At 35.8% G+C, this 72,089-nt stretch overlaps 1 pseudogene; it reads left to right on the top strand.

The window, feature by feature from the left end:
* The first annotated feature begins 47,471 nt into the window (after positions 1-47,471).
* Positions 47,472-47,766, top strand: LOC138446807 (ATP synthase membrane subunit K, mitochondrial pseudogene; annotated as a pseudogene).
* Positions 47,767-72,089: the final 24,323 nt, after the last annotated feature.

Here is a 72,089-nt window from a genome sequence, read left to right as displayed (position 1 = left end):
ATAGAGATGTCTGCCTCCTTCTGACCGCCATCTTTTCTGATTCACTCATTAATTGGATTGTTGTTTCACTGTTTATGTATCTGTTCGTATATATTGTTTTTCTTTTGCTGCTATCACAAGTTGTCATTTCTGACTTTGAACACCCTGACTACAGTGTCCTTTTTAGGGTTTGTTTGTATTTTTAAAACGTCTAGCTAAATTTTTTTTCCCATAAGAATTTGGGAAATAATCAGCCGTGACACCTTCAAGGTGTTTTTCTTTGTTTTTTTGCTTTCCTGTCCCATCTATTCGTTCTATGATTCTGTTTCCACACGACTATATGATGCGGTCTAACTTGTCCTTGAGGCACCAGTTACTTTTATTTGCAACATTGTTTCTTTCTGTTATTTATCTTGAATAATTTCTATAGTTCTATCACAAATTATCTATCCTTTCTTCTGTCATGTCCATCTGGCTAATTCTACCCAATAAATTTCTAATTTCAGAAATTCTGTTTCTCACTTCTAGGGTTTCCATTTAGTCTCTTTCCCATATTTATATTCGAGAGAAAATATGAAGTACTTTATCTGATTCAGTGTGTGAAAAAATATCTAATTTTTAATTTTTGTATTTAAAATAAAGGAAATATTTAAAACACTCATTAAAATATGGACTCCAGAAGACATCATGAATAGGTGCTTCTATACATTGATTTGTTTAAATATTGACAAAACAATAAGTGCTTAGTACATAGGCTAGCCTACTAACAAGGTAAGTATTAGTTTTTGAATCTGAATGAGTTTATTTTAGTTTTGTTTTATATTGTAGTATGGTTGATTAACAATGTTGTGCTAGTTTCAGGTGTACAGGAAAGGGATTCAGTTACACATATGCATGTATCTATTCTTTTTCAAATTATTTTCCATTTAGTTTATTACAGAGTATTGAGTAACATTCCCTGTGCTATACAATAAGTTCTTGTTAGTTATCTGTTTTAAATACAGCAGTGTGTACATTACTGTCCAAACTCCCAATCTATTCCTCCCCATCACCCTTCTCCATGGCAGTGGTAAGTTTGTTCTGTGTAAGTCTGTTTCTGGTTTGTAAATGAGTTCATTTGTGTATTTTGTTAAGAGTCCTCATATAAGCAGTGTCATATGATATTGATCTTTCTCTGACTTACTTTACTCAGTATTTTAATCTCCAGGTACATCCATGTTGCCTGCAAATGAAATCATTTCCTTCTCTTAAATAACCAAGTAATATTCCATTGTATATGTGTACCACATTTTCTTTATTCATTCATCTTTGAATAGATATTTAGTTTTAGGCCATTTGTTAATCTTCAATCTAGTTATGACTATCACCAATATGTAATGTGGGGTGCAAGGTAATGCAATATTTAGTGACTCATCATCATTATAAGAAAATTTCATATTTACTTCAAAGTTTTATATGGCTCAGAGGATAAAGCATCTGCCTGCAATGCAGGAGACCCGGGTTTGATCCCTGGGTTGGGAAGATCCCCTGGAGAAGGAAATGGCAACCCACTCCAGTATTCTTGCCTGGAGAATCCCATGGACAGAGGAACCCGGCGGGCTACAGTCCACAGGGTCGTGAAGAGTCGGACGTGACTGAGCGACTTCACTTTCACTTTTCAAAGTTTTATAGAAGGTTTTATTCATAGAGCAAAGATTATTATTTCATAATTTGAAGGAATATTTTATTAGCAGTTAGCACATACACAAATACACTATTCCTGTGGATTGCTATTTACATTAACATTTGCATTAACACTAACATATTTGTATTAACATTAATTAACATATCAACATAGGGCTGCCAGGAGTTCTAAATAGTAAATGTGAATTGCATTTCTCAATGTCCATTGGGAATGAAGTATTTTTCCAGGTGCATTTAGTGGGTTTTGTATAATATTTATTTTTTGAAGAAAATTCAGTTCAGTTCAGTACAGTTCAGTTCAGTTGCTCAATCGTGTCCGACTCTTTGTGACCCCATGAATCGCAGCACGCCAGGCCTCCCTGTCCATCACCACCTCCCGGAGTTCACTCTGACTCACGTTCATCAAGTCCATGATGCCATCCAGCCATCTCATCCTCGGTCGTCCCCTTCTCCTCCTGCTCCCAATCCCTCCTAGCATCAGAGTCTTTTCAAATGAGTCAACTCTTCGCATGAGGTGGCCAAAGTACTGGAGCATCAGCTTTAGCATCATTCCTTCCAAAGAAATCCCAGCGTTGATCTCCTTCATAATGGACTGGTTGGATCTCCTTGCAGTCCAAGGCACTCTCAGGAGTCTTCTCCAACACCACAGTTCAAAAGCATCAATTCTTCTGCGCTCAGCTTTCTTCACAGTCCAACTCTCACATCCATACATGACCACTGGAAAAACCATAGCCTTGACTAGACGGACCTTTGTTGGCAAAGTAATGTCTCTGCTTTTGAATATACTATCTAGATTGGTCATAACTTTTCTTCCAAGGAGTAAGCGTCTTTTAATTTCATGGCTGCAGTTACCATCTGCAGTGATTTTGGAGCCCCCAAAAATAAAGTCTGACACTGTTTCCACTGTTTCTCCATCTATTTCCCATGAAGTGATGGGACTGGATGCCATAATCTTCGTTTTCTGAATGTTGAGCTTTAAGCCAACTTTTTCACTCTCCTCTTTTACTTTCATCAAGAGGTTTTTAGTTCCTCTTCACTTTCTGCCATAAGGGTGGTGTCATCTGCATATCTGAGGTTATTGATATTTCTCCCGGCAATCTTGATTCCAGCTTGTGTTTCTTCCCGTCCAGCATGTCTCATGATGTACTCTGCATAGAAGTTAAATAAGCAGGGTGACAATATACAGCCTTGACACACTCATTTTCCTATTTGGAACCAGTCTGTTGTTCCATGTCCGGTTCTAACTGTTGCTTTCTGACCTGCATACAGATTTCTTAAGAGGCAGGTTAGGTGGTCTCATATCCCCATCTCTTTCAGAATTTTTCACAGTTTGTTGTGATCCACAGTCAAAGGCTTTGGCATAGTCAATAAAGCAGAAATAGATGTTTTTCTGGAACTCTCTTGCATTTTCGATGATCCAGCGGATGTTGGCAATTTGATCTCTGGTTCCTCTGCCTTTTCTAAAACCAGCTTGAACATCAGGGAGTTGTTTACAAATATTTCTTCTCTTGTACAGCAAATGATTTAAAACATATTCTATGAATATTTGACTTTCTGAAACCCTACCAATGATTTAAGTACAAATTTTTCTTGATGACTACTACTTTGTTGTTCTAGTTTTGTGGATGTCTCAGTTCTTTGAAATGTGTGAATACTTAGCTGTTACTCTAAAGACAAAGCACTTGACATTCAAAACTTTTTAAAATCTAGAATACAATAACCTTCCTACGTACTCCAGGAATAACATTTGATATATAAAAGAGCATTTAAAAATGCCCCTTTTCAATATTTTTTTGTCAGGGCATGATGCCTGTCACTTTTGCAGTCACTGTGTGATAATAAGGGTTTGTAAGGCGGGTGAGACATAGAGAAAAAGAAAGAGAGAGAAAGAGGAAGGAAAATATAAAACAGATAAAACAGTTCTATTTTCTCATTCATCAGTAAGATCAACAGACCTGGGTATTACCAGCTTTTCTCACATAAGTGAAGTCGCTCGGTTGTATCCTACCCTTTGCGACCCCGTGGACTGTAGCTTACCAAGATCCTCCATCCGTGGGATTCTCCAGGCAAGAATACTGGAGTGGGTTGCCATTTCCTTCTCTAGGGGATCTTCCCAACCCAGGGATTGAATCCAGGTCTCCCACATTGTGGGCAGACGCTTGAATCCAGGTCTCCCACATTGTGGGCAGACGCTTTAACCTCTGAGCCACCAGGGAAGCAAATGTCCACTAATTGTTAACATAGGATACCCCTGGTGATTTTTCTTTCTTCTTTTCCTTCTTCTTCTTCCTCCTCCTTCTCTTCTTCCCCTTTAGTCCCTTCTTTACTTAAAGCTGTGCTGCTTCATTGTGTATTTAAACATTGCCTTTCTACAGTCATCAGCACAATAGTTGGATTCTGAGACCCAGTTCTATCCTTATTATTATGGGAGTAAAGCAGAGTATTCCATGCTGCTTACACTATTAAAATTTTACTATACTTAATGTATAGTCAATAATGCTCCTATTTCTCTCTGTCTACACTCTTTAACCAGCTAAATCCTTTGCACAAGTATATTATCAGTGTTATTCTTCATTCACTTAGCATATGGGTTGTTTGATTTTTAATGATGATGTTTTTTATATCTTCATATCCTTATAATGCACATTTAAAGGACACCGTATATGACTTTTCATTTCCCTATTGTTTACATCTTTGAGGGCTTTTTATTATGTCAGTGTTATATTAACAGTACATTCCATCTTATCCTTTTTAAATTGACAAATGGCTTTTCTTTATTTTTTTTAACTCTAAATCCTTATATACAGTATTGGCAAAGAAGAATGCATAAGAATTTTAATGCTTTATTCATTCAGATCATATCTGTTCTTAGATTTTTCCAGCTCACCATGATACCTGCTTGATATCTCAGTGGAACAAAGGACTGCATTCACCAGTTAGTTAAATATCATAAATAGGATGAATTCATCCTATGTTCAGCAGCAGAGCACACAAAATGAAAATTGTAATCCATAAATTACGTTTTACTACAGTCACTCATTTTGCAGTGTTAGAGGGTTTGTTTGGATGATCATTCGTGTACATAGCATTGAGGTAAAGCAGCAAATAACAACATTAATTGTTATGTGAGGAAGGCAGAGGGAATTTACCACTTGCATTGAGAATAGAAATACAAATGCATAATGAGTTTCAGCTCAAGGTTCATAGTCAGTTTTCTTCTTATTGAATCCAAACTGTTCTTCCACATAGGAAATTCTAATTTCAATATATTTAAAATTTTTCTTAGAATGTTCAAAAATAAATTTGCAATGATAAAATATGGAAGCATACCAAAGCACCAAAGAATACCAAAGTCTGTAGTATCTGTTTACTACAGACTTTGCTTTGGCATCCTATCAGCATAAATTAGTTAACTTACTTTTAGAAAAATGACAAAAAGATTTGATTGTATCATTAATACATTCATGATACACACACATACATTATAAAGTGGCTATAATGTTACTTAGTTATCATTTAAATTGTATCAGCTTTTCTGGTTCTTTAATATGGTCTCTAGAAAGGCCCTTGTTTCATCAGTTAGACTAATTGTTCACCATTATTTCTTTAAGCAAGAACCATGTTTCTTCTATGAATGAAATAAAAAAGCCCTCCACTATGTCCTGAAAAACTGTTTTGGAGAAGTTTTAGAATGTCAGACTAGTATACACTAGGTCTGGAGAAATGGAGAAACGGAGAAACTGTTGTCCCAGTTGTATTAAGCAGCCTGAGCTATGATGCTAATTAAGAGTGCCAAGAGTTGTGTTTTCTTAAGTCATATTATGTATAAAAATAAAAGATTGTTCAAGCAGACTCTTTAAGATACATGCTTAAAATATATTTATTTTAGAGAAAAAATATACAAAATGCATCAATTTGTATCATTCAAAACATTTTGAAGCTATGTATAATCATACAACCATTACAATAATTTCACATCACTATAACTGGACAGTTTCCATCAAGTTAAAATGTCTACTCCTGCTTCTTTGCAGTCAGGTCTTCCCTTCCAAATCTGTCCTTTCATATCTGATCTTACTTCATAGTGTTTTATGTTTCTCAGAAGGTAATAAAAATACAGTCAGTCAATTTGCAGTCTTTTGTATATAAATTTTTTCACTTACCTTAATGTTTTTGAGAATTCATCCATGTTGTTACATGTATCAGCAGTTCATCTTTTTGTGTTAGACACTGATTTAATCCAGATTTTGTCTATTATAGACATGGATTAGTGTTTGGATAAAATGATATTTTAATTCATATTATGATCACCAGGAATATTGTGCTGTAGTTTTTGTTTTTCCTGATGAGGTCTTTCTTTTCATGATATGTTTTTCTATCAGTGTATTATTGGAATATTATTACTTTTGTAAAAAGATTTGGAAAATAGCTCTACCCCATCTACTTCCTGGTAGATTTTTTGCAGAACTAGTATTATTTCTTCTTTAGTTGGCAGGATTAATTGTTGAAGCCATCCAGGTCTGCAATTTTATTTATAGGAAAGATTTTAACTGTAGATTCATTTTCTTAATTGATACAGATACATGTATGATATGTATTTTTAATTGAATTTAGCCAAATTCCTTATAGATTATAATATTCTTATTGTTCTTTCATAAGTCTCTAGCATGGGCCATATGGGCCTTTGAAGTGTTATATTTGTGTAGTCTTTTTCCTGAGATACATAGTCTCTCTAATCAGTAATCAGATTTCCTAAACATTAAGGGCAAATATTGTTCTGAAACAGTCATTTATTTTGTAGTTGGCACAAATGTCTCTGGATTTTAAAGTTCAAAGTTTCTTTTCCTTAAAACAGATTGTAGGGAAAAATTTCACCAGTGAAAGGCATCTGGTTCTGAAATTTGTGGGAAATTTTTAAATTAAGGATGAAATATGTTTTATATATATATATTTAGGAGAATACAGATTTTCAGTTTCTACTTGTGTCAGTTTTAGAAAGATAAGTACATGTATTATTTTAAGGACTGTCCATATATCATCTACATTTTCAAACTTTCAGCATGAAGTTATTCAAAATATCCCCTTTTTACCACTGGTTTCCTATGTCACAGACAACTCTTGGCAGGCATTGATATTCAAAATCCCCCACTCACCAGAGCTGTCACCTTTGTTCCACCTGTCTGACTTGGACCAGCTGCTGCTTCTCAGGTGCACTGAGAATGAAAGAGCTGCTTAAACTTAAGAGGTTCCCTGAGGGCAGAATCAGAGTTTTCTCTCCCCTCTCTGCTTTCCTTCTCTCTGGGATCTTGACCTTATAAGTTCTCTTTGCTTTGAAGATTCTTAGGCTTCCTAATGTATATGTTTATTTTTTCAGCTGTTGCTGTTTCTGGTTGCCATCAACAGTTCTGAGGGCTTCAGATGAGCTAGTTGGCTGCAGTCTCGTGTATCCTACTGTGAGGACAAATATGGATCAATGGGCCCTGCTGCTGTTATCTGAGTTCTTCCCTGTAGTGGAGCTTAGAACATGCTTCCCATGATTGATCCAATCAGTGACCTTGCACAACAGGATGGTATAATAGGCCTGTGTCAGTGAGCTGTAGGATTCCTCTGATTTTTGCTCAAGAACTCCTTATAAGCCTTGCCAAATTTTCTTCATATTGTATTATGTAAAGAAGGAATTTCTCTTCTATCCTTTCAGATTCTTTTGGCTGGTCTAACAATCAAAGTAACAAGTAATTAGGAGAAAGATAAATACATTTAATTTTGTACCTTCAGAGACCCCATAGGTATAGGACCAAAGATGTGACTAAAGCAGGCTGTTTATATATCTTTTTAGGCAAAGAATCAATTGTTTGTGAACATTTGAGAAAAAGGTGGCGGGGGGGGGGGTGTCCTTAATTAAATTAATGAAGAACTAACAGTATGCATTTATACAGCTTTCTTGCCTTGAATCCCCTCTCTCTGATGATAAGGAAACCCTCCGCCTCCCATAGGGAGGGCACCTTCCCACTGGTGTTTGTTTCCTGCTTTCAAGGAGAACAGAGTGGGGGGGAGGGTGGTCAGAGTTGGGTTTTTTTGTTTTTGTTTTGTTTTTTTGGTACAAGCTGTTTCTTAAGTAACTTTAATCCAAAATAATCAATATACCACCTCAACATATTTTGGGGTGGCCTGCCCCCAAGACTGACCAGTTTTGCAGTATAGAAGCTTCTTTTCTTTTTTCCCTCTCCTTCGCAAAGATCAGATCTTCATTATACTCTCATAAGTCTCCCAACCTCCTTAAGCCCTCTCTCCTTTCCCCTCATAAGCATTTACCCTAATAAATCTCTTACACATTTTGAGTGTCTAATTCCACCTTGAGACCTGTTTCTTGTACCACCTAACTAAAATAAGTGGTACGAAGGATGTTCTGAGAAAATTAGTGGTGAAAAGGGATTTGAGACTGGCCTATTCCCTTCCTAGTGTATGACGAGTATACCATTTCTATTTGCAGGTGAGACCCAAATTGTTCTTGGTGCAAGGTTGCAGCTCAGTTGCTCTGTCAGTAGATTTTAGCCCAGCTTTGATATCAGTTAAGCCAAAACTGGTCAGTTCTCACATGAATGGCAAAGTTCAAGCCTACATTTGGATCCAGCAGCTCTGACTCTTACTTATAATATCTGACCCAGCTAAAGACATCATTTTGCTGACAAACACCCTTATAGTCAATACTGTAGTTTTTCCAGTAGTCATGTATAAATGTGAGAGTTGGACCATTAACTGAGCACCGAAGAACTGATGCTTTCAAACTGTGGTGCTGGAGAAGACTCTTGAGAGTGCCTTGGATTGTAAGCAGATCAAGTCAGTCAATCCTAAAAGAAATTAACCCTGAACATTCAATAAGGGCTGATGTTGAAGCTGAATCTCTAATACTTTGGCCACCTGATGCAAAGAACTGACTCATCGGAAAAGACCCTGATGCTGGGAGAGATTTGAGGGCAAGAGGAGAAGGTGGTGACAGAGTATGAGATGCCTGGATGGTATCACTAATTCAATGGATATGAGTTTGAGTAAATTTCAGGAGATAGTGAAAGACAGAGAAGCGTGGCATTCTGCGATCCATGGGGTAACAGAGTCAAACACTGACCTTAGCGAACTGAAAAATGTTACCTCTGAATGATTAACTAGTCATATATGGCACTATCCCAAAAAAGGGACCAAAAGGCCACTTGGTGGAAAATTTGACTCTAGCGAGCCATTCTCATCTTTGAATGAATGGATGCCTATTCTGGAAACAGGTTTGCTTTCCCCACCTACAGAGTCTGAGCCAACACATTCTCTGGGGCTTAAGGCATGAATCATTGATTGTTAATTTCAAAATGATAGATGCCGTCCACCTTCCTTCTACTCCACCCTCCTCAAAGACAGACTCTTTTCTAGGTATGACTTATATTGCATATACTCATATTGCCACCTAATTGTAAACCACTAATAGTTCTTAAATGTATAGTGCAAATATTAGAAAATAATAAAATTCTTGTTAGTGCTACTTATAGAAAATTTGCATAAATAATAGATAATGTCCTACTTATGTTTAATTATGATTGCAAAACTGTTAGTGTTATATCTTAAAGTCCAACGAATTTTGGAATCTTTACCAAACACTATCAGCTTTCTATATTTACTGTATTTTTGTGTTTCTTCTTTGGATTAGCCTTTTAAAGCATGTTTCCCACAAATAGAACATTAACAAAAGGAGTTAAGGATACAAAGATAAAACTAGTATCAAGAGTAGGAAGTTTTGAGTAGTATGAACTCTGAAGTTTGGGAGAATTTAAAAACAATATTTTAATATGTTAAGTAAAGGTAATATAAAACAAACTTAGTTGTTTTTTTTTTTTTTAAAGGGAAACCAACCGTTCATTAGTTTGATTCATAGTTACTGATTGTCTTCAAAGTGTCTGGTGTTTGAAATGTTGGGAATATTTTAATGAATGAAATTTGAGATGATTCATTTAAAGAACTAACAACTCATTCCAATTGATCTCTTTTGCCATTATTTAAATACACACTGACATATAAAGGCAATAGAAGAAAAGCCAGGTAACACCTGATACAGAAACTTCATACTCTAAATTTTCCTCTCATTCAACGGCCCTTGTTTTATTTTGAGGGCATATTTCCACATTTTTGGCTTTTGGTAGTTTCAAATTGAGGATATCTTTCTAGATTGGCTTTTGATACTTTCATAAGAGATAAATCCAATATCATATTTTTGTTATTTCAAAAGATATAGAAATGTTTACTAGGCCAGCTATATTTTTTCTCTCATTTTAATTAGATTTATTTTCTCTTTGTAGTTTTTCCACCAAGGAAAATAAAGATCTGAAATTGTGCCACATTATTTCCAGTTTAAGTTTCATATAGGCTCACTTTGTTTCTAGGCAGTTTGTATTTCTAGAATTTTATTTCCATGAAATAACAAATAGCTGTGCTATTATAAATAAACACATTTCATTTGTTATCTCAGTATAAGAGACATTGTCCAGTTCTGAGAAGGTCCGTTTTTAAAAATCAGTTCTGATAAGGTATCAGTAAATACACTCAACACTTTCTTCTTGTAAATCTCTGTTACATTATGTCAAGTCATGCTTTCTAACTTTTCACATTATACAGTGCACTGATCTGTACTCTGTGTGTTTGTTGAACACAAACTGATCCATCAGTGTTTGTAAGCAAAGGTGATAATCTGTTTTCTGAGAACAGTGGAAACAATTGGATACTTAGAATTCATGTTGCAATTTATTTGAAATATTAATTTAGCATCCTAGTATATCTTAATGGTTACCCACATATTCACTTTTCTACTTCTTGAATTATATAAGTAAATATATCTGTTTTCCTGTATGATAAAAGCATTTCCCCACCTTTTCTTTAGCTAGGTACACAGCTTTTCATCACTTCAAATACAGTATTATGTAGTTTTTGTTTTGGCTTCTGTAATTTTTGATTCTAAGTGATATATCTCTACCTGCACTGTGAATCAGTGTTAAGATTTTTTTGTTCCCCTGAATACCTTTTACTGTCTATCTTAATAGCTGAAAGTGTGGCTCCTATGGAATTACCACCAAATAGCATCATCCTCAAATAAATATTATCTTCTGTTGTTCAGTAGCTCAGTCATGTACTACTCTTTACAAACCCTTGAACTATAGAACACCAGGCTTCTCTATCTTTCACTATCTCCTGGAGTTTGCTCAACTCATGTCCACTGAGTCTGTGATGCCGTCTAACTATCTCATCATTTGTCTCCACCTTCTCTTTTTGCCCTCAATCTTTCCTGTCTTCAAAGCCTTTTCCAAAGAGTTGGGTCTTTGCAACAGGTGGCCAAAGTATTGGAGCTTCAGTTTCAGCATCAGTTCTTCCAATGAATATTCAGTACTGATTTCTTTTAGGCTTCATTGGTTTGATCTCCTTGCAGTCCAAGGAACTCTTGAGTCTTCTCTAGCCCCACAGTAGATACGTAAATGCCACCTACTTATCTCAATTAAACATTTTCCTTTTAAGGAAGAAAAGCTTATTTTAAGGAGATAGTTTCATGTCTAGCAGAGTCGAAACTCAATATATTTAGCCATGATTGTAAGTACTTTTTTTCATTTCTTAAAACCAATTATTTATCAGAAACTCCTACTTAAGTTTCAGTATAAAATTTCATTATTGTTGATGTCATCATTTTTATCACTGTGTTCATATAGTGTTCTATTTACTCATTGAAATGTATATATTTTTGACAAATGTAAAAATATATATTGTTTTTATATTGAGATAATTTTGAACTTATATAGGGTTATAAAAATAGTACAAGGAGTTTTCAGGTACCTTTAAACCAACTCCCTTTGTATTAACATCTTGCCTATCTACAAGTCAATTATCAAAATTAAGAAATTACTTTGGTATAATGCTACAAAGGAAACTAGAGGATTTATTCACAGTTTGCCAGTTGTTGTGTCCCCCTGCCCCCATCAATAACCTTTTCTGGCTAAAATCTAATCCAGGATCCCCCATTGTGTTTAGTGTCACACTCCTTTAGTCTTGTCCAGCCTTGCCAGCTTTTGGTCTTCTCTTGTCTTATATAGTCTTGAAACTTTCAAACAATGGGCTAGTTATTATGAGAGCTTGTACTCCATCCAGCCCTACATTTCACATGATGTACTCTTCATATAAGTTAAATAAGCAGGGTGATAATATATAGCCCGACATACTCCTTTCCCAATTTTGAACCAGTCTATTGTTCCATATCCAGTTCTCTTGCTTCCTGACCTGCATACATTTGCAGGAGGCTGGTAAGGTGGTCTGGTATTCCCATCTCTTTAAGAATTTTCCAGAATTGTGATCCACACAGTCAAAGGCTTTAGTGTAGTCGATGAAACAGAAGTAGATATTTTTCTGGAATTCTCTAGCTTTTTCTGTGAGTCAGTGGATGTTGACAATTTGATATCTGGCTCCTCCGCGTTTTCTAAATCTGACTTGAACAATTGAAGTTCTCGGTTCACATATTGTTGAAGCTTAGCTTGAAGGATTTTAAGCATTACTTTGCTGGTATGTGAAATGAGTGCAGTGTTGCAGTTGTTTGAACATTCTTTGGCACTGCCCTTCTGTGGGATTGAGATGAAAACTGACTTTTCCAGTCCTGTGGCCACTGCTGTGTTTTCCAAATTTGCTGGCATATTGAGTGCAGCGCTTTTACAACATTGTCTTTTAGAATTTGAAATAGCTCAACTGGAATTCCATCACCTCCACTAGCTTTGTTCATTGTAATGCTTCCTGAGGGCCATTTGAATTCTCACTGTAGGATGTCAGGGTCTAGGTCAGTGATCACACCACTGTGGTTATCCGGGTGATTAAGATCTATTTTGTATAGTTCTTCTATTCTTGCCACCTCTTCTTAATGTATAATTTTTAAGTTTAATTTTATTTGTTTTCAGGAAAGTGTTTTTTTTTAAATTTTACTTTATTTTTGATTAAGAGTATTTCTGGATTAAAACATTTGGATGATAATATTAACTTTCATTAATATAAATATATAGTCACACAGTATTTGGAACATAATTTTGTGTTTGTGTGGTAAAATGTAACATAGAATTGACACATTTGCCCATTTTTAAGTATACATTACTGTGATAGCAAACACATTCACTTTGTTGCACAATCTATCAAAAGTCATCACCAGAACTTTTTATCTTCCAAGTTGAAACCATAAGCTATGTCAAACCTAGACAGCATACTAAAAAGCAAAGAGCTCTCTTTGCCGACAAAGGTCTTTATAGGCAAAGCTATGGTTTTTTCAGTAGTCATGTTTGGATGTGAAAATTTTACCATAATGAAGTCTGAATGCCAAAGATATCAAAAACAAATAAACTCATGAGATGGTTAGAGAGCATCACCAACTCAATGGACATGAATTTGAGCAAACTCCGAGATATGGTGAAGGACAAGGAAGTGTGGCATGCTGCAGTCCATGGGGTCACAAAGGGCTGGACGGAACTTACTGACTGAACAACAGCAGCTCCCTATCTCCCTCCACTCCAGCCCTGGGCAGTCATCACTCTATTCTGTCTGTGAGATGACAATTCCAGTGACCTCATGTAAGTTTAGTTATATTTGTTTGTCCTTTTGTGACATGCTTAATTCACTTATGTGTAAGAGTATGCTCATATTGTAGTCTGGGTCAGAGTTCTTTTTTAAGCCTATATAATATTCCATTCTCTAATGGAATATTTGTTTGTTTTTGTTTGTTTCTATCTTTATTGAGATATAGTTGACATACAACATGTATAAGTTTAAGGTGTACCACATAACAATTTGACTTATATACATCTTGAAGTGATTGCCACAATAAATTTGTTGAACATCCATTATCTCATATAGGTACAAAATTAAAGAAATAGAAAAAATTTTCCTTCTGATAATTCCTGCAATTTACTCTCTTAATAGCTTTCAAATATAATATAAAGCTGTGTTAATTGTTTATCATTAAATATAATTTAATTATATTTTATATTAATCTTACAAGTGGCTGCTTATCTTTTAACTGCCTTCATCCACTTCTCCCTCACTCTAACCCCCTCCCTCTGATAATCAGAAATCTTATCTCTTATTCTATGAGTTTGTTTTTGATATCTCACTCAGCTACAACAGTTTATTAGTTTCTATTATACAAGATATTGATTTGGTATTTATATTTATTCCAAAATGATCACCGCAATAATCTATCACCATACAAAGACATTACATCATTGTCTACTGTATGCCCCATTATGTATTTTCATATTCAATAGAGATTGAGGTACAAACTTCCAGTTGAAAAATAAAAGAAGTGATATTCTTATCATTTTCTCCTTAATTCTGGATCAAGACACAATCAATACCCCAGAATAGAATTCTAGTTAATTAAAAATGTGAGGAATAGATGGACAAATTTAGTCTAGCCTTTGTTTTTCCAGTATATTTTTACTTTATTAGACTTAGATAGCTTGTTCTTAAAATTTGGAACATTCTTAAAACTGTTTAAATCCTTTTTAAAGAGACTTTACATTTTAAATTTTATTTAGTGGTTTATATAATTTTTATATAAAGTTAAATTTTATATTTTAAATAAAAATTCATTTTTATTTAAAAAAAGGAATTGCTAGTATTTTTTAGAAGATTACAACCCACCAATTATCTTTTATAGTCTTATCTATAAACCTGAAGGTTCTGAATTACTGAAAAGTTATTAGTAAATCCTAAATTATTTCCCATCCTTATCAGGCTGAATAGTAAAAGTAAACATCTTATAGATAAAGTAAATGATGTTAAAATGACTTCTCTCTTAAAAATACTAATTTAAAGATTATGAATATGAATCATAAAAGTTAGTTAAACCAAAATTTTATCTCATCAATCATTATTCTCAAATTAGTTTTGTGTATTTCTAAATTGTTATGGGTTAAATTAACAAAAGCATTTTTCTGTAAGTCACCTCTTCTTCCCTCTGCAATTCTGAAAATATGCTATAGACACAAGTAAGGGCCAGGTCTGATTACAGAAGTTTGAACAGATAGTGATTTTCCATTTTATTTTTCCATAAATGAAAGATCTTTCTTTGTTGCTAACATCTGAAGTTGACTTAAGAAGATGCTTACCATGACAGATGAGAAAAAGAAAAGAAAGAGGAGAAAGGAAAAAAGAAAAATAAGATATCAATTACTCAAGAATCTTTATTTTGTGATAATCTTTCTTCATTTCCTTGAATCAAGAGAAATATTAAATTAAGTCCATCTAAATGCTTAGAAACTTCTTTGAATTGGAAAAACCTTTTATTTTCCTCATTAATCGCATAAAAAAACCAAAATTAAAAAAAAGGACATTGAATAAAAAAGAAGACAAAAACGATATTGGCTGAAATTAAGAAATATTTTTAGGTTTCCTTTTTGCACATGTTATGTCTTATGAAAAATAGATCAATCTTAAAGAACATATAATTTATATTTGTTACAATTATTTTTTTGTAATGTTGGGAATGTTGGAAAGGTAGCCTCATGCCTACAGTCTTTCAGTTCAGTTCAGTTGCTCAGTCGTGTCCGACTCATTGCGACCCCATGGAATGCAGCATGCCAGGCCTCCGTGTCCATCACCAATTTCCAGAGTTTATTCAAGCTCATGTCCATGGAGTCAGTGATGCCATCCAACAGTCTTATCATCTGTCAATTCCTTTTCCTCCCGCCTTCAATCTTTCCCAGCATCAGGGTCTTTTCCAAGGAGGCAGTTCTTCACATCAGGTGGCCAAAGTATTGGACTTTCAGCTTCAGCATCAGTCTTTCCAAGGAATATTCAGGACTGATCTCCTTTAGGATGGACTGGTTGGATCTCCTTGCAGCCAGGGGACTCTCAGAGTCTTCTTCAGCACCACAATTCAAAAGCATCAGTTCTTTGGTGCTCAGCTTTCTTTATAGTCCAACTCTCACATCCATACATGACTACTGGAAAACCCATAGCTTTGAATAAACGGACCTTTGTTGGCAAAGCAATGTCTCTGCTTTTTAATATGCCGTCGGTTGGTCATAACTTTTCTTCCAAGAAGCAACCGTCTTTTAATTTCATGGCTACAGTCACCATCTGCAGTGATTTTAGAAAGTGAAGTCGCTCAGTCATGTCCAACTCTTTGTGACCCCATGGACTGTAGCCTACCAGGCTCCTCCATCCATGGGATTTTCCAGGAAAGAGTACTGGAGTGGGTTGCCATTTCCTTCTCCAGGAGATCTTCCCAATCCAGGGATTGAACCTGGGTCTTCCACATTGTAGGCAGACGCTTTACCATCTGAGCCACCAAGGAAGTCTTAATTCCCTGGTGGCAGTGATTTTGGAGACCCCCAATATAAAATCTCTCATTCTTTCCACTGTTTCCCCATCTATTTGCCATGAAGTCGTGGGACTGGATACAATGATCTTAGTTTTCTGAATGTTGAGTTTTAAGCCAACGTTCTCACTCTCTTCTTTTACCTTCATCAAGAGGCTCTTTAGTTCTTTTTTGCTTTCTGCCATAATGGTGGTGTCATTTGCATATCTGAGGTTATTGATATTTATCTCAGCAATCTTGATTCCAGCTTTTCCTTCATCCAGCCCTGCATTTCTCATGATGTACTCTGCATATAGGTTAAAAGAGCAGTCTGACAATATACATCCTTGACATACTCCTTTCCCTGTTTGGAACCAGTCTGTTGTTCCATGTCCATTCTAACTCTTGCTTCCTGACCTGAATACAGATTTCTTAGGAGGCAGGTCAGGTAGTCTGGTATTCCCATCTCTTAAAGAATTTTCCACAATTTGTTGTAAAGATGGCGTGTATGTGTGTTTGCATGTGTGTTTGCAGACAGAGATCAGATCTTGTGTCAGTTATTAGGAAAACAGTGAATAAAGAGATAGCATTCTAAATATTCTGTCCTTAAGTCACAAAACTTAATTATGTAAAACTGAGGTTCTTTGTAGCAATTTTCTTTCTATGCATACACATACAAAAGTATACAATCCATGTTTTTGTATGCATATGGAAACGTCTATCATAACTTCAGTAGACTGGTCTGGATCTAAAGTCAGTGCTTCATTCCATTTAGCTATCTTTATTTCCTAACGTCTGGTTTATCTCAATACTTTTTATGAATATGGTTAGATAATCTGAGCAAGTATGATAAAATATGGTTTACTGGCTGATAATACGTTCAGGTGTTGCCCTCACACAGATAACATTGAATACATAATTTGGCTTTCAGTCAGTAGGGCAGCATCAGCATGCAATTGTTCCCTGAAGGAAATTTATATTTTTTCCTGTCTGTGAAAGCATATCATATACATAGGCTGAATAATGTTTATCCCCAAGGAAGCTTACAATTAAGATGATTAGGTGACACGCTGAATGTCTTACTAAGTTGGAGTCAAGAAATGAATGCAGATATTCTGAAATCTAATTCTGTATTAAAGGTCACTTTGTTATAGTGACTGTTTATATGCAAATGAGAAACAGATCCCATTCTCTTTTCTTCAGGAGTTCTGAGTAAAAGTGTTTGAAATAGAAGAAATAGATATAATTTATACCTGTGAACTTTTTATTGTTGTTCTTTTGTTTTTGGCAAGAGTTTCCCTTTATCTAGACCTTTAATAAACAACATTCTCAATATATAAATCATTTTCTGTCAAGTTCACATAGCCAACCTGTGAAACTAGGATAGAGAAGAAAAAAATTACCTATTATTGAAAGAAAACTCATTCTGCGGTTTTGTTATGCTTTCAAATTCAATATTATGATAGACCTCACTGCTAAGAGATAACAGACTTCACACTTTAAAAAAGTTTTTATTCATGATCAGTTTCTACTTGTTTAAAAGTGAATAAAGATGGGTGTTTGTTCAGAGATTCACGTAATAAACTGTACAAGAGACATTAGCCACACTCAGAACTTTCAAATATTCTGACAGCAAGTGAAGACAGAATAAAAACCTACTTTTGGAGAATAATTATTTTTGTTCCCTGATCTTACTCATTGAATGTAAGACAATGGGAAAGATGATGCATTCTAGAACACTCTAAATTATTAGAAAGAATGATGCTAAAGCTGAAACTCCAGTACTTTGGCCACCTCATGTGGAGAGTTGACTCATTGGAAAAGACTCTGATGCTGGGAGGGATTGGGGGCAGGAGGAGAAGGGGACGACAGAGGATGAGATGGCTGGATGGCATCACTGACTTGATGGATGTGAGTCTGAGTGAACTCCGGGAGATGGTGATGGACAGGGAGGCCTGGCGTGCTGCGATTCTTGGGGTTGCAAAGAGTTGGACATGACTGAGTGACTGAACTGAACTGAACTGAACCGATGTTACTTTTTCCCATTTTGGAGAATGATCACACATTGTTTTCAGTGAATTCTTATTTCCTTATTCTTATGCTGTAACATTGTTCTTCATGAAACTACAAAGTTTAGAGAATGTTTCAATTTCAATAAGAAATTATTAAATTCAGATTGTTAGTTGATGTAATATTATATTTCTTTCTTTACTGAATTATTTGGATTTAAAAAATACAAGCCAATGTGCCACTGTTAATCTTGTTTTATTACTTTATTTATTTCAAGATATGTGACATGGCCTCTGGTCTTCTATGTCATACAGTATTTTGAAATAAGAATTTATTGCGATTTTATACAACCCAACAATTATAATTATTTTTCACATATGAAATGTCTTTAACACCAACTGAACTAGTATTTAGTTGAATTTTTAAAATTTATCTTCTCTTTTAAAAGCTTATTTTTATTTACCCCTAATTTAATTCTTCATCATCTCCTGCTAAACTACTTAAATATTTGGCCCACTGGCCAACTTTATTTCTCAACGTGTATATGTAGATTTGGTTGAAGGAGTGACCTGGTTAAACAGATAAAGTAAGGTCTTGCTCATGCTTTAAAATATTTCAGTAGTGTTCATTGGCTTCTTTATAAAATCCCAAATTCTACCAAATATATAAAGTCTGTCAAACTCTGAGGCCATGTCTCTTCATATACCTGACTTTCCTCCAGAAATAAAATGCTTGCAGCTTCCAACCATCTTTGAAACAACACACAGCATCCTTGAAAGCCTTGCTCTCCCTTCTGTCCTTAGTACTTTTGAGTCTACTTTGTCACAGCATTTCCAAGTTTAGCAGACTTTAATTACTTCTTCAGGAAATCCTCTGTATTTACCTACTGTGGTATAACAAACTTTCTTCAAACTTACTGGGTTAAAACAACCACTGTTTATAATTGCCTCTAATTCAGTGCATTGGCTATTTGAATTTGAGATAGCCAGGCACTACTTTGGCTAGTCTACTCTGAAATCCCTTGTGTGGTTGCATTCGTGTGGTGCCTTGAGCTTGATGATCTAGGGTTGTCTCACTCTCATGCCTAAAAGTGGCACTATCTCAGCTTGGGAACCTTACTTCTCATGAGCCTCCTGTCCTCCAGAAAGCTCGATCACAGTTTCTCATATGGACTTCAAGACTGAGTTCCCAAGGGAAAAGTAGAGGCCATGGAGCTTCTTGAGGCCTAAGCTTTGGCCTTGCAAGATCTCACTTCTTCCATATTCTGTTAATCAAGACAAGACACAAGGCCAGTTCAGAAGCCAGGTTGAAGAAACTCTCTCTACCATTAATGAGAGGAGCAGACAAATTACACTGTGGATGAGCATGCATAGAATCATTTTGCAAATAAATCATATTATCCCTTGCCCACTCAGTCTAGCTGAAACATCTTTTATTTTTAAAATGCTCCATAATTTACAATCTATGGAAAATTGTTAAAGAGATTGGAATACCAGACGACCTGACCTGCCTCTTGAGAAATCTGTATGCAGGTCAGGAAGCAACAGTTAGAACTGGACAAGGAACAACAGACTGGTTCCAATTATGGAAAGGAGTACATTAAGGCTGTATATTGTCACCCTGCTTATTTAACTTATATGCAGAATATATCATGTGAAATGCCGGGCTGGATGAAGTACAAGTTGGAATCGAGATTGCTGGGAGAAATATCAATAACCTCAGATATGCAGATGACACCACCATTATGGCAGAAACTAAAGTGCTTCTTGGTGAAAGTAAAAGAGGTGAGTTTTACCTCTTTTTTAAGCCAAAAAGTTGGCTTAAAAATCAACATTCAGAAAACTAAAATTGTGGCATCTGGTCCCATCACTTCATGGGAAATAGATAGGGAAATAATGAAAACAGTGAGAGACTTTAATTTTAGGGGTCTCCAAAAATCACTGCAGATGTTGACTGAAGCCATGAAATTAAAAGACACTGCTTGGAAGAAAAGCTATGACCACCTAGACAGCATATTAAAAGACAGAGATACTACTTTGCTGACAAAAGTCCACCGAGTCACAGCTATGGTTTTTCCAGTAGTCATGTATGGGTGTGAGAGCTGGACTATAAGGAAAGCTGAGCACCGAATTGATGCTTTTGAACTATGGTGTTGGAGAAGACTTTTGAGAGTCACTTGGAAAGCAAGGAGATCCAACCTGTACATCCTTAAAGGAGATGGGTCCTGAATATTCATTGGAAAGACTGATGCTCAAGCTGAAATTCCAATATTTGGCTACCTGATGCAAAGAACTGACTCATCTGAAAAGACCCTGATGCTGGGAAAGATTGAAAGTGGGAGGAGAAGGGGACGACAGAGGATGAGATGGTTGGATGGCATCACCAACTGGATAGACATGAGTTTGAGTGAGGTCCAGGAGTTAGTGATGAACAGAGAAGCCTAGAATGCTGCAGTCCATGTGGTCACCAAGAGTCAGACACGACTGAGCAACTGAACTGAACTGATAATTTTTCCTTTAATAATAAGAATTTATAGTGCTCCATACATTTATAATTCCATTTTCCCTTATATATATCGGGAATTCTGATGTCAAGTTTGCATCAGAATTACTTTTCATATGCAAATAATTTTTATACTATATATATCATATATCTTATTTACCTGATAATCTCCAGAGAGATCAGGTTTATTTCAAGGATAATGTTGGATACCAGCTTTTAGTACACTATTTTTCTGTAATCAGTACATGGATTTAAAAGTAGATGCCTCAGTAAAAAAAAGTATTTTTATTAATAAATAATGCAGTTTGCCCCATTTTAAAATGTGCCATTAACTTTCTCTTTTGTCAGTTCAGTTCAGTTCAGTTCAGTTGCTCAGTCTTGTCTGACTCTTTGCAACCCCATGAATCGCAGCACACCAGGCCTCCCTGTCCATCACCAACTCCCGAAATTCACTCAGATTCACGTCCATCAAGTCAGTGATGCCATCCAGCCATCTCATCCTCGGTCGTCCCCTTCTCCTCCTGCCCCCAATCCCTCCCAGCATCAAAGTCTTTTCCAATGAGTCAACTCTTTCCATGAGGTGGCCAAAGTACTGGAGTTTCAGCTTTAGCATCATTCCTTCTGAAGAAATCCCAGGGTTGATCTCCTTCAGAATGGACTGGTTGGATCTCCTTGCAGTCCAAGGCTCAAGAGTCTTCTCCAACACCACAGTTCAAAAGCATCAATTCTTCGGTGCTCAGTCTTCTTCACAGTCCAACTCTCACATCCATACATGACTACTGGAAAAACCATAGCTTTGACTAGATGGACCTTAGTCGGCAAAGTAATGTCTCTGCTTTTGAATATGCTATCTAGGTTGGTCATAACTTTTCTTCCAAGGAGTAAGCGTCTTTTAATTTCATGGCTGCAATCACCATCTGCAGAGATTTTGGAGCCCCCCAAAATAAAGTCTGATGCTGTTTCTGCTGTTTCCCCATCTATTTCCCATGAAGTGAAGTTAGCCAATATATTAAAATACTAATAAAATTTAGCTGCAATATATTAGAAAAAAGCAAGAATCATTCAATCTCAATTTAAAAGACAATTTCATTTATTATTACTTTTTTGCTTTATGGCAGTCTTTGATAAATCAGCCCAGTTTTTGAAACTCATTTTGTTTATTGATTAAATGCAAGCACTAAGATCCAGCATTCAAGTTATGAGGCTGAATTATTTTAATGTACATGAAGATGCTTTATAACACCCTCAATACAATTATAGATGTTAGACATTTTATGGATAGAGTTATAGTAATAAACTGGTGATAAAGTATTACATTTAAATATTTATCTGGAATAAAAATTATGCACTATCATTTTTTTTAACAACCATTTAGCTAGGATGTGAAACACAATATACTAAGCATAGGAGATACAAGGCCACGATGTCCCTGTTCCCAAAATATCTTCAATTTCCTGAATGACTACTATTTTCCTGTTTTGTTCTGCCTTTTTAAAAGTACTCTATTATAATTTCAAGAATGAATACCTTTGGACACTCAGTGAAGCAGAGTACATTATGGCTTTTAGTACATCTGGCCAACAAACTATTAATATTAAAATCATATGTAGCCACTGAAGCTGTGATAATCATTTTGCATGCAACTGCTTATTGTATGTTATTTATGGACTCTTCTGTTAAAAGGATACACATTTCTGAGTTGTTTTACTAAAAGTCCTATCTTGTATACAGCATAATTATGTATGTGGACATAGCTTGTATTATAACCTATGAATAACAGTACTCCTAATTATCAGCCTATTTAGAAAAAAATGTTGTGCTGAGGAAGTGAAAGAAATGAAACTAGTTTTAAGTATTATATGCTTGCATGCAAGCTAAGTCGCTTCAGTCATGTCCGATTCTGTGCAACCCCATAGACGGCAGCCCACCAGGGTCCTCCATCCACAGGATTCTCCAGGCAAGAATACTGGATTGGGTTACCATTTCCTTCTCCAGTAAATAAATATCATATACTACACAACACAAATGAATGATTCACTGCTATTACTTGATACCTTGTGGAATGTGAAAATTTTGATACATTTTAGATGCGTGCATGTGTGTGTTCTCAGTCATATCCGACTCTTTGTGACCACATGGAATGTAACTCACCAGGCTTCACTGTCTATTGAATTTCCAGGCAAGAATACTGGAGTGGGTTGTCACTTCCTACTCCAAGCAATCTTCCCAACCCAGGGTCTGAACCCGCATCTCCTGAATTGGCAGGTGAATTCTATACCACTGTGCACCTGGGAGGGAGTTACTTTTATCTTCACATTTTTGTGTTTAAAAAAAAGCTAAAATTACATCTAATCAAACTCAGTGACACCAGAAAGTCATTAATATTAGCTTATTTGTTGGATAAAATAACAGATTGATGTTAATATACAAAATCTTTGATGTTTAGCAGTACTTTGGATGCTAGATGTATTAATTTTTTATGATTATAAATACAATATGACTTTCAGAATACACCTTATATCCTGTGTTTGTGTGGTTCAGAAACTTTCTGTGAATATATTCACAGAAAATAGAAAATTTTGGAAAATTTACCCATACACGAGATATGCACAGGATGAATATTCTTTTGTGGTGGAGTGTTATAGGATATGTTTATTGGCACACAGGCCTCTAGCAAGTATATGTCAGTAACACTGACCACTTTAAGATAACATCCACAGATATCTCCAGCTATTATCAAATAGTTCTTTGGATGCAAAATCACCCCTGGTTGAGAACCTCTAAATTAAGATAAATCAGATCTTTTTTAATGGCTATAGAACTTCTGTAGCAACTCTGTTAAGGTACTGTGCATTTATATGAGTACTGGAAAATACTACAGTTTCAAATGACAGACATTACATAATATCACACATGTTCCATAAAGACCTCTCAAAGTCTACATATTGCAAGACTGCACTAGCCTTAAAGTAATGACTACTTGACACTTGGATTAGCAAACCTAAATTCAGTTCTCACTCAGCATGATAAATCAGTCTGCCAGTGAGTTAACTCTTTTCCACAACAAAATTCAACATTTTTAAAGAAAATCATCCAAATCCAAGCACATAACATCTGTAACAGGCAGCATTCAATACAAATTAGTAGACATGTCAGTAAGCAGGAAGATAAAGAAATAACCAGGAAATAAATAGCTAACAGAGACATAAAAGGGCACCTAATTTGGAATTGTCAACCAAAGATTTAAAGTAATTATTCAAAATGTGTTCAAGAATTTAAAGAAAAATAAATAAAACAGACAACATGAGTGATGAAATAGCAAATCTCAGTGTACTAGAGGAAACTATAAAATAGAAGTTTGAAAATTGAGTATTATAATAAATAAATCAAAGATCTACTGAATGGGCCCAATATACACTGCAAAAGAGAAGAGAAGGAGTGGGGCTGGTTAAGGATTGAAAAAATGAACAGTTTCTATATGTGATAGACCCAGAATGTGATAACAAAAGGGCAACATAGGGACAGAAAACATACATGTACACCCATAGCTGATTCATGTCAATGTATGGCAAAAATCACCACAATGGTGTAAAGTAAATAGCCTCCAATTAAAATAAATAAATTAATTAAAAAATAAAATTAAACATTAAAAGCTAAAATATAATTTGAAGAAAGAGTGATTAAAATTCTACATATTATGTCAAAAATATCAAGCTACAAATAAAAGGAGTTTATAAAAGACAGTGGCCCCCAGGTATTACATTCTTGAGGAAAGAAGATGGGAGCAAATAGGATGGTAGGCAGCAGGTACTCATGATATGCTTTGATTTCTCTCCCCTTTCCTAACAAATAAATAATATAAGCAAAAATAAAAGCATTCTGTCCCGTGTTCCTATGAAATCTTCAGTAATGTCTCTGTCTATTTGACACATGTAACCCAATGTATGAATGAGTTCAGTGTTGGAACAGACCAGTAGCAGTACTATTGTTTTATATATATTCTAACTTGGTTGGACTGTTATTTCTTGGCTGTAAAGATAGCCTCATATTCTCCAAATGCTTCCTCCTGGAACTCAAAGATACTTAAACAAATAGATATTTAAAAAAAAAAATTGATGAAGCTTATTATGTAAGGAAAATAATGTTTTGTACTTGCATTTTAGTAATATTTATTTTATCATGCTTGTAATTAATACATTTTATTTCTTAAGCCTTATACTTTCTTTACACATCTCATTCTATTTATAAATGGAAAAAGTTTTTTGGTGGAATTAAGTACATTTAAGTCCTGTTCTTTGGCTTATGCTCAATTAACTTGTATATTTGACAGATTAAATGTTCCCAGCCATAAAACACCATTTATAAACTTCATTAAATTCTCATGACACTTCAGATTACAATTATAAATTTAATATATCTAATTATTTCAAGCACATCAAAAACTTAATAAGTGAGACTTTAAGAGTCAATCTGCAGTTTTCCAAATACCATTCGTCTGCCAGAGAGACCAGTGACATGCCACAGAGTAAAGAATTTTTGAGTTTAAAACTCTAAATTGGGATGACAGGAAGTTGAGTTTTTGCTGATGCCACTGTCTCTATATATGTGCTTTATCTCCCTCTCTTTTATAATCCCCTATTCTCAGTGGTTGCTTTTATTTCTGTTTCTTAAGATATTTTGTGTACATGTGTTAATTTCATTGATTTTTCCCTTTTCTATTTCATTCATCTTTTAATTTTGTAATTAAATAATTCCTTAAGTATATCACTTTGTAAATTTTTAATATATGAGTGAATTAATAGTTGAATGGATGAATCACCTGGTATACTAATTTACTGTGCAGATTTCTGAGATTATATATTGCAGTTTATTATTTTTTAAAAACTATATATATTATATGGGTCTTAAGAATCATATATATATGTGTATATGAGTGAATGAGATATATATATTTATATGAACTTGAGGACGCATTCAACATTACATTAACTTTACCTAGGAGAGTACCTATACAAAAAACTACCTGGTAACTATTGGTTAAATTGAATTAGATTTTTTTTGGTCATCTCTTCAATTATTTGTTTTAATGTAACTGGCAATGGCAAAAAAAAAAAAAAAAAAAGGAGCACTTTTTTTCTAATCATAGATCCTTGCTTATATTTTCTCTTATTGACTTATGTTAAAGTCTCCAGTTACAAAAACAGTATATCTTTTGTTTTTACTAGCGTTTCTACTGATTTAGCCCTTTCAATATAATGCTTATTTGTGTGTGATGATTAACAATTTATTGTTTCACTACTAATAGCTGTCTGTTTTTGCCTAGTAAGTTTCTTTCTTTCATTCCTGTTATTAGAAAACCCCATCTCATGCCAGTTTCCCATTTTAGTAATGAACACATAGTCAAGAGTTCTTTCCTAGCAATGTGAATCCTGTACTCAGATAAGTCAATAGTATAGTTGTGATACAGTTGTGTTCATTCACCTGATGGCAGTGCCTTAGTGACCTACTTTTTAATGATAAAAGTTATGCGCTCCTTTCAGCAAAGAATCTGTAAGAACATACTCCAGATAAATGCATTCAGTTCAGTTCAGTCGCTCAGTCATGTCCAACTTTTTGCGATCCCCTGAACCGCAGCACACCAGGCCTCCCTGTCCATCACCAACTCCCAGAATTTACCCAAATTCATGTCCATTGAGTCAGTGATGCCATCTAACCATGTCATCCTCTTTCGTCCCCTTCTCCTACTGCCTTTAATCTTTCCCAACATAGGGTGTTTTCAAATGAGTCAGCTATTCGCATCAGGTGGCCAAAATATTGGAATTTCAGCTATAAATGTATATTCATATATAAATGATGTAAAGTTTAATATATCCATAAAACATACAGAGAAGCAGAAATGTGAATAGATATTTAGGTAAACTTTTGGGTGCTAGGCAAACAGAAATCATATTCTTGAGGGCCTGCTGCTGCTAAGTCACTCAGTCGTGTCCGACTTTTCATGACCCCATGAACTGTAGCCCACCAGGCTCCTATGTCCATGGAATTTTCCAGGCAAGAGTACTGGAGTGGGTTGTCAAACTAGGATTCAGTTTAGGAGGAGGGAAAGGAGAAGTGAATCACACACCCAGCCCAGTATCCACTTAGGACATTTTCTCATATTCTAAATTAGCATGGGGAAGTATGCTAGGAAGGTATGCTACAAATATTTGAAAATTAAATCAATGTTGATAAGAATCTTGTAATTCTGAAGAAAAACAGACCACCTTTGGAAGGAATCAAACAGGAAGAGCCCCAGCATTTACGCTAGACTCTCAGTTTAAAACACTCCTAGATAAACACATCTAGAGGGTTATTTCCTAGATAATAATGAGACACAGAAACATATGGACCCTTACTTTGTTGAGAGTGTGTGTGTGTGTATAAAGTCAAAATTTGGACAGTTATGTGTTTAGAGACTATATAGTGATAAAACAACATTCTTTACTCAAACTCACTTAACAAGAAAATGGATGGGTTCTATTAATAGGAAAATATACTATTACAGCACAGTAGGAGAAAATGATGAAACACTACAACTAAAAGCATCAAAATGTGAAAATTTGTAAAAATATGTATGCTTAATGAAGTGCAAGAAATGAAGACAGAATATACAGAAGTACTAAGTATGAAGTAGTAGTGGCTGAGAATTTTTCAAAACTGATGAAAGAGTTAAACCCAAAGATATGAGATACCACCTAATCCAAGCAATTTGTTTTTTTTTTTTTTAATTTTAATATCTTTAATTCTTACATGCGTTCCCAAACATGAACCCCCCTCCCTCCTCCCTCCCCATAACATCTCTCTGGGTCATCCCCATGCACCAGCCCCAAGCATGCTGCATCCTGCATCAGACATACACTGGCGATTTTAAATATAATAACACCAAGGTGTGAGATAATAAAATGTAAATAACAGTTTTATTTTTTCTTTTTCATTCCACATACCTTCTTTTTTTTTTTTTTTCACTTATCTTTTGCACTGGCTAGGACATTCACTGTAATATTGAATAAGAGTGGTGAGTTATCCTTACGTTTATATTGATCTTCAGCAGGCATTTTCTAGTGACTCACCATTAAATATGATGTAAACCAAAGGCAGAGATGTTCTTTTATCAAGTTGAGATGCCGGGAGCCACCATGGGAGATCCCACCCATGACAAAGGTCATATGGAGAAGATCTGACGGGCAAAGGCGGATCAGAATTCAAGGGACTCCCTGGGCCAGCTCGAGCATCTACCCCAAAACCAAAATCTGTCTGTCTTACTATTTTGTGCCTTTCACCAGCTCTCCTGACATTAACAGGGTGCTATCCCCAACCACCTTTCTCTGAAAAAATCAACTTAGGGCTCTAGCTAATAAGTCTCCTGGACATGAGAGGAATATTTCAAATCAAACCCCCTCTGTTAGCATTCTAGCTTGCTTGGCAGGTTTATCCAGACTCTTGCAGCTACGCATATGATTGTTCACAGCCTCCCAACTGTGAGAGGCATGGGAAGCCTAAAACATAGAGCCTTTCAAAGAGTTAATAGCTATTAGAGTAGTGCTGGTGTAGGATCTCATTATTGGGCCAGTGCTTGTTCCTAAGTTCCCATATCTCTTATCCACTGTGCACCTGGGAGTGCATTAGTTAACATAGTTGGAATGTAAGAAAAACAAGTGTAGCCTTGAAATTAACCACATCAGACCTTTGAGCTAATTGGTTCTTTCTTGTAACTTACTGCACCTTTGCTCCCTGAGAAATGTAACTCTGTTTAGCATTTTCTGAGGCTGACATAGATTAGAAATATAAAGAAAAAACACTTTGAGGGAAAAGAAGTTTTCTGGTTGAGCAGCCTTTATCAAAAGAGGGTCATAAAATGTTCACAGGCCTCCAAGGCCAGAAGATAATGTACACAACATTGTTTGTGGGAAAGATATGCAGAAAAAATCCTGGTTTCGATAAAGGCAAAACTGCTGGAATGTTTGGGCTGACTCTGGATGACCTTGCATCTTTTCATTTCCTTCTATGTACAAATTAAGGTATAAAAGTTCCTTTTAAAATAAAGTTATGGGCCTCGCTCAAAGAAGCTTGGTCACCCCGTGTCTTTTTTTTTTTCCCCTTTTCTTTTCTTTTTCTCTCTTACTCTCTTTTTCAGGCTGATCCCTTGGAGCATAGAGGCTCTCTGCATTCACCTATCTGCCTGGGTTTCTAAGACCTGAATGGGAAGGTGTTCTGCGTCTTCACTCCCTCGGGAGACCGGGAGGGCACCTGCGGCCTCTGTGAACAGAGTAGGCTTCTTGTCTCGGGCTTTATTGGCTTTTTGTGTAAACCAAGGAATATCAGCCTCTTTCTCTCCTCTATTCCTCTCTCATTCATTCATTCATTCATTTGCCAACACCATTTCTCCTGAGAATTCCCCTGGATCCTGTGGGGGCTGGACACCGGCATTGAGGAAGTTGCTATTTATCACTAGATTTTGGGAATTTTTATCATGAATGAGTATAATTGTTGTCAAATCATTTTCTGCACCTATTGGTTAGATTTTAAGATTTACCTTTTTAGTCAGGTTGGAGCATTCTCACTATATTTTCCTCAAGGCTTGATTCATGTTGACTAAGTTTATTTTTTCTCCCTTAGGTAGATTAGGAAAGCTGAAGGATGCTGAAGGATAGAGGAATTCCTTTCTCTGCTGTGCTCTGGCCAGTTGTTTTTTTCTGGAGAGCTAACTTTTTTTAAAGTGTAGTCTCTGGGCATGTTGCAAATGCCTACTCACTTTCTGACTCTGCCAGAGTCATTAGGGATCGTCCCTGGATCCTCACTGTGAGAAGCTGGTGGGGTTCCTGGAGAGCTCCTTGTAATTCTGCGGTCTGCAGGAGTGTCTCATTCTCTTAATACTTCACACTCAATCTCCAACAACTTATCAACATTGCTGTTGAATTTTTCCTTTCAGTTCATTGCTCCAGATTTTAGTTGCTGCGTCTGGCTTGCTGTACCCGTCTCTCTGGGTTTTAGGATGGAGGTTTTCCTTGTGACTTCAATTCTCTAAGGAGTACAAGAAAAGTTTGTTGGTTTTCAGTATGTCCAGGTTTTCTAGTGGTAAAGGCAGAAGGGATACTTCCAAAGTCTTAGGATGTCTGATCAGAGACTAGAAGTCAATTGATTTTTATAAAGTAAGTGTTTCAGCATTTTTCATGTTGTTGAATAGGTGATAGAAAATTATTTCCAACAGCTCAAATCTGACCTAACTACTTGTTCTCATGAATAGTTTTATTTGAATACAGCTGTGCCTATTAATTTGTGTATTATTTTTGAGTTGCTGTTTATCACTCTTGAGTTGTTAGAAGCATTGTTTACTATCTGGATTTTTACATAAAGATTTTCTGACTCCTGCTGTAGAACTCCTCCTGTTCTATCATCTTGTTACAAAACCAAATTTGAGTCTCCTTGCCTGTGTGTAATAAAGTCAGCTTACTGACACATGATTGGGGTGAAGGAAAAGTGCAGCATTTATTGCAAGGCCAAGCAAGGAATACAGATGGCTAATGCTCAAAAGGGGCTTTCCAGGTGGCGGTAGTGGTGAAGAACCCACCTGCCAATGCAGGAGACATAAGAGATGCAGATTTGATGTCTGGGTTGGGAAGATCCCCTGGAGGAGGGCATGGCCACCCACTCTTAATATTCTTGTCTGGAGAATCCCAGGGACAGAGGAATCTGGTGTGCTATAGTCCATAGGGCTGCAGAGAGTTGAACATGGCTGAAGCGACCTAGCATGCATTCAATACTCAAAAGACCTGAACTCCTCTATGGACTTCAGGGTAGGGTTTTCAAATACAGTATTGGGGAGAGGGACTCGGGGGGCCAGATAAGCTCCTGGACACTCTTCTTATTGGTTGATGATGAGTTATCAGGAGTCAACATCTTCAACCTTCTGGTTCCAAACAGTCTAGGGTCTACATGATTGTGGTCAATGTATTTAGCTTTGTTCAATTGGTGGAGATTCCAGTTGTTTAAAAATAAATCAAGGATATGGCTCAGGATATCCCTTGAGTAAGAATTAAAGACCAGCTTTGTAATAATCCATTGGAAGTTAGTTATAGCAGGTATTAAAAAAGTCTTAAGAGCAGCAAAATATAATCTTAAAGGGGAGGTTTATATTTGGAATGGTAGTATAATATTTCTAATAAAATATTTGTATATGTCACCATACATAAAAAGCCATTTTTACTTAAAAGTCTTTGTTTTGTAGATTAAATGACATATATACCACCTAGATAAAACACAATTACAAAATAGCAATATAAATAAAAGGAACAGTAAGTGGTAGTAGTAATAAAAAAAAAAGTAATTAAAATTCCAGAAATGAATGTGTTCTTCCAGAGTGAGCTGAGAAACTTTGACCTTTTACTTTCCTGAGGATATTTGTTAATTCTGAGCTTGGTCAAGGCAGAAAGAGAAAGCAGTTGTAAGAAAGAGAAAGCAATAGAGCTTTCATAGTTCTGTGTGGTGTTCATTACAAATAAAAAGATGAAAGAGCCCCTAGATGCACTGCTAGCTTATCCCACAGGGTATTTGCTGAATTCTCAGAAGAGGCAGGAGGCTGGAGATGAGAAGGGAAGGAGGTCCTCCTGGAAGCAGAAATGTTGAGTAACATTTCCCAACATTTCACCAAGCTAAAGATAGGAACCTGCTAGGGGCAAGCAGTGTATTACAAGCTTGTGACTGGTCTTTGCAATACATTCATCACATTTTCAATGTGTATGTGGCAGAGGATAAGAACTAGCTAAGAAATTTTGACAAACTGTATTTTTTTTTTCAGTTTAACAGGTTTATGCAAGAGAGTAAGAGAGAGGCGGAAGAGAGATTGATGCACAAGAATCAGAGACTATATAGTAATGCTGTAGTGGGTAGCCATTCCCTTCTCCAGGAGATCTTCCTGACCCAGAGATTAAACCCAGGTCTACTGCATTGCAAGCAGATTCTTTACTATCTGAGCTAAAGGGGGATATATAGTAACATGAAAGCTATAAACCAGTCCAATGCTGGCTCAGTTCTTAGTGGATTAATGTGATCAGGCTTTACCCAGCCTTCTATGGAAATGGGTTCTTCTCTTTGAAGCAACTAAAGTTGTATCACATACAACGTCCAGAGTAGGAGAAAACAGATAATAGATATGAGAATAGGCAGAAAATTGTTATGGATATTTAAGTGAACAAACCTAAAACTATAGAAGAAAACTTACAACCATCAAGATACTGAGGTTAGCTGGCAAGACTTCTTAATTAGCTGTGATTAATATGCTAAATATGCAAAGGAAAAATGAACATATGATGACATAAGATAATAAAAAGACATAAGATAGAAAATTTCTAATCTAACAGAATTGTAGTCTCTAAAAATGTTAAAAGTACATCTAGTAATTTTAAAGTACATCTGAAATTAAGAAGATACTTTATGTGTTTAACTACAAAATTGTTCACCAGTGGTATCTTGCAAATCTTAACGTAAGAAACATTAATCTTCACATCATTCAGATAAAAGGAATGAAAACATGTTTCTCAATAAAGAGAGTGGCATATCTTCTTACAAGTATATGATAGAGGCATTGCAATAAAAGAAAATTCTAAACCAATACTTCTCATATTCATAGAGTATATCTAGGGAATGCAGGCATAGTTTTACACTTCAAAATCAACCAATATAAAGCACAAATTTAGAACAGGAGAGAATCATATGATCATCTCAATAAATGCAGGAAAACATCTGCTAAAATTCAGCACATATATGTTATGAAGAAAAACCCTAAAATCTCTCAAAATAAGAATAAATAGGAAGATAGAGAACTTTGTTAGTTGATTGTGGATATTTTTAATTTACAATTGGCATCCTATTTAGGGTGAAATTTTAAACACCATTCCCTTGATATGAGCAACAATATAATACCCATTTTCCCCACTTTATTCACATAGTACTAGGAGGTCTTAACAATTGAAACAATGCAATAAAAAGAATCTTAAAGCTTTGAAAAGAAAAAAGTAAAATTTTCACTAGTCACAGATTATGTTTTTCGGCATCTAGAAACATTCATCATTAAGAACAACTTCTTAGATTTAATAAGTATATATAGTAAAGTCACTGGATTGAGTATAACACTGATAAGTCACTATTTTCTATATACAAGCCACAAAAATGGAAGAGAAAATAGCACCCAGCAGAAGTAGCAGTCTCCTGAAAGTGAAAGGGCTCAGTGGTAAAGGATGCACTTGCCAATGCAGAAGACTCAGGAGACATGGTTTCGATCCCTAGGTCAGGAATATCCTCTGAAGGAAGAAATGGCAACCCACTCCAATATTCTTGCCAGGAAAACCCCGTGGACATAGGACCCTGGCAGGCTAAAGTCCTTGGGGTCACAAAGAGTCAGACACGACTGAGCAACTGAGCACACACGCAAACAAAAAAGATGTAAACCCTGAGAACTTTAACTTTCCCTTGTGATTTTCTTATGTATAGAGATGTTCTATATATTCTATATCCTATGTATTATATATTCTATATCTATAACTATATAGACATTCTCTTAACTATATAGATCTGACAGAATTTTCATAAAGCTTTTAAAAATATCACTTATACAGGCACATGCACACAAGCACACAGGAATATACACACAAAATTCTAAAATTTTGATTAGCATGGTATCACGTCTACAGGTAACTTAATGGAAATCTTAACTGTATTTTGTCTTCCAAACCATGAATGTTTACATCTATCCCTTTGCTAGATATTTTATTGTTTTTCATATGCACAAGACAATTTTTTTCAGTAAGTGATGTAAGATCAATTTGATATTTGTATGGATAGAAATGAATGTTGTCCCCTATTTAATTCTATACAACTCCCCTCCCCCGCCGCCCCAGAAAACTTGACCTCTTTTGATTTTAGGTTTTCAACTGGGACTCTGTAACAAAATGACAGATTAGCAGCAAGAGCAGCTAGAAAAATCCAAACAGATTATTAATGTGTACAGCACATCACACCGGAGAAAGACGTTAATAAAAAAGTAACTCAAAGAGAATTCCAGCTTATATAGCTTCTTTAGAAAAAAGAACAGTAAATTCAAAGAGAATTGACAGGACAAGGGAAAGCAGTTCCAGGCTTCTGGGCAGCAAATGGAGGGAAACTCAAGTGTATAGAAGGAAACTAATGGAATAAGTTTTACTTGCAGATTTTTCTGTTGCCATCTCTGGGGGGACAGGAGTCTATCTCCACTAGAAGAAAGGTTTCTCCTCTTTCCTTAGGTAGAAGAGGGAAAGTTTTTAATTGCCTTCAGCTCAATGATTTATATATCAATATATCAAAAATGATTCACATATCAATATGTCAATTTTATGACATATTTTGGGATGACATTTTATGGATTCCTTCAGGGAAATAGATAAATTTGACCTCAGCTCAATTCAGTTCAGTCGCTCAGTCGTGTCCGACTCTTTGCAACCCCATGAATTACAGCACGCCAGGCCTCCTGTCCATCAGCAACTCTCGGAGTTCACTCAGACTTGCATCCATCGAATCAGTGATGCCGTCCAGCCATCCCATCCTCTGTCGTCCCCTTCTCCTGCCCCCAATCCCTCCCAGCATCAGAGTCTTTTCCAATGAGTCAACTCTTTGAAAAAGGTGGCCAAAGTACTGGAGTTTCAGCTTTAGCATCATTCCTTCCAAAGCAATCCCAGGGCTAATCTCCTTTAGAATGGACTGGTTGGATCTCCTTGCGGTCCAAGGGACTCTCAAGAGTCTTCTCCAACACCACAGCTCAAAAGAATCAGTTCTTTGGTGCTCAGCTTTCTTCATAGTCCAACTCTCACAGCCATACATGACCACTGGAAAAACCAGAGCTTTGACTAGACGGACCTTTGTCGGCAAAGTAATGTTTCTGCTTTCTAATATGCTATATACATTGGTCATAGCTTTCCTTCCAAGGAGTAAGTGTCTTTTAATTTCATGGCTGCAATGACCATCTGAAGTGATTTTGGAGCCCCCCAAAATCAAGTCTGACACTGTTTCCACTGTTTCCCCATCTATTTCCCATGAAGTGATGGGACCAGATGCCATGATCTTCGTTTTCTGAATGTTGAGCTTTAAGCCAATTTTTTCACTCTCCACTTTCATTTCATCAAGAGGTTTTTTAGTTCCTCTTCACTTTCTGCCATAAGGGTGATGTCCTCTGCATATCTGAGGGTATTGATATTTCTCCCCGCAATCTTGATTCCAGCTTGTGCTTCCTCCAGCCCAGTGTTTCTCATGATGTACTCTGCATATAAGTTAAATAAGCAGGGTGACAATATACAGCCTTGACGTACTCCTTTTTCTATTTGGAACCAGTCTGTTGTTCCATGCCCAGTTCTAACTGTTGCTTCCTGACCTGCATATAGGTTTTTTAAGAGGCAGGTCAGGTGGTCTGGTATTCCCATCTCTTTCAGAATTTTCCACAGTTTATTGTGATCCACACAGTCAAAGTCTTTGGCATAGTCAATAAAGCAGAAATAGATGTTTTTTTCTGGAACTCTCTTGCTTTTTCAATGATCCAGCGGATGTTGGCAATTTGATCTCTGGTTCCTCTGCCTTTTCTAAAACCAGCTTGAACATCAGGAAGTTCACAGTTCATGTATTGCTGAGGCCTGGCTTGGAGAATTTTGAGCATTACTTTACTAGTGTGTGAGATGAGTGCAATTGTGTGGTAGTTTGAGCATTCTTTGGCATTGCCTTTCTTTGAGATTGGAATGAAAACTGACGTTTTCAACCAGCAATGCTGAAGAAGCTAAAGTTGAACGGTTCTATGAAGACCTACAAGACCTTTTAGCACTGACACCCAAAAAAGATGTCCTTTTCATTAAAGGGGACTGGAATGCAAAAGTAGGAAGTCAAGAGACACCTGGAGTAACAGGCAAATTTGGCGTTGGAATACGGAATGAAGCAGGGCAAAGGCTAATAGAGGTTTGCCAAGAGAACGCCCTGGTCATAGCAAACACCTTCTTCCAACAACACAAGAGAAGACTCTACACATGGACATCACCAGATGGTCAACAGCAAAATCAGATTGATTATATTCTTTGCAGCCAAAGATGGAGAAGCTCTATATAGTCAGCAAAAACAAGACCAGGAGCTGACTGTGGCTCAGATCATGAACTCCTTATTACCAAATTTAGACTGAAATTGAAGAAAGTAGGGAAAACCACTAGACCATTCAAGTATGACTTAAATCAAATCCCTTATGATTACAGTGGAAGTGAGAAATAGATTTAAGGGCCTAGATCTGATAGATAGAGTGCCTGATGAACTATGGACAGAGATTCGTGACATTTCATAGGAGATAGGGATCAAGACCATCCCCATGGAAAAGAAATGCAAAAAAAGCTAAATGGCTGTCTAGGGTGGCCTTACAAATAGCTGTGAAAAGAAGAGATTTGACATGAAAGAAGCCAGTTCTGCTGGCTCAGATGGTAAAGAATCTGTTTGCAATACAGGAGACTTGGGCTCAATCCCTGGTTTGGAAAGATTCCCTGGAGAAGAAATTGGCAAGCCACTCCAGTATTCTTCCCTGGAGAATTTCATGGAGAGAGGAACGTGGCACAGGCTTCAGTCCATAGGGTAGCATAGAATCAGGTATACATTCAAGGGCTGTTTATTTCCAAAATGTTAATGAAGGGAATAGCATGGTACTGATGAAAATATGATTGATCTTCACATAGTATTTTTTCATTGTTAAAGGAAATATAATCTAATCAATGTATATGAAATAGATTGTAGAAATAGATTGATTTCCATGATATAGAGCCGTGGCATGGTTTCTGACTTTGCCAAGTTTTGACTGTTATGCTCAATTCATAAAAAAAAAATAGCTTCAATGTTTGTTTTTCAAAATTTACATGCATTTTATGTAGTAAGATTGGGTGTGCTAAATAAAAATCTAATAATAATTTTTCATGAACTGATCATGGAACCCTTTTTATAAATTATACATAAGCCTATATGAAAAAATTTTGATATCCTAAGTATAGAAACTGCATCTGTGTATTAGTCAAAGTTCTCTAAAGAAACAGTCAATAGGTTACATATATCAATGTCCCATACTTTATGAGTTTACTTTATACCACTTTGTTTTATAAAAGACTTACATTAGAATTCATTTTTGCTAACTGAAAGAAATGAGAAGAGGGTTTTTTTAATTATACAGAAAAAGTGAAGAGTGAAGTGATGTTTAGCATCTGTTTTGCAGTGAGAGATTATAGAGGCAGTACACCCCAAGCAGTGAAAGTGGCATGGCCAAGCTCTTAGCATCAAGATGCCATAGCTTTAAACTCTGAAAGCATCTGGCTTGCCTTCTACTTACTTTATTCATTCATTAACAAGATGTGTCCTAAGGTAATTGCTTCTTTGCTTTATGACATTTCACTTATGGAAAGTTTCATAAGAATGCTCTACTGTGAGATAGCAGAAGCCTGTAAAATAGTTATCATAAGGTATTATCTCACATGAATATGGAGGCAGAGAAGTCCCATAGTCCACCATCTGCAAACTGGAAACCCAAAAAAGCTATTGATATAGTTTGACTAAGAGGCAGTTGATGGTATGGATTCCAATCTGAATCCAAAGGCCAAAGAAATAAGAAAGCCAGAGGCAGGAGATATTTGATGTCCAGCTCAGCAGTTAGGCAGAGATATTTCAGTCTTCCTCCACCTTTTTATTCTGTTCAGGCCTCACAGTGGATTGGGTGACACCCACATTGTGGAGAGCCATCTGCTTTATTCAGCCCACCGATTCAAATGCTAATTTCTTTCAGAAGTACTCTCATAGACAAACCTGGAAATAATGTTTATCCAGCTATCTGGGCATTCTGTGACATAGTCAAGGTGACACATAAACTTACCCATGATGATGTGCATGATGAATAGCTCTGTATGTGAAATAACTGAGGTTATCAATGATTAAGTTGCTCGAGATACTTAACACTAAGTTACTCGAGATTAATAAAAACTCTCAAAATTTATATACCATGTTCTGTCCCAATTAAGGATAGGGCTTCCCAGGTGGCACCAATGGTAATGAATCCACCTGCAGGAGACCTCATTAAGGATAACTATTCCTTGTTAGTTGCCTTTTTCAAGAATTGGGTGAGGAAATCTGTGCTCTTCAAAATTTTATAATTTAAAATAAAATTTGGCTACATTGTTGTCTCAAAAAAAATTCAGCTAAATCATTTGGAATAACTTTTTTTCCTTAGAAGCAGAGCAAGCACAGACCTCTAAAGCTAGACCATAGGGCACACAGCTCAAGTGACTTCAAAGAAATACATATTTTATCAAAAGTCAAAGTCCACCAACCTTAGAGCCCATGCTCCACAATGAGAAGAGCCACCAGAATGAGAAGCCCACACACTGTAACTAGAGAGTAGCCCACACTTGCCACAACTAGAGAAAGCCTGTACACAGCAATGATGACTCAGCACAGCCAAAAATATATAAATTAAAGAAATATCATCAGATGCATTTAAATATGCATAAATATGAAAAAGAAAAAAATGGTAGTGACAGGAATGATGAATTTACTTCTGTGCAAACCTAAGCATTGATGCTTAGGAGATCTAACAAGTCCATTCTAAAGGAGGTCAGTCCTCGGTGTTCTTTGGAAGGAATGATGCTGAAGCTGAAACTCTCATGCAAAGAGTTGACTCATTGGAAAAGACTCTGATGCTGGGAGGGATTGGGGGCAGGAAGAAAAGGGGATGACAGAGGATGAGATGGCTGGATGGCATCACCGAATCCGTGGATGTGAGTTTGAGTGAACTCCAGGAGTTGGTGATGGACAGGGAGGCCTGGCATGCTGCGATTCATGGGATTGCAAAGAGTTGGACACGACTGAGCGACTGAACTGAACTGAACTGAAACCTAAGCTACACTTATTTTCAGACAGAAAATTATTATACATGTTTTACATATGAAGAAATCAGAGGGTACAAGCAAAACTGAAATGTCAATAAATTATTGAGTTAGCATAAATAATTGTTCTTGCTGTAAAACATGTAGCTAATGCTCTAGAGTATTTGCCCTTGGAAGTGAAGGGAAAAAGATTAATAAACCAAAATGTATTTTAGTTCAGCTAATTTTAAATATATATTCAGTTTTGTATTTATAGTTTTAGAGTATTTTGCAAACTAGTTAACATATGTATATAGAAATCACACATGGATAGAATTTTATAGCTGTTTGAGATTGTTATGACATAACTTTCTGCAAAGGAAGATATGTGATTGACATGATTGTTGTTCTTGATTCATATTTTATGATTTTAATTAATTGAATTAAAAAGGTAGAATTTCCTTTCCCAAATTATATTTCAGAACTCTTGACACTTGTGAAGAGTTATATTAAATGAAATAATTTGAATCTACCACTTGTTTAATGAGAATGTTGTACAAAAATCCTTGATAAAAATAAAATGAAATAGTTTGTCCAAATAAGGAAGCGATATTTAAATATGTTTAATGGAAAAATTATGCTTTTATGTTTTATAAAATATTAATAAAATATTTATAATCAGAAAGATTACCAACAGAGATAGGAATGACCTTCCTACTATACTTGTGAGACCCTAATATACCTTATACTAAAAGAACAAATGCTTAAAGAATATTAATGCCTACAGGTATAATAAGTAACTTATAGAAATAATTCCCCAGAGAGAAGGAAGAGGAGAGGGATATGTTAACATGAGGAGGGGAAAAGTGTACATATGTTCATAACCTTCAGTTATCTATTTAGAAAAAACTGAGATAAGAGCACAAACTAAATTATCCATGTTTATTTATTCTCCTGTAAGTTTTCTTTTATTATCCTTTATTTGAAATCCTATGATACAAATACAACATATGTTGTTCATTTCATATTCTCATACATCATTTCTACTCCTTTCTATAGCTATATATTTTTACTTTCTGAATAACTTATGAGCTTCTTAAATAACAGGATCATGTTCTTTGATTCCCTACCTGCTTTGTGTATTGTTCAATTATATGTTGGATAGATACAGAGAGATAGATGACATAATAATTTTCATGTCTGTGTTTTATATACCATCATATATATAGGAAGATAGATATATATGCTTGAGACTTTTTATCTCTGAGGAATGGCAAAGAAAAAAAAAGGTATCTTATTGTTGATAAGTCTATTACTATTACTGCTGCTGTCTGCCCCCATAATCCGATATACGCAGAAGTTTTCATGTACCACAGCAATGAGGACAATTGTAATTTCTAATCAAATTAGTCTAAATTCACAAACAAAAAGCAGAGGTTAATTTCTGTAGGCCTCCTTAAATTATTAATGATTAAACATGGACAGAGAATCCTCAGACTACCACACAATTGTACTCATCTCACATGCTAGTAAAGTAATGCTCAAAATTCTCCAAGCCAGGCTTCAGCAATATGTGAACTGTGAACTTCCTGATGTTCATGCTGGTTTTAGAAAAGGCAGAGGAACCAGATATCAAATTGCCAACATCCGCTGGATCATCGAAAATGCAAGAGAGTTCCAGAAAAACATCTATTTCTGCTTTATTGACTATGCCAAAGACTTTGACTGTGTTGATCACAATAAACTGTGGAAAATTCTGAAAGAGATTCAGAAAGGTCTGGGATACCAGACCACCTGACCAGCCTCTTGAGAAACCTATATGCAGGTAAGGAAGCAACAGTTAGAACTGGGCATGGAACAACAGACTGGTTCCAAATAGGAAAAGGAGTACTGCAAGGATGCATATTGTCACCCTGCTTGTTTAACTTCTATGCAGAGTACATCATAAGAAATGCTTGGCTGGAAGAAGCATAAGCTGGAATCAAGATTGCTGGGAGAAATATCAATAACCTCAGATATGAAGATGACACCACCCTTATGGCAGAAAGTGCAGAATTAAAGAGCCTCTTGATGAAAGTGAAAGAGGAGAGTGAAAAAGTTGGCTTAAAGCTCAACATTCAGAAAATGAAGATCATGGCATCTGGTCTCATCACTTCATGGGAAATCGATGGGGAAGCAGTGGAAACAGTGTCAGACTTTATTTTGGGGGGCTCTAAAATCACTGCAGATGGTGAGTGCAGCCATGAAATTAAAAGATGTTTACTCCTTGGAAGGAAAGCTATGATCAACCTAGATACCATATTCAAAAGCATAGACATTACTTTGCCAACAAAGGTCCATGTAGTCAAGGCTATAGTTTTTCCAGTGGTCTTGTATGGATGGATGTGAGAGTTGGACTTTGAAGAAAGCTGAGCCCTGAAGAATTGATGTTTTTGAACTGTGTGTTGGAGAAGACTCTTGAGATTCCCTTGGACTGCAAGGAGATCCAACCAGTCCATTCTAAAGGAGATCAGCCCTGGGTGTTCTTTGGAAAGAATGATGCTAAAGCTGAAACTCCAGTACTTTGGCCACCTCATGCGAAGAGTTGACTCATTGGTAAAGATTCTGATGCTGGGAGAGATTGGGGGCAGGAGGAAAACCGGACGGCAAAGGATGAGATCGCTGGATGGCATCACTGACTGGATGGACATGAGTCTGAGTGAACTCCGGGAGTCGTTGATGGCCTGGCGTGCTGTGATTCATGGGATGGCAAAGAGTCAGACACAACTGAGGACTGAACTGAACTGAACTGAAACATGCACTTCCTAAATGCTTGTGCACAATGTATATTTTCTTGTGAGTCAGATTACGGTTATTATGCTTTTGTAGTGGTAATAAATACAAAACAGGAAATAAGTCTTGAAATGCTTCCCAAAAGAATTAAGATAAATAGAAGAGTAAGATAAGTTATTCTGAAATAACTATTTGAACCACAAAGAATTAAAAATAAGTTTATTCATTAGCTTTCAAGTAGACTCTATATTTCATTAAGCATAGAGAAGCCTGAGTAGAAGGAGATGATTATTTTGGTTAGAATACATATGTGTGTGTGTGTGTGTGTGTGTGTGTGGTGTGTGTGTGTGTGTGTGTGTGTGTGTATGTATATGTATCTCAGGATGCAATAATGTAGTAACTGCTCATGTCTGTATAATTATCTACCTATATGGCTCAGAGGTTAAAGCGTCTGCCTGCAGTGCAAGAGAGCTGGGTTTGATCCCTGGGTCAGGAAGATCCCCTGGAGATATAAATGGTAACCCACTCCAGTATTCTTGCCTGGAGAATCCCATGGACAGAGGGGCCTTGTGGGCTACAGTCCAAGGGGTTGCAAAGAGTCGGACACAACTGAGTGACTTCACTTCACTTCACTTTATATTATCATATAATATTATACATATAAATATATAATTATATATTATATATAATGCATATTAATAACATAGTTGCTGCTTTGTTCATTGTTCAGCCGGTCACTCATGTCTGACTCTTTGCCCATGTAATTACGTCTCTATACTAGAGTCTTTACTAAATGATGAAGTGTACTTGCTATGATTGCCCTCCTTTAGCATATAAATTTATTCTGCCACATTTGAAAGATATAATTAATATAGTATGTTCTTATATAGTGGTAGCATAAAAATATCTTCATGCAAGAAAATGGAGCTGTGCTGTTTTGTTTATAATCCATTTGTCCTCCTTTAAATTTTCTTAACAATGAGAAAGCAATTTCATTCAATATGGTTCATCATCATCAATGCAATTTATGTTTAAAGCCCTTTAAGTAACATAGTCTTTCTAGATAAAAATTATCAGTTTCTTAGTTTCATCCCTACCACTGTGCACAGCTCCTCTCTGTGGAGTTAATGATCTCTTGATGATAGGGTAAATAAGGACTCATACTGTCTCTGACTTGGGGAAGGTTTCCTGGGATCTACACAGCACCATGTGCTGCTGCACAATCTTTCTTTGGAATTCTGTTTTTCTGGTGTTGACAAGGCAAAGGGTGCTCAGAATTATTAGTGGTTATTAACCATGATCTGGTTCACTTAGCTGGGTTGGAACTCAATCATCTTTCCTGGCTGATTTAACCAGTATAACAGCTCTTAGTTTGAGGCTGTTGTCCTGAGAGTGACTCTACTGTCCCAGTCCCAGGTGGTTCACTGTGTTCCCTTTGCTGGGTGCTACTTCTGTGTCTCCATGATTTTACACTCTGAAATACCACTCAGTGGGACTTTAATCTGTTTGGGAGAGCTGCACTTAAGACAGAGAATGGTCAGAAAAGCTAAACCTCAAGGCTTTTCTGTCTCAAGTTGTACTGCAAACTTACTTTGATGTGATTGAAAACTTGATTGTGCAGAATGTTATATATTATGAAAATAAAAATAGTTAATTTGATATACTTGAAGATTATCATTTCACATTAGTTGTCATTGCACACAATCTAAAGACAGAGTGAGAAAAACTAAGGTAGGGGAGAAATAAAATGGGGAAGAAGAATAACTCTTTATGACAGAGAATTTTAAAATATCTATTTAAAATGATGTTTATTCTTCAGTTGACAGTATAAGCATTTTGATACACTAATACCCTGAGAAAAAATTAATAGCTCATGATATTAATTTATTTTATTTTACTTGTAGTAGTAATTGAAAATCATGACTATATTACTTTTTTGTCTCTAGATCCATTTTAAGATAGAGTAAAAATCCCATGGTCCATTTACTATATTTTACTAATGTAGGAATTTAAAATTTCAAACAGTGTAGTTCTGATGGATGTATTCACCAATTCTGAAGTATTGGTTTAACATAATGTGTTCCTTTCCAATTCTAAACCATTTCCAAGTTACATGATATATACCAGATATACTGTAAATAAATAATAAAATGTATTTTAAAGTAGTAAAATAATTTTCTCAAAATATCAATGTGATTTTTTATTGAATAACCACTGTATTATAGTTTATACTAATAATTGATGATATATATTATATATATATCATAAGGTATATATGAAAAGTATATTTTAATTTGACCATTTATTCCCTTAGTTGAATGAAAGAGATAAAATTGATCTCAGGTAGCCTCAGCCTATAGCAGCTTGAAGTGATGTTGGTGTTTCCACCCAGAGATTGAGGCTGGGTTGTGATGGTGAGAGCACCAAATCCTGGCCACTAGACCAGTGGTCAGTAACTAGGACCCTGGCCCTTCAGCTTTGCAGAAAAGAATTCCCACAGACGGAAAGTAGTGAAACAAGTGATTATTAGGAGGAAAAGGAGTACATTGTGTGTGGATAGACACACAGGAGAGCTCACAGAAAGAGTCCCTGAGTCACAATCTCATTTCAGTTTAAATCACTTATATAGAGGCATTTCTTCTGAGTTTTCTTTATCCAATCATCATGTGTCTGGTTCACAGTTCATATATGGTATATCTCAGGATCCTCCATATGGGGGCACACATCTCCTAGCCAAGATGGACTATACTGCAAAGGCCTATGGGTAATGAGCATCTCTCTGGCATCATTCCTCTTCGAACTCCAAAGAACTTTCTGTGTGTATGTGATCAGAGAGGTTTCCTGTCTTGGAGAATGAAAAATATGTGGTCTTGGCAGGGCCCAGCCTCCTCTCTTAATTGTTCTGTTATTCTTTTCTTGAAGGGAAAGAATCTCCATACCAGAGAGCAAAGGGGCATATAGTTTCTACCTCAAGATAGTTAGGGATTAGAAACACTTGTTAATCAAGTTATTTTTTACCATCAAATTAGTAACTAAGTAGATAATGTGATATGAAGGAATACTTGAAAAATAACCATTTAGAAAGTTTTTCTTCTAATTTTCATAGTTCATGAACTCTAGTGATAAAATTTCAGGTTCCATTTTAAATGTAGGTATCACAAGAAGAGTGAAGGAAAAAATCTTTATAGTTTATTTTACTGCTCTTTGTGTGTCGATATGTCATACATATTTAATATGCATTGTATTAATACATATTAATACATACATTTAAACTATGTTTTCCAACCATGAGCCCACTGAGACTGAGATTGAGGTAAACAGAAGGAAAATAAAGAACTGATATAAATAGTGTTTTTCGTATAATACCCTGGATAATCAGGAAAGAAATTAAGAGTTCCAAATCAAGATAATTATTAAAAATTTGGATAATTTTCTAAAACACAATATAAACATTCAAACTGAGTTTTTTATTAGTTCTCATTGTGGTTTGGTGATTATTGTTTTATAAAATATTAAGAAACTTTCAATATAAAGGAATCATAATCAGTAACTGTTATCCATAAGATTAATTCTTCAACAAAAACACAAGAACAAATCATTATCACAAAGCCAAAGAAAAGTGAATATCTGGCATCATCTTTAAGTGTGAATTAGATAATTTGGTACTAACACCCTCCTTGGATTCTGGCTCAGATTTGAAAATGTCAGCAGGAGTTTATCCATTTGGCCTGGGTAGCTTGCTGTGCTTAAATTCCTTCTCCCAGTAGGACTCTTTTAACATTCACTGTACTAATTCAAATCCTTTACATTCTCTAACAATGGAAATAATGACATGCTAGACTAGTCTACTGAATATTGCTGCACATGTTCTTCACATATTTCTCTAAAGAAACTAAAGAAACAAAAACTGAATTAAACACCATGGCTTTTTTCCAATGAGGTAATTCTATAATCCTTTAAATAAAAATTTTGTAAAGTTCATAATATCTACTTGTTTTCAATTAGAAAAATAGTATTCATATGACCACATTTGATTGACTGGCACTCTTATTAAAGTCAAATATTGTTTGTAATAATCCATGACTAGTTATGCCAACCATATATTATATTAAATGGTTGCAGTTAAATTCATTTTAGTTTTGTATTACTATTATTAAACAGAAATCCTTGCTAAATAAGGACATGAAGGCAATAAGCAGAGCAAAACTAGTGGCAATTAGCTCGTTTGTATTATAAACTTTGTCAGATTACAGCATCCTTCTGTTATTTATAAAAGAGTTGTTACACAGCTGAGTAAAGCATGCAGTCATAAGTTTCAGGAAACAAGCTTTCATGAAGCTTGTTTGTATCGTGTATACAAGCCATGTCTTGTATTGTGTATATTTCCTATGTTTCCTAATCATAGCATATCATATTGTAATTATAACTGTGATAATGGATTGGAAGGTAACTGCTTTAATTCATTTCTTCACGCATTTAATTTTTCATTTCAGTTATGATAGCAACTGATTCCTAGAAACTTAACAATACTGTTCACAAATGAAAATAGGATTTAATGAAGAACATATAGGCATTCAGTTCAGTTCAGTCGTTCAGTTGTGTCTGACTCTTTGAGACCCCATGAACTGCAGCACGCCAGGCCTCCCTGTCCATAACCAACTCCCGGATTCCATCCAAACCCATGTCCATCGAGTCAGTGATGCCATCCAACCATCTCATCCTCTGTTGTTCCCTTTTCCTCCTGCTCTCAATCTTTCCCAGCATCAGGGTCTTTTCCAATGAGTCAGCTCTTTGCATCAGGTGGCCAAAGTATTGGAGCTTCAGCTTCAACATCAGTCTTTCCAATGAACAACCAGGACTGATCTCCTTTAGGATGGACTGTTTGGCTCTCCTTGCAGTCCATGGGACTCTCAAGAGTCTTCTCCAACACCACAGTTCAAAAGCATCAATTCTTCAGCACTCAGTTTTCTTTATATTCCAATTCTCACATCTATATATGACCGCTGGAAAAAACATAGCCTTGACTAGATGGACTTTTGTTGGCAAAGTAATGTCTCTGCTTTTTAATATGATATCTAGGTTGGTCATAACTTTCTTTCCAAGGAGTAAGCATCTTTTAATTTCGTGGCTGCAATCACCATCTGTAGTGATTTTGAAGCCCCAAAAAACAAAGTCTGACAGTGTTTCCACTGCTTCCCGATCTATCTGCCATGAAGTGATGGGACCAGATGCCATGATCTTCGTTTTCTGAATGTTGAGCTTTAAGCCAACTTTTACACTCTCCTCTTTCACTTTCATCAAGAGGCTCATTAGTTCTTCATTTTCTGCCATAAGTGTGGTATCATCTTCATATCTGAGGTTATTGATATTTCTCCTGGCAATCTTGTTTCCAGCTTGTGCTTCCTCCAGCCCAGTGTTTCTCATGATGTGCTCTGCATAGAAGTTAAACAAGCAGGGTGACAATATGCATCCTTGCAGTACTCCTTTTTCTATTTGGAACCAGTCTGTTATTCCATGTCCAATTCTAACTGTTGCTTCTTGACCTGCATACAGGTTTTCAAGAGGCAGGTCAGCTGGTCTGGTATTCCCATCTCTTTCAGAATTTTCCACAGTTTATTTTGATCCACACAAAGTCTTTGGCATAATCAATAAAGCAGAAATAGATGTTTTTTCTGGAACTCTCTTGCTTTTTCTAAGATCCAGCGGATGTTGGCAATTTGATCTCTGGTTCCTCTGCCTTTTCTAAAACCAGCTTGAACATCTGGAAGTTCACGGTTCACCTATTGCTGAAGCCTGGCTTGGAGAATTTTAAGCATTTCTTTACTAGCATGTGAGATGAGTGCAATTGTGTGGTAGTTTGGGCCTTCTTTGGCATTGCCTTTCTCTGGGATATAGGCATTGCAGGGATATAAATAGTCATTGAAAATTAAATGGTTTATATATATTTTCATTTTAGAGCTCTGTCATATTACCTTTAATTTTTAAGACCCCAAGACTCTGGCTAGCCATGATTCATTAACCCAATTTTATATCTAGTCTAATAAATCACCTTAAGTGCAAGAAGGGCCTTGAATAATACGTTTTATTATGAAACTCTATAAATCATGTTCTGGGTGGAGGGACTTTATTCTTGTTAACCAAAAAAGGCAAAGTGGAACTCAGTTTATTTTCAAAACAGCAACCCTTCGTTTCTTTCTTCCAATTATAAACCTATTGCTTTTTGGATACATTTTCAAAAACAGCATACAGTGAAGGACACAGGCTGTGGAGTTTGAACCCCTTGAAAGATTGAAATCATGGCAGGTCCAGAAGCTGATGCCCAGTTCCATTTCACTGGTATCAAAAAATATTTCAACTCTTACACTGTTACAGGGAGAATGAATTGTGTGCTGGCCACATATGGAAGTATTGCTTTGATAGTCTTATACTTCAAGTTAAGGTCTAAAAAAACTCCAGCTGTGAAAGCAACATAAACAGATTCTGAACTGTACATTATCTGTTAAGTTCCCATGCCAGAAAAAGCTAATGTCAACTCATCATGTGATACTCAATTTGTATAATAAATTATGTACCTGGAGAAAAAAAAAGTACCTCATTTTCTTTCTAATCAAAAGTTAAGAATATATTCCTTCAGGTGCTGATTTGGAAATAACTTTTTAAGTAGACCCCTATTAAACATTATCTTCTATTGTTTCAACAAAACCAAGAAAGTAAATCTGAACAGTTTTATTTCTTAAGTATCATCATATTCTATACAAATTGTGGACCTGTATCCAGGCTATTGATATTGTGTTAATATCTGATGATAAACATATGCTGAAAAATGCTTAAACATATAGAAAAATCCTACAGAAAAACAGGATATCACTCTAACTAAACACTCAGCACCCAGGCAAATTATATAACAAGTAAATGTACGCTTGAAAATATATTCCAAAATTGTATGTCCGTGTAAATCATACGTTTAAAAAATATGAAATAATAGTTTAACAACAATTTATACCTTATATAATCCAATCAAATTTATTTCTGCCTTGAATGTCTGCTTATATGAGTCACCACAAGGAAGCCAGGGTCCTCAGTCATTCCCCCTACCACAACCTATGCCTTCATGTAGCTCTGTACATCAATACTTCCCATCCCATGTTCCATTCCTCTCTAGCCCTTGAAGCCGTCTCAATATTTTCTCTACAAGTGATCATAGTTTATAGTTATATCCTTTTACTTTTTCAGTGTTTCCTCCCTTTTCCTTCTAATTGAAACCAGGATTTCCTTTAAAATGGTGCATCCCATGCCCATGTTTCAAGTAGTCACTAATTTATCCTCACTGGAGCTCTTCTTAAATATCCAGATCATTCCCTCCCCTCTTCTCTAAAAATCACAGAACACTGTGAATTTATCATTAGAATTTACTGTTAAGCATCACCCACTCTAATTCCTTAAAGAATTTAGCTTTTGGCTCACCCATTACTATTTCTAAGAATTAGTCCTGTGATAATTATTTGTGATTAAGTGATTTAATAATCACTTAATTCATTTTTGCAATAGAAGGATGTCCTACCTCTTTATCTCTTCCATGAATATTGTTTTCCACTTATTCACAATCACTGATTCTCCATTACCACCACCTACTTCTAGATGACCCTTCTGTGTAAGTATATTGATATACACAACACCTATCTCACTTCTTGTGTCAGCGATTCTCATTTTTGCCTGTGCATTGTGACATAGAGACATATTGCAGATCAGTTATATCAGAATTGTATAGTTGCACAGTGCTGATTTTTTTAATTTTTTTTTAGTTTTTAATTTTTTTAATTTTAAAATCTTTAATTCTTACATGCATTCCCAAACATGAACCCCCCTCCCACCTCTCTCCCCATAACATGTCTGTGGGTCATCCCCATGCACCAGCCCCAAGCATGCTGTATCCTGTGTCAGACATAGACTGGCTATTCAATTCTTACATGATAGTATACATGTTAGAATGCCATTCTCCCAAATCATCCCACCCTCTCCCTCTCCCTCTGAGTCCAAAAGTCCATTATACACATCTGTGTCTTTTTTCCTGTCTTGCATACAGGGTCGTCATTGCCATCTTTCTAAATTCCATATATATGTGTTAATATACTGTATTGGTGTTTTTCTTTCTGGCTTACTTCACTCTGTATAATCGGCTCCAGTTTCATCCATCTCATCAGAACTGATTCAAATGAATTCTTTTTAACGGCTGAGTAATACTCCATTGTGTATATGTACCACAGCTTTCTTATCCATTCTTCTGCTGATGGACATCTAGGTTGTTTCCTAAATTTCCTAGATAATTTCAGTGTACATTCAAGTTTGAGAAGCACCAATCTAGGCCATTCACACACTACAATCTTAGATTAATATTTCATATCATCCTATTCTCTTCAAATTTTTAATGCCTCCTTTCTTCATAAATAGAAACAGTCATTAGGAAAATTCCACCACTGTCTCCCCATGTTAACCCACTTATCTAATTTGACTCTTTAGCATTGCCTTCCTCTCTAGGGACATTACTGGTGTTTTTCCTCAAACCATCTCTTCCACTTATATTTCATGTTCATTCCACTGATACTCTTTGGTGCCTTTGGCTCTAGAAATTCTCTTTTCTCTTTCTGCATAATCAGTTTTATACCTCTTCAGAATCATCCGTATCAGCATACAAACAAAGTAATTTCTTCTCAAAATAAGGCAAAAAGAAGTTGCTCTTGAGTATACATTCCTCTCCACATTCTTACACTTTTCTTTAACCTTTCTTTGCTCTCACCATGCTTTCCTCATTGTTTCTTAAACACGCCAAGCACACGCCAAGCACCCTCTCCTCTCACAAACTTTCCATTTCCTGTTTACTCTACCTGGGCTGTCCTTTCCATAGATGTCCTCATGGCATGCTGTACAACTCTTCAGGTGTCTGCTAAAGTGGCCAGTGACACTCACACTCCTTTTTTCCTTGCTTGGATTACCTTTCTCTGTAACAGTTGTTTCCAAGAAGCAAAATATATATTTCATATGTATTTTGCTTGAGCCCCTGGTTTAGGAAGTATTATTGATGAGTGAACCAGTCCATTCTGAAGGAGATCAGCCCTGGGATTTCACTGGAAGGTATGATGCTAAAGCTGAAACTCCAGTACTTTGGCCACCTCATGCGAAGAGTTGACTCATTGGAAGACTCTGATGCTGAGAGGGATTGGGGGCAGGAGGAGAAGGGGATGACAAAGGATGAGATGGCATCACCAACTTGATGGATGTGAGTCTGAGTGAACTCCTGGAGTTGGTGATGGACAGGGAGGCCTGGCATGCTGGGATTCATGGGGTTGCAGAGTCGGACACGACTGAGCGACTGAACTGAACTGAACTGAACTGATTGATGAGTGTGAGGATTTTTCTGAGTTTTGTTGACATTTGCTTCTTCAGCAACTGTCACTTCACCTGTTACCACTTTTGTCCATGTTACCATCATATTTCGTTTCTAAACATTCCTCGTATTTATATTCTTTGCTCTTTTCTGTTCACTTCACCATATGACTTCCAGAAAGATGTTTTTAAATTATCAAATTGTATTACATTTCTGTTCAGTAATTATCTATTCAGTGTCTTCCAGGTCATTCACAGTGAAGTCCACAATCTCTACAATATTCTCACCATTTGTTTCATTATTATGATTTTTGAGTTTTTAAAACTCTGCTTTGAGGTCTTGGTTTTTTAGTTCATTGCATTCTGTTTAGTCATAACTATTTTCTCTATAGTAAAATGTTTATAAAGATATTCTTTCATTTCTTTCTATTCTTTTATTTTTCTTTTCACATTTTTTTCTGGACTAACATCTTTGTGTAACTCCTAGACAGTTTTCTTTTTTATCATTATTTATCCTGAAATGGCAAGGCACCCCACTCCAGTACTCTTGCCTGGAAAATCCCATGGACTGAGGAACCTGGTAGGCTGCAGTCCATGGGATTGCTAAGAGTCGGACATGACTGAGCGAGTTCACTTTCCCTTTTCACTTTCATGCATTGGAGAAGGAAATGGCAACCCACTCCAGTGTTCTTGCCTGGAGAATCCCAGGGACGGGGGAGCCTGGTGGGCTGCCGTCTCTGGTGTTGCGCAGAGTCAGACACGACTGAAGTGACTTAGTAGCAGCAGCAGCAGCATCTTGAAATGATGTTCAATTAATTTGACCACCTATTTCCAGAAATACGTTATGACATGAATATCCAAACCATGATTCAGACTTATACTACAGAGTTTTCTATGTCAGTGAATTATTTTAGCAGGGAAAATAAGAGTGAAATAGATCCTGCTAGCAGCATATCTGCTCCTTTTTACTCCTCATAATGTGTCATTTACATTAGAGTATTGTTTTTTGCAATATGTATCTATGCTCTTCAGCTGTTGGTGTTATTTGTGAGAGCCATCATATACATCATATGAGCTCTTTTCCCATTGTTGACATTACCTTCTCTTAGACTCATTTGAAAAGACCCTGATGCTGGAAAAGATTGAGGGCAGGAAGAGAACAGGACAACAGAGGATGAGATGGTTGGATGGCATCACTGACTCAATGGACATGAGTTTGGGAAAACTCCGGGAGTTGGTGATGGACGAGGAGGCCTGGCATGCTGTGGTTCATGGGGTCACAAAGAGTTGGACACGACTGAGCAACTGAACTGGAACTGGAAAATCATTCCACCTCAGGTATTCCCTATTTTAATTAAAAACAGAGTTTGCATTCCTGTTTTACATTCTAATATATTTGCATGTTTTCTAAGAGGAGAAAGAAGAAACTATCACCTTTACTAAATCATTTAAAATACAAAATTTCAAATACCTTTAAATGGTTTCTTAACGTAGGGAAAATGTCCATTGAAAGATTGATCTCTATAAATTTCAGTTAAATTTTCCTGATGCATTATAATTTACCAACAATAGATGTATATTTTTCTATGTATAGAATGCTTATTATATTTGTGTTTCTAAATGTATCATTGGAGTTGCATTTTATATATGCTCTGAAGCTACTCAGGAATAAGAGCATAGAGATTTTAAATCTGAAGACCAGAATATGCCTCTCTTTCCAAGAAGAGACAGAGATCTATGTTAATTTTAAGATATTTCATACAAAAAATGGGCCAGAATTTCTTTAATTTTGTTAATGAATATCATGTTGTGTTAGACATCAATTCATTCAAATCCATGCTTAGTGAAATTTGGAGAAGCAATTTAATGTCCTGGATATAAAAATTTATTAATGATATAGCCACAGATTTTTATATCACTTGGAATATTGAAAAGAAACTCACCAAAGTTTTTCACTTACGATATTAAAATTTTGAATAATGAATAAGCCATAACTACTACAAGTACATTCATGCCTCATATGAAACCATAATTTTCCTCATAATATGATATAAATACTTTACTCTTATTGAAAAGTATAAGTATTTAAAACTCATTTTATAGTGCTTTAGGCAGTAATCTTTTAACCACAGAGTGGAAGTGATGTGATATATGCATATATGATTGTGATTTCCCTTCTCACAAATTTCATGAAATATGAAATTTATTTATATCTTAGAATTTTGCATTGCACATTAAGTTGTTTAATTGCATTTGGGAATTACTGTGTTTGTTTTTTATAAGTCAAAATCAATTAGTCATATGAGATAGTAAAAAGTGGTATAATATTGGTAAACTGGAGGGAATAGACCAGAGCTTGAGCTGAAACTCATATGTCTGGACCTATATAGTTAAAAGATTAGCAAGTCTATTCAACATTTTTTTGAAAGGGGACTTATTTCTTTTTCCTGAAAATAAAATGATAAGTAAGACAAACAACATATAAACATTTTTGGTTTTACAAAGATTAACTTTGAACACATCAATATTTTCATCTCCAATTTATCTCCAGGAACAAATGTAATCAAACCCATGTTTAATTAAAAGCAGATTGAGGTGGGCGGATGTGAATATAAAAATAAACACCTTTAAATCTTTGAGATATAAAATTCCTGCTTCTGTCTCTAATATAGTTTGTGGCACAAAAATATGCAAGATACAGTTAAGTTTATAATTTTGGCATTTTTGGTACTCTTTGGAAACAAATTTATGGAGAATAAATTTTGTGGTGCTGAAGAAAGGAAGATGGTACATGGAACCATGGAAGCACAAAATGAGAGAGAAAACAGCACCCAGCTGAAGTAGCAGTCTCCTGAAAGTGAAAGGGGGAATACAACAGCACTGGTACTAGGATGGAAGATGGTTGAAGTCTTTCGGGCTATACATCTCAGTATTCACTTCTATATTAAGAATAAGAAAGGGTTGTTGTTCAGTTGCTCTGTCGTGTCCAACTCTTTGCAACCCCAGGAAGTGCATCACACCAGGCTTCCCTGTCCTTCACCATTTCCTGGAGCTTGCTCAAACTCATGTCCATTGAGTTGGTGATGCCATCCAACCATCTCATCCTCACATCCCCTTCTCCCACCTTCAATCTTTCCCAGCATCAGGGTCTTTTCTAATGAGTCAGCTCTTTGCATCAGGTGGCCAGAGTATAGAGCTTCAGCTTCAGCATGTGTCCTTCCAGTGAATATTCGGGAGTGATTTCCTTTAGGATTGACTGGTTGGATCTTCTTGCACTCCAAAGGACTCTTCTCCAACACCACAGTTCAAAAGCATCAATTGTTCAGAGCTCAGCCTTCTTTATGGTCTAACTTTCACATCCATACATGACTGCTGGAACTAGATAGACCTTTGTTGGCAAAGTAATGTCTCTGCTTTTTACTATGCTTTCTAGGTTGGTCATAGTTTTTCTTCCAAGAAGCAAGCACCTTTTAATATCATGGCTGCAGTCACCATCTGCAGTGATTTGGGAGCCCAAGAAAATAAAGCCTGTCTTTGTTTCCATTGTTTCCCCATCTATTTGCAATGAAGTAAGAAAGGATAAATAAAGCTAAATGAGGAAGACTGCCTTTTCTTTGGAGTGTCCTTTCATAGTACTGGCAGTAATTGCCTCTCTTCCTCTAAAGGCAGTTGTGTTTTTTTTGGCCTGGAACTTACTGTGAGTCTTGCTCATCAACTGTTTGTTGCTTTAAGAGTTCCCTCTTTCTCTAGGAAAATATTATTCCTTAAAACTCAAGTACCTATTGAAGCATATTAAATTATTGAACTTGAATCTAAAAGGAAAAATGCTTTACAGAGACAGGTAGACAAATACTTCATAAGAATGCAATGCTAGTGTTATAATTTTAACAAATAACTAAATCCGTTTTTCTAGGAAATAGAAGAAAATGGAAATGGAAATGAAGAAATTTCACAAATTATATTCATCCCTAAACTAATCTTAAATTTTGAGAAAAGGTTTTATAACAGCTATTAGAATGTCATAGCTATTGATACAACTCTGTGGATCCACAGAGACTGTGGCTCCCACTTAGAAAGTATAAATTTACTGCCTAATAAAGATGAAGGAGATCAGCATTCTTATATGAACTTTTGTTGCTTCATACCTAAATGGTGACAATATTTACATTGTGTGATGTGGGCATAATTTAATTTCTCCAATCTTATAGGTCTTAGTCTATATTTTATTACATTAAAAAATGTAACGTTCACCATAATTCCACTTGCTACAACTCTCCTTAATGAACAACTCTTTATTTTGGTTATTCATTCATGCAACCAGATATTAGTGCTCTTGGTTTGTTCAGTTAATTCAAAAGATTATTGAAATAGAAGAGCTATTACAGGTCCATAGCTAAATGCACAGTGGTGTACATTTTATTACTGTAGTGCAAAAGCAAGCTTAATAATCATGTGTACTCAGTCGTGTCTGAATCTTTGCGACCCCATGGACTATAGCCTGCCAGGCTAATCTGTTCATGGGATTTTCCAGGCAAGAATACTAGAGTGGGTTGCCACTTCCTTCTCCATGGAATCTTCCCAAGCAAAGAATTAAACCCACATATTGAATCTTCTGCATTGGTAGCTGGAATCTTTACCACTGTATCACCCCTTTATAATCATGTACTAATAAAGAAGATTTTGTTACTAAATGTTTTTTGTTTTGACAGAGACATGGCCTACTTCTTACACAAGAGGGATTATAATGAAAACTCTCAGAATGGCATCTCATTTCTTCTGTAGCTATAGGGAAATAGGCACATGCATGTCATCATCATATCATAAGCAACCAAGGAAATATGTTCTAAAACTGAAAAAAAAAAGTTGAAGTAAAACCTGTTTTCCCCCTCAACAAAATTGCTCATAGTAACTCATAGAACCATTGATTTAAGGCCAAAAAAAATGTACATATTCTTCAGTATTAAATGTCAGCTCCTTAAGCTAGAGCAAGCAGAAGAAAGGAAATAATAAAGACCGAAATGGAAATCAATTAAATTGAAAACAGAAAAAATAGTAGAGGAAAATCAAGAAAATCAAATGCTGCTTCAGTCCTTGGAAGAATCTATAAAGAAGATAAACGCAAGACAGTCTATCTAAGAACAGAATAGAGAAAATTCAATTTACCAATATCAGGAACAAGAACAACAGAAAGAATAGTGTCACAGTCATCAAGAGAATAAAACAAATAATTCTGTGCACATAAAAAAAACTTGGAATCGACATGGTTTTCTAAAGACAAAATCTTGCAGAATAAATAACCTAAATATCCCTATACTTAAGTGTTAAAAAAATTGAAATTCTGTTTAAAAGCTTTGCAAGATAGTAAATCTGACTCAGGTGATTTTACCAATGAGTATAAAGAAGAAATAATATCAATTCTACACAGTTTCTTCCAGAAAATAGAACAAAGGGAAATATTCCCCAATTTTTCCTGAGCTCATATTTATTTTAACATGAGAAACAGACAATAATATTACAAGGGGGAAAAACACAGAAACCAATATAACTTATGGACATAGATAATTTTTTCAGCAAATTATTGGCAAATTGAATTCAACAATATATAAAAAGATCAATAAATCTAGACAAAGTAGAGACTTGCCTCAAGAATGAAACACCATTTCACCATTTCAGTCAGTTCAGTTCAGTCACTCAGTCGTGTCCAACTCTTTGCATTTGGAAATTAATTAATCAATTTTACCCTAATTGTATATTAAATAAGAAAAAAAAGTTAATGAACTGAATAATGCAGAAAAAGCCTTTGACAGAATTTAATGTTCAGTCATGATAAAATCTCTCAAAAAATAGGAATAGAAGGGAACTTCCTTCACTTGATAAAGGACCTCTATGAGAAACCATAGCACTAACATCATATTCAATAGTAAAAGACTGAAAATGTTGCCCCTATGACCGGAATATAGGAAAATATCATCTTCTCTTACGGCTTTACCATACTTGAATTCCTATACATAAGGGATAGGTGGAAAACAGTGTGTATACTAAGAACTGAATATCTATATCCCCTCCCACCCCATTGCTGATTCACATGTTGATAACATAACCCCCAAGATGACAGGAAGTAGGGCTTGGGGGGTCATTATGTCATGAGAGTAGAGTGTAACCCTCACCCCTCCCACTATGAGATGCTACGGTGAGAAGTCATCAGTTTGCAATGTGAAAGAGGACCCTCACCAAAACTGGACATACCCTGATCTCAGGCTAACAGCCTTCATAATTGTGTAAAGTAAATTTCTGTAGTTTATGAGCCATTCAATCTATTATATTTTTATTATGGCAAAACAAATGGACAGAGGCACTGGGTAAGACAAAAATAAAGTGTTTCTATTTGCATTTGACGTAAATGACTGTATGAAAATACTAAAAAGAAAGAAAGTACCACCAGTACAGTATATGAATCAGTACAAGAGTTTAGAAGTATCTCAGGAGACAAAGTCAACCTACAGTTATTACTGCATTTTTTAAATTGTGGTAAAAAGAAATACATAACATGAAATCTAACCTCTTAAATGTTTTAAGTATAGGGTATAATATTGTACAGCAGTTCTCTCTAGCATTTTCAACATGCATGACTGAAACTTTTTACACACTGAACAGCAATTGCCCATCTCCCACTGCTGTCAGGCCCTGGCAATACCATTTTACTTTATGCTTCAATGAATTTGACTACAAACTTCATATAAGTATAAGTCATGCAGTTTCTGTCCTTCTGTTGTTGACTAATTTCACTTAGCATAATTTCTTCAATGTTCATTCATTTTGTAGTATATAACAGGATTTCCTTCATTTTTTCTGACAATAATATTCTTTATATGTATGCCATATTTTTTAAAATTTTCATCTAAGAACATTTTAGTTTCAACTTCCTGGGTACTGCAATTAACACTATAATGAACATGAGATTGCAATTATCTCCTTGAGATCCTGTTTTCCATTCTTCTGGATAAATACCCAGAAGTAGGATTGCTAGATAATATCATAGTTCTAATTTTAATATTTTGAAGAATCTCTACAATATTGCATAGGAGTTTCAATTTCTTCACATCCCCATCAACACTTGCTATTATCTTTTCTTTAGTTAAAAGTTTTTTTTTCCAAGGTTAATATGCTAGTTTTGAGAGATGTTAACACAGGGAAAGCTGAGAAGGATACACAGACTCACTGTAATATTTGTGTGCAATTCTTTCTTAAGCCAAAATTGTCTTTAAAAAATGATATTTTAAAATATCATTATGTAAATGTTAAATGAAAGCTGCTGACTTTGAGGTGTAAAACAAATATACACCAAACACTTTTGCTCTAAGCACTGTAGATACATCTTTAAACTTTACTTTTCAGAGATCTTTAATGCTATTTTTATGAAATGTAGCACCCAATATGAGAGGAGGAAAAATTTAAATATTTTCGAAGGATTGTATTTATTTTTAGAGCATTTCAGAAGGGTAACTCTTGTCTTCAGGAAGAGATAAGAACTCAGCCACTGATGAAACTATTTATTTCTTCTAATTCTTCTCCAGTTTGCTTATAATTATAAATTTGTATAAGCTAACATAATCCTACAGAATACAGAGAGATAAATACTGGCTTTAATAACTGAGGCCAAAAGAAAACAGATGACCCATAGCCAACTGCAGTTGGGTCATAGTGATTTTTCTGTCATATCATTCATAAAACATTTAATTTCCCGATCAAATTTACAGTGCCATTCAACTCAGTTTATGGCATGCATGACAGTCTTCCCCCATACCACAGTAGAAGCCTCACATTAGGTTCTCACAGTCAACAAGGATTATTTAAAAATAATACTTGCTTGACATTTTTCCTGAGGTGTCATTAGTTCTCAATTTGTCATGTTTTTATCTAATCTGAGTGTGCCACCTATGAAATAACACAGGCACCATCAGGATTATCAGGAGAGTTAGGTCCTTTCAGGCAGAACTGTGTATTCTTACATGGCAGCTTCCTTTGTCACCCTGGCATTTTCAATTGCAGGAGATTTGGCTGTGAGAGAGGGCAGTTTAAATCTGTTCAAGCTCAGCCTCTCTTAATAACATACTTGAAAGTGACATGAAACTTTTCAAGTTTGAAGAAATAACCATTAAAAAAAAAAAAACAGTTAAATAGCTTTTCTCCTTCACTGAATGGTTTAAACCTTTTCCCTGTGGGGAGGTGGGGGGAGGGGGGAAGGCAGGTTTTAAGGGAAAAAAAAAAATCCCTGCATTATTGAAAATGCATCAGTCTCCCAGGGCTTCATTGTCAGTTTCCACCATTGTGTATTGAAAGACAGTCTTGTCAGATTTGAGGCTTGTGGTTGTCTGGTGCAGGTGATGCAATTGAAAATGCCATTTTGATGAAGAATAGACGGATACAGTCTCTTCTGATTTGAGGTAAACCAAGCAAATCTTGATCACTGCCTCCTATACAATATCATCAACCTCTGTCCATAGTTCTTCAGGCACTTTATGAGATCTAATCCCTTGAATCTATTTGTCACTTCCACTGTATAATCGTAAGGGATTTGATTTATGTCATATCTGAATGGTCTAGTGGTTTTCCCTACTTTCTTCAATGTAAGTCTGAATTTTGCAATAAGGAGTTCATGATCTGAGCCACAGTCAGCTCCTGGTCTTGTTTTTGCTGACTGTATCGAGTTTCTCCATCTTTGGCTGCAAAGAATATAATCAACCTGATTTCGGTGTTGACCATCTGGTAACGTCCATGTGTAGAGTCTTCTCTTGTGTTGTTGGAAGAGGGTGTTTGCTATGACCAGTGTGTTCTCTTGGCAAAACTCTGTTAGTCTTTGCCCTGCTTCATTTTGTACTCCAAGGCCAAATTTGGCTGTTACTCCAGGTGTCTCTTGATTTCCAACTTTTGCATTCCAGTTCCCTATGATGGAAAGGACATCTTTATTGGGTTTTAGTTCTAGAAGGTCTTGTAAGTCTTCAAAGAGGCACAGAGAGTCAAACGGGTCGCAAAGAGTTGGATGCAACTGAGCGACTGAACTGAACTGAGGACTGAAACATGTGGTAGATTTTCCGTGCACTATTCTTCAGAACATTTAGCTTAGCCTACCTTTGTGTGGTCTCTTACTTCACTTATTCTGGCCTTGGACTTATTACTTGTTTTGACCACTAGAACAAAAGCTAACATGAAGAAGGCTGAGCACCGAAGAATTGATGGTTTTGAATTGTGGTGTTATTGAAGACTCTTGAGAGTCCCTTGGGCTTCAAGGGGATCAAACCAGTCAATCTTAAAGGATATCAATCCTGAGTATTCATTGGAAGGACTGATGCTAAACCTAAACTCAAATACTTTGGCCACCTGATGTGAAGAGCTGACTCATTATAAAAGACCCTGATGCTGGGAAAGACTGAAGGCAGGAGGAGAAGGTGACAGCAGAGGATGAGATGGTTGGGTGGCATCACTGACTCAATGGACATGAGTTTGATCAAGCTCCAGGAGATGGTGAAGGACAGGGAAGCCTGGTGTGTTGCAGTTCATGAGGTCGCAGAGTCAGACACAACTGAGTAACTGAACAAAAACAAAATTTTGCAAGCAGAAAGGTGAAAAATATTTATATGATGGAAACCCTTCGACTGCCTTTGTTTAACAAAGCCCAAGCCTGTATGTGTAATGAAAGAGACAAATGGATAACTCATTTCTTTATCATCCTGACTAGTGAAGTCACTCAGTCTTGCCCGACTCTTTGCAACTCCATGGACAGTAGCCTGCACCAAGCTCCTTCATCCATGGGATTTTCCAGGCAAGAGTACTGGAGTGGGTTGCCATTGCCTTCTCCAGGGAATCTTCTAGACCCAGGGATTGAACCCAGTGATTGAACCTGGGTCTCCTGCATTGTAGACAGATGCTTTACCAACTGAGCCACCAGGGAAGTCCCCTGACTAGTGGCCCACCAATGTCCAAAAGCACAGGTGTATGAAATGATACAGACACATGAGTGACTCCAATTAAAATCAAAAGTAGAGATGCTCAGCTTAGCCCAATATAAATGGTTCACCCTCTTAATTATAAGCTAAATTGATGTGCATTATTTTAAGCCAACATATTTGGGGTGTTTTAATGCTACCACATTTTATAGATACAGTGTGAAGTACTTAGCAATCACCTACAGAGTCTTTCTCAGATGATTCATCAATCTGAGGCATGCAGAAGGATGAATATAGGGAAAATAACGCATTACATTGGAAATAGAACATGTAACTGGACATTTCTTATCTGAATTATAAAAAAAAGGAAATAGAGTCCTAGGAACAGTTTCCAGGAAAGCAAAATGGCCATGTTTATTGTCTCATGTGGTAGTGGGCTACTGATGCAGTCTTTGGATTATAATGCCAGCTGGTACAATGAGGGTTGATGTATAAGTCAGTTACAATATTTTAGATCACTCTTGAATAGTTTTAATATATATAGCATAAAACAATAACATTTATAACCAGATAGCATTTGGTTTTGATTAGAATAAGCTGATTATAGACACATTTTAAAAAATTTCATTGAATGTGATACCAGTATTATAGAATGACTAAATGTCATGATCTACAAAAGATACCTAGGACTTCCTAGGTAGCTCAGTGAAAGAACTCGACTGCCAATGCAGTCAATGCAGGAGACACCAGTTTGATTCCTGGGTTGGGAATATCCCCTGGAGAAGGGAATGGCTACCCACCCCAGTATTCTTGCCTAGGAAATTCCATGGACAGAGGAGCTTGGTGGATACCAGTCCATGAGGTCACAAAGAGTTGAACACGACTGAGCAACTGAATACACACACACACACACAAAGATATCTAGTGATGTATTTAATAGTTACATGATTTGATATCTTGGATTTACTTTAAAACAGTGTAGACACTTCCCTTCTGAAAAGTGGGGGAGATATGAAATAAGCCTGGCAGACTGTTGGTAACTGTTAAAACATAATTATGGGTACACAAATTCTCACCATTCCATTTTCTATGCTTTCATATGTGGTTTTAAAATGTTCACATTTCAAAAAGTAAAAACAGTAAAGTAAAATATTACAATTTTCTAATTCTTTTCTAAAATCCATGACATTATCAACCTGATGAAACTTTTTCTCTTCACTCAGAGGTGGCAAACAGACTCTGACCTGTCTCTGAACATTCCAAGCCCCTAGTATCCCTAAGACATTTTGAAGACTTTATAGCTTGTGAGAGATGTATTTCTTGTTGATGGAACAGGTATAATCTCAAACAATTAACTGGGGAAAAACTGATGCTACAGTATTTTTGCTTGATATATTGAGCAGCTCAGGCTGATTAAATTTCATTGTAATTTTTTTTTCTCTGACTTTCTCTTAAAATTACTTGATATCTTTTTATAATATTAAATCAGAATTGATATTTTCCCTTATTATTCTACAACCCTAAATCAAAGACTTCAACTAATACCTTTATACGACAAGAATGCAATGGAATGTGAAAGAGAAACTGGTAAACTGAAAACAATTTGAAAAATATTAAAAAAACCAAAAAAATTTAAATAAAGAGATATCAGTTAGTGTTCATTCAACAACTAGGACTAAGTATCAGTACATGTCAGGAAGCATTTAACAGGAGGCTTCCTGTGTGCTGTTCTGGATCTGTCAGGAATCCTCTGTTCCTTATTAATTCCTGAGTATTCAGGAATTAAGAGGAGAGGCAAGCCTCTCCCGGGGCTGAGGGATCCAGGCATTTCCTTTGTTAATTTTTCAGTACGGTGATAAGTACCTTCTTCCTTCTTATGAACCATATGGTAAAAGTGATTGTTTACAGCTCTCTCTCTCTTTAATACGGATCACCTATTTTTGTAAGTCTGGAATTTTAATCTTTATCTGAGAATAACTACCTTGTAAGACAGTATATATGCCCACACCATGTTGATTAAAACACCTTTGCTCCATTAGAGCTTTGGTCCCTGTGTGTTTCTTTCTTTCTTTCTCTCTCTATTTCTGGCTGATTTCCTGGAACGCGAAAGCCAGCTGCGTAACCCAGGAAATATTAGCCTCTCTCCTTCGTTCACTTTCTCGTCATCGACTCCAGAGCACCAGGTTCCGGTCCATTAAAGGACCTCAACAAGTATATACTGTATGGCAAGGACAGTTGGATTCCAAAAATTTGAGAATGTTTAAAATAGGCAAAAGTCTAGATATATTTATGGTTTTTCATGGGATACAGAAACACAGATGTTAAACTAGCAAACATGGCACATGAAAATGCAAAATAGAGAAACTTGGAATGTGTGTATAAGTATATATATGGATTTATTTTAATGAAATTATTTTTTATCAGAATGGCATAAAAGTCCTAGGAAATCATGTTGTGAAAATTGGGAACTCAATAATGAATATTAGAGGAGCCATTGTTATGTTTTTAAATTATACTTTAGCTGTAATCTATATGTGATAAACATAAAATATTCCATAATGATAGGTATAATAGTAAGATTAGACTATTAAAAGAAAAGATACAGTATAAAAATGTAAAGTTGTAAACATATATAAATTTAATATAAAAGTACATAATTACATTTAACATAATATGGAAACTTAAAACTTCACAGTCATAAAAATCCTACAGTGACATAAAAGGCATGAGTTTTTGATCCATTCACATTAAATATAAATGTCCTAATTATAGGGTTAGTCATCTTTAGTTCTTTTAATTATATCAAAATTTTATAATATCTGGTATAATTTATTGATATTTCCAAATATTTATACATTTTGATAAAACTGTTGCTTCAAAAATATTGTATAATGCCCTTTGCATATTTCATAATAATTAATTAGGCACATATTTGATTACATAATTAGTAGTGGGCATAACAAATTCTAAAAGCTGGTAACAGAGAGCAAGTATAACTAAATTTCATTGAAAAATTTGTTGTTCCAAAAAAAAAAAAGAAAAATTTGTTGTTCCAAAAATGTGTGACCAACATGTTAGTTAATCTTCATAGTCTCAGTTGAGAAACATGAAAATTTTGAAAGTTTATATTAATTTTATTATTTTCCAAATATTTTAGACACATATTAAAAATGGTATTTTAAAATGCAATCATTTTTATAAATTTTAAATAATAACTTTTTAACTTTTTATTTTCATAGCAAAATCTAAGCACAGAAAATTCTTATGCAGTCACATCACAATTCTTATGAGGTCTTAAAAATCACAGAAAGTAATAAACCTTTGCGTTAGCATCAGGTCCCTCAATGGCACCTGCTTGCAGGCATTTGACCTTATTGAGAGAACAGGTGGGAAATTTGCAGAAAAATAGACAAAGAGAAATGTCTACAATGTAGGTAATGTAATGTTAGCAGATAGGAGTTACGAAAACTCCTGTCATACTGCTGCTGCTGCTAAGTCGCTTCAGTCGTGTATGACTCTGTGCGACCCCATAGACGGCAGCCCATCAGGCTCCCCCATCCTGGGATTCTCCAGGCAAGAACACTGGAATGGGTTGCCATTTCCTTCTCCAATGTGTGAAAAGTGAAAGTGAAGTCGCTCAGTTGTGTCCTACTCTTCACAACTCCATGGACTGCAGCCTACCAGGTTCCTTCGTCCATGGGATTTTCTAGGCAAGAGTACTGGAGTGGGGTGCCATCTCCTTCTCCAGACTCCAGTCATATCAGATACTAAATTCAAGACAAAGAAGGGATACACAATTCATTAAAAGGGAAAACACATGTGGAACGGCAGAATAAGAGCCTTGAAAAATCTGCTGTTCTATAAAACCAATAAAGAACACTTGTTTAAAAAAAAACAAACCTGAAAATCATCAAACTTTCTTAACTCAAGAAATTAAGCAAAAGTTTGTAATAATCAGTTGATCATTTATTCAGAAAAAAAATGGCTGACCTCTTTAACAATAGCAGAATTTCTGACATTTTACCTTGCCCTGTTTCCTATAGCATTGTCTTAACATCCAGCAACCTCAAAACATGATGCTTTGAAACCAGCCACTGGAAGGAGCAGATTGAATTTGGAGTTTCCCAGAGGGCCTTGTTTGCAGAATTTCTCTATTTAACATGATTGGAAAATTCCTGGGAAAACCCCATTTACAGGGCTTGTCTTTATTTGATCTGACTCTGAACACTCTCAGTGAAAGTTCAATACCCATGATGTTGATTAAAAGCAGTCACAAGAATTACTTAATATTGTTAAATAATTGCTTGAGTCTCTGATACCAACTAGAGCAAAGAATGAGCTACCCAACTAGAGCAAAGGTTAAAAGAAAGATCTGGAAATTTTATGTACATAGAGGGTTTTGAAACATTCTGATATATTCCTAAATATCCATAAAACCACATGTATGTACAAAGATGTGAATATGGCAAAGAAGATAAGGAGTAGGTTCTAATATCTCATGTCCAACTTATCTGCAAAGACAAGAAATGAAGTCTAAGACAGAGTTGTAAACAGCCATAGAATTAAGGCATGCTTCAAAATGTACACAGTACATGTAAAAAGACATTGATTCAATGTAGTTAAGGAAGTGCAGTAGTATAAGTTAATATGGTGATAATTTCATTGGCTACACATGACACAGACTATTACAGAAATTAACTAAAGAAAAGATTCATTGGCAATAATACCAATAACAAAATTAACAGCACAACATAAATAACAAATAGAGGAGAGAGGATCTGATATCCAAAGTTGCTCATTATATTATTTTAAATGTCCAGTTTTAAAACAAAAAAATTATGAGACATGCAAAGAAACATGAGCATGTGGCTCATACACAGGAAAAAAATTGTATTCACAAAACTGTCCCTAAGGAATTTCAAATGTTGCACTTAATAAAGTAATACATTAAATCAAGTATCATAAATATATAAAATTTAAAATATCTTATCTAATGAATCACTGTGGACAGTGATTGCAACCATGAAATTAAAAGATGCCTGCTCCTTGGAAGGAAAGTTATGACCAACCTAGACAGCATATTAAAAAGCAGAGACATTACTTTGCCAACAAAGGTCCCATCTAGTCAAGGTTATGGTTTTTCCAGTAGTCATGTATGGATGTGAGATTTGGACTATAAAGAAAGCTGAGCACAGAATTGATGCTTTTGAACTGTGGTGTTGGAGAAGACTCTTGAGAGTCCCTTGGACTGCAAGAGATCCAACCAGTCCATCCTAAAGGAGATTATCTCTGGGTGTTCACTGGAGGGACTGATGTTGAAGCTGAAAGTCCAATACTAGGCCACCTGATGTGGAGAGATGACTCATTTGAAAAGACCCTAATGTTGGGAAAGATTGAAGGCAGGAGGAGAAGGGGACGACAGAGGATGAGATGGTTGGATGGCATCGCTGACTCGATGGACATGGATTTGGGTGGACTCCAGGAGTTGGTGATGGACAGGGAGGCCTGGCATGGTGCGGTTCATGAGGTCACAAAGAGTCAGACACAACTGAGTGACTGAACCGAACTGATGAAAGAAGAGAGTGAAAAAGCTGGCTTAAAACTCAACATTCAAATAACTAAGGTCCTGGCATCTGGTCCTGTCACTTCATGGCAAATAGATGGGGAAGCGATGGAAACTGACAGACTTTCTTTCTTTGGCTCCAAAATCACTGCAGATGGTGACTGCAGCCAGGAAATTAAAAGACTCTTGCTCCTTGGAAGAAAAGCTATGACCAACCTAGACAGCATATTAAAATACAGAGACATTACTTTGATGACTAACTTCCATCTAGTAAAAGCTATAGTTTGTCTAATAGTCATGTATGGATGTGAGAGTTGGACCGTAAAGAAAGCTGAGCACCAAATAATTGATGCTTTTGAACTGTAATGTTGGAGAAGACTCTTGAGAGTCCCTTGGATTGCAAGAAAATCAAACCAGTCCATCCTAAAGGAAATCAGTCCTGAATATTCACTGAAAAGACCAATGCTGAAGCTGAAGCTCCAATACTTAGGCTACCTGATGTGAAGAACAGACTCATTGGAAAAGACCCTGATGCTGGGAAAGATTGAAGGCAGGAGGAGATGGGGCCAACAGAGGATGAGATGGTTGGATGGCACCACCAACTTGATGCATATGAGTTTGAGCAAGCAACAGGAGTTAGTGATGTCCAGGGAGGCCTGGCGTGATGCAGTCCATGGGATAGCAAAGAGTTGGACATGACTAAGCAACTAAACTGAATGAATTAAAGCAAATTTATTAGAGAATGGAATATCTCCAAAACAATATCATAAAAAATTTAAAATATGAAAAAGATCAAATAGGAATTCTGAAAGTGAACAATGTAACTGAAATGAAACAGTCTACATGGGCTGAAAAAATTTGAACTGACAGAAAAAATAATCAGCAAACTTGAATATAGTTTCCTGAATATCATCTAGATTGAGGATCACACACACACACACACAAACAATGAAGAAAATATAGCAGTTCCAGTGACCAGCTGGTGCACTGTCAAGCATACCAAAATACAGTGGAGGTCCCAGAATACAGCTGTGAAACAGCAGAAATAATATTTGAATAAATAATGAATATGTGAATATACTAACATGTCATCTGCAGCTTTACTTCTTCCTTTGCAAATTGCATTCCTTTCATTTGTTTTTCTTCTCTGATTTCTGTGGCGCTGACTTCTTCTGTATTGAAACACAAAAGACCCTGAATGGTCCAAGCAATCCTGAGAAAGAAGAACAGAGCTGGAGGAATCATGCTCCCTCACTTCAGACTATATTTAAAAGCTACAATAATCAATATAGTATGGTACTAGCATAAAACCAGACACATAGATTGCTCAAACAGAATAGAAATCCCAGAAATAAACCCACACATTCATGGTCAATTGATCATGGACAGAGGAGGCAAGAATAAACAACAGAGGAAAAAAACAGGCCCTTCAATAATTGGTGCTGGGAAAACTGGACAGCTACTTATAAAATAAGGAAATTAGAACACTGTCTACTATCATATACATAAATGCAAAATGGATTAAAGACCTAAATGCAAGACCAGATAATATAAAACTTCTAAAGGAAAGCAAAGGAACACATTTTGACATAAATTACAACAATATTTTTTGGATCCAAAAGGAAACCATCAACAAAACAAAAACAACTTACCAAATAGGAGAAGATATTTGCAAATGGTATGATTAATAAGTGGTATTGATAAACGGTAAGATAGCTAACATATGTAAACAGTTCATACAACTCAATATCAAATAATAATAATAATAACCTAATAATAACCCAATAATAACCTAAAACAGAAGATCTAATAGACAATTTTCCAAAGAGGAAATGCAGATAGGCAACAAGCACATGCAACAAAAGTCCACAACATTGCTAATCATCAGGGAAATGCAAATAAAAACCACAATGAGATATCACCTCACTGTCTGAATGGATGTCATCAAAATGAACACTAACTACAAATGTTGGCCAGGATGTAGAAAAAGATACCCTCCTACACCATTGAAGGAATGTAAATTTTTGCAGCCACACTGAAAACATTATGGAGGTTTCTCCAGAAACTATATTTAATCACCATCTGACCCAGCAATTTCACTCCAGAGTATATATCTGAAAAAAAAATTGGAAAAGATAATATTCATTGCAATGTTACTTATAACTGTTAAGGTATGAAAGCAACCTAAATGTCCGTTGACAAATGAATGGATAAAGATGTGCCATATATATATATATATATATATATATATATATAATGGAATGCTACTCAGCCATAAAAACGAATGAAATGTTGAAATCTATTTGCCACGTAGATGGACTTGGAGGGCATTATGCTAAGTGAAATATGTCAGAGACAAACACTTATATGTTACATCTAAAAAAATACCACACAGTACTGAATAAAATACCCCAGGCTACTGAATAAAACAAAAAAACAAGCAGACTCACAGATATAGAAAAGAAATTGGTGATTACCAGAGGGAAAGGGGGAGGAACTGTGTAGGGAAAAAAGAGAAAGATTTGTCCAATGGAATTTTAAAAGTGATCCAGTTATATGCTATCTTTATGATATATCCTTTAGATTCAGACGTAATAGGTTGAAGGTAAAAAAAAAAAAAGTTACATCATGCCAATATGTATCAAAAGAAAGCTACAATGGCAGTAGTAATAATAGCTAAAAAGACTTTGAGGAAGAACATTTTATAATGATACAAGTGTCCATCAAGAAGACAAAGGAGTTCTAGATAAAAAAGAACCCCAAAATTAAATGAAGCAAAAACTGCCAAAATTTGAAGGAAGAAAAAAATTAATAGGTGGAAGTTCAATACCCTATTTTTAATCATTTATGAGTACTAGTCAGAAGTTCCAAAAGGAAATAGAAGACTTGAACAATATTATAATTCAACTTGACCTATATCACATATTCTACAGAACATGCCACCCTATAGCAACAGAACCACAACATTCTTAAGTGCACATGAAACATTCTCCAGGAATAGAACATATGTTAGTTCACAAAACAAACCTCAATCAGTTTAAATTCATTGAAATCATACAAAGTACTTAAAAGGATGACATTTTTGTGGTTATTATTATAAATCAATAACAAGAACATGTGGGAATTAAATAACACACTACCAAGTAACCAATGGGTCAAATGGGTCAAAGAAGAAATCACAAGGAAAACTAGAAAATGTCTTCAGATTTAAAAAATGACAAACTTTTAGTTAGATTAACTAAAAAAGAACCAGTGACTCCAATTATGGATATAAAATGTGAAAGAGATGACATAACTACCAACCTCACAGAATTAACAAAAAAAAAATGGTAAGAGAATACACTAAATTAGATAACATAGATGGAAATTATATATAAATATATGTACACATATATATTAAATACTTATTTTATATACTCTGTTGTCTTCAGAAATAATTCAGTAGCTTTTATTGAACTCATGCCCCTGATGATAATTATAAACCAAAACATAACAAAGAAATTCTACTCTTTAAAAGTATCAGAAAGTGAACGAACTAGCCAAAATTGGACTGGTTGTCACTTGTTAAAAACAAATCACCCTGGGGGAAATGCACATTTATATAACTTTTCTAGAGAAAATTTCCAATTCCATTTGTCCACAGGAGCTGGTGGTAGACAACAACAAGTTACATAGAACTCTTTTCAGTGAGGACTTGCTGCCTAGCTACTCAGATTGTAGACAATGGATAGCTTGGAGCTGTTAACTCCTTCAGGTTGCTTTCCCTGGGCAGCTGGTATTTGGCTATTTATGAAGGTATGGAAACAAACACCCATCCATTTTGGCCCAACCAGCATACTTTAGCATACACTATATTCTTCAGAACCCCCTACCAGGCTTTGTTGGGCTGAAGCTTTGCATTTAACTTCTCCCCTGTATAATCCTACTGCACCTCCCTTCCTTTCACAGGTGTCACTTACTCCCTTACAAAAATCCAAACCATTTCAGCATCTGCTTCCAGAAAAAGCAAAAACAAAAAAAACCCCAAAAAACTATACTGCTTCATGCCAGGATCATCGGTCCAAGGAGGCAAGCAATAAGTTAAGGCTAACGGCTAGAATTTGACTGTCTGAATGATATTGAGATACATTGGTGATAGGAAGAGTGCAGACAACCCTTGGAACCAGTCCACAGTCTAACTGATAAAAAATGTATGTGAGGTGAATGTGAATGAAGTACTGACGGAAGTGAATGCACTAGCAGACACAGTGTATCAGGCATCTGAGAAGCATGGGGGGAAATAGCTATGCTATGGAAGCACTGCCACCAGGACATGGAGGAAGGCAGCTGTTAAAGCAGTGGTGGATGATAACAGGCTCTGGGGCATCTGATCATGAAGCTGGCATTTTTCTCTGATTTTGTTTGTCCTCAACCCAGACATACTAGTTCTATCTCATGGTACATTCTCATTGGTCTGCCACACCTACCATGCCTGTGCTTGAAGGGCAAGTCTGGCCAAGGTCACTTGGTCTTCTATAATCAGAAGTCTTGGGTGCACCAGAACTCAGCCATGCAATAGGTGGTTTTTCAAAAGCTGTGTAACTCCTGCAGATAGCATGGCTTTGTTCTACAGCCCCTATCTTGTATTGTGATTCTCTCATAAGGGATTGTCGCAGACTCTGTTTCATTTCCTTCTCTGATATCTCCAAAATCATAGCTCCTGCCAGATCATCTGCTTGTTAACTTCATTCCTTCTTGGAATCTTGTGTAAAGATAGGGTGCCTGGAGCTAAAGTAGCCATCCTGTAAGCAAACTGTGAAGAATGTCACAGTTAGTTTTGCAGACCTAGTGCTCTAAAACTTGACCTTTGAATACAGCTTTCACACTCTATTTTCACTAAATTCTAACAATGTTATGCTTTTAGCCATTTTTTTCTTGTTTTACAATTTCCATTTCTTTAAAAGTTTTCCTATATGATTTGGTAATGGGAAATAAATAAGTCTATGCATTTACAAGTTTCCATATGAAATTTTTGTATCATTAGGATGTATCTCAGAGATAAATATATCTTATGCGTGAACTCAGTCAGTTAAGTGGGTGCATTAGTCACCCTTGTTCTCTTCCAAAGCTTCATTTTTCTAGATGGAGTCATCCTCTTTCAACTGAGCATTTTTTCTTTTGCATTCGGGTATTACAGTCTATTTAAGATATCTCAGTATATATGAACATCTCTGCTGATTTCAGCAATAGCACTGCGCACAATTTGCTTGCCTTATTTTTGTTAAATTACAGTGTGTTGTTTCTCAAGAGTTGCCTCAGTTCCTCATGAAACTAAATTTTCTATAGCTAGAAAGCATAGTTGGCATGATGTATTTGGATATGTCTAAATAACATCTGTGACCATAGTTTATGTTATGTCAGTAAACTCTTACATATTATAGTTTAGGTTTGGGGGCATGACTTTGTAAGAGAAAGATGGCAGTAGCAGAAAATGACCAAGAGCCAGGATTTGTCTAATTTATTTTTCCAAAGAATTAATAGTAAAAAATCTGAGATTTTTTAGGATTCCTAAAAAATCGATAGTTTCATATTTTAGATTAAATGGATTTTATTGTATTCATCAAATTATTTTAGAATGTAACCTTTTTTATATCATAGTTATTTGTTTTGTACAAAAATTTGTGAAGTAATTAGTTATTATTTACAGGGCTTCCCTGGAGGCTCAGATGGTAAAGAATCTGCCTACAGTGTAAGAGACCACAGTTCAATCCCTGAGTTAGAAAAATTCTCTAGAGAAAAGAATGGCTACCCATGCCAGTATTCTTACCTGGAGAATTCCATGACAGAGGAGTTGGACACAAACACTTAACTCTTCACACTTGATTAAACATGAAAAATATTTGTTAACTTTTAATACAAGTTAATTATTTTAATATGAGATGGATGATAGTAAGATGATAAATGATTGATTCTATTTATCAGTATATGCATAGATG

The sequence above is a fragment of the Ovis canadensis genome, chromosome 10 (assembly GCF_042477335.2).
Source record: "Ovis canadensis isolate MfBH-ARS-UI-01 breed Bighorn chromosome 10, ARS-UI_OviCan_v2, whole genome shotgun sequence".
NCBI lineage: Eukaryota > Metazoa > Chordata > Mammalia > Artiodactyla > Bovidae > Ovis > Ovis canadensis.
The sequence above is the reverse complement of the archived record's forward strand: the minus strand, read 5'-3'. Positions and strand labels throughout refer to the sequence as shown.